Source organism: Apodemus sylvaticus, chromosome 22, assembly GCF_947179515.1.
Source record: "Apodemus sylvaticus chromosome 22, mApoSyl1.1, whole genome shotgun sequence".
Taxonomy (NCBI): domain Eukaryota; kingdom Metazoa; phylum Chordata; class Mammalia; order Rodentia; family Muridae; genus Apodemus; species Apodemus sylvaticus.
Window position 1 is genome coordinate 9,340,239 of NC_067493.1, and position 72,089 is coordinate 9,412,327.

Consider the following 72,089-nt stretch of genomic DNA (forward strand, 5'->3'; position numbering starts at 1 on the left):
GAATTTGAGAATTCCTCTTTCTAACTCTATTAAGAATTGGGTTGGAATTTTGATGGGGATTGCATTGAATCTGTTTATTGCTTTTGGCAAGATGGCCATTTTTACTATATTAATCTTGCCAATGCATGAGCATGGGAGATCTTTCCATATTCTGAGATCTTCTTCGATTTCTTTCTTTAGATACATACAGATCTTTCACTTGTTTGGTTAGAGTCACACCAAGATACTTTATATTGTTTCTTTCTCAGCCTGTTTATTCTTTAAGTATAGAAAGGCTACTGATTTCTTTGTGTTAATTTTAGCACTATCTTGTTTATAGTGAGATTGCTAATGTGCTGGTATTTTCACATACATTTACAATAGAGTTTACCTAATATTGAGTATTTCCTTCTGATCCCAAGATGCCCGATATTGTTACAAAATCAACACTGTTAACAGTTCCAAGATCCTAATACATAAGCACATATCAAACAAAATTAAAGCATTTTTCACTTCTGATTTAAAATTTCTACAAAGATCTAGGAATTGAGATACTGTGAAGTATTCAGTATTCAGAAAGCAAGATAAATAAATCAGCAGACCAAAATGGAGGGCTCACCCATGAATATTTGACATTCATAGTGTCTTTGTGATTGTTTCTCCAGTTTTTGATGTATTCATTTAAAGTATTTATTTTACTTTACTAATGCATTTTTGTGTCTATGTGCACATGTGTACAGAAGCCAGAAGAGCTATTGGTCTCCCTAGAACTGGAATTGTCCAGTCTGTGCACTGAGAACAATGGGAATAAAACTCAGGTTGTGTGTGAAAGCAATATGCACACTTAAGTGCTAAGGCAGCATCTGCAGTCCCTTGACGGCATTTGGTATAATCAATTTCTAAGATCTATTTTTTGATGGAACCCTAAGGTTTTGCTACATTATGCTTTTCTCTTTATTGTTATTTTCGACAATAAGGATTGTTTTTATTAATTAATTTTTTAGACTATTTTGCACATGTATTAATATATACTAACTCTCCTCATTCATTGTAGTTTTTTTCATTGACCAATGGGTAGTTGGAGGAATATGCTGCTTGAATTCTGTGTGTTAGTTAATATTACAAAGATTCTCCTGTTATTGTTTCCTAGTGCTATGGCATGGTGATCAGAATAAACATTAAAATAATTTTGACATACTTTTCATTAGTTAAGACATAATTTTTGTCCTAAATTTTATTAGTTCTATTTAGTTTTTGTCAGTTTTAAGCAAACTAGAGAAACTTGAGAAGAAGGAACCCAAATAGAGAGATTGCCTCCATCATATTGACCCATGGGCAGATTTGTGGGAAATTTTCTTGGTTTTAATTTATGGAGGAGAACCAAGAGCACATACTTGGTACCATTCTAGGCAGATGAGCCTGTGTTTTATAAGAAATATACCTGAATATGAGTCTAGAAGGAAGCCATCAAGCAACATGCTTCTGGGGTTTGTTTCAGTTCCTGTCTATAGGTTTTACCTCTGAGTTCCTGCTATAGCTTCCCTTTATGATTGACTCTTAGCTTGAAGTGTAAAATAAAATAAAAGATACAAATTATACTTTTATTTCCTCAGAAAATGAGCTAAGATGAGTGATGTACCCGAGCTGTCTGAAACATTGCTTAGGGTGAGGCCAGAGCATTTCATTTTCTGTTCTCACTATCCCTATGGCTAGGCCTGAAAGCCTCTTGCCTCCATAGAATCTAATCTTCCAAGGTGACTGATTCAATCCAGATTCTCTCACCTTCTGATTGAATTGCTGTGCTTGGCTTCATACTAACTTTATCATTATGTTCTAATCTTCTGTCTCATTTTCATTCTCTGGCTCATTCTGTGTCTAGCGTATTCTCTCTGCAACCTGTCCCTGTGAAACTCTCCCAGTAGTACCGCCAAACACACATACACCACACCACTACCACCTTTCTCTCTCTCTCACTGCTCTTAAGTAGCCTCTTTCCTGTCTGTTCTCAGAGTTGGATGGATACTATTTTTGACTTATTCTGTCAAAATTTTCTATAGGTTATCACTTTGGCTGCCTGTTAATTAGACATCATTGTCTGAGAATAAAGGTGTGTACTAATGATGTGTCTGTATTCCAACTGGATCACACAGAAATAGGTCTTTGGATGTGATCTCTAGCCAGAGTAGTCATGTTGATGGACTAAAATTCCTCTACATGCCCACATGCTAGCATTAGCAGGCCAGATCCCAGAGAGATTAGAGACAAATGGTTAGAAAGCAAGTTGAGTGGAAAGGCAGCTGAAGAATCAGATTCTAGAATTTGAAATCAAATCTTGTGGGTGGCAGAAGCCAGTTCATAGCACCAGGTACCTGCATAAAACAAACAAATAAAATAACCAAAAAACCCTGGAGAAATTGCTTGTTGATAGGCTTATGACATGCTTTAAATCTCTAGAAAAATATTAATACCCAAAAAGTAAACATCAGTAAACAAGGAAACGCAGGGATGGAATCTCTGAAATAAAAACAAAACAGAAATCAATATAAGGATTGAATGAAACAATAATTAGTTCTTTGAGAAAACCAACAAGACTGACAAACTTTTAGCCAAATTAACAAAAAATGTAGAGTGAAGATCTTAATTAATACAATTAGATACAAAAATGGAAACATTACAAAAAACATCAAGGAAATTCAAAGAATCATAAAAACATGTGTTAAAATTTTGCATTCCACCAAACTTGAAAACCTAAAATAAATGGATAGGTGTTTTTAGGTGATCTACCAATGTTAAATAAAGATAATCTGCATTCCACCAAACTTGATAATCTAAAATAAATGGATGGATTTTTTGATATATGTGATCTATCAAAGTTAAATCAAGATAAAGTAAACAATTTTAAAAGACCTATAATTCCTACTGTAATAGAAACAGTAATTAACAATCTCCTGTGGGTGTTCATGTGTGTGTGTTTGTGTCAGGGCAAATTAATTCAGAACAGAATTTTATCAGACCTTCCAAAAACTAATGCCAATATTCCTTAAATTATTGCACAAAAAAATGGAAATGGAAGAAACATTTCCTAATTCTTTTTTTAACTCACTATTACACTACTGCTAAATCTACACAGACTCCTCAAAATGAGGACATTACAGACCAATATCTATTCCTTATGAATGGATGCAAAAGTTCTCAGTAAAATAGTTATAAACTCAATTAAAAAACACATTAGAATTATTCACTGTGATCAAGATGTCTTTATCCCAGAGATGCAGACATGGTTCAACATATATAAATCAATTAACAAAATCCAGTATATAAACAGATAAAATATAAAACCCATAGAATCATCACATTAGATGAAGAAAAGCTCTTTGACAAAAATCCAGTATCCTTTCATAATAAAAGTCCTGGATAGATTAGGGATACTAAGGACTTACTTCAACATAATAAAGGCAATATGTCCCAAGCTCATAGCTGACACCAATGTAAATCTCAAAACAGTTCTACTGAAGTCAGAATCAAGACAAGTACATCTACTATTTCCATACCTATTCAGTATAGTACTTGAAGTTATAGCTAGAACAACTAGACAGCTGTGGGAGATGAAGGGACAAGCTTATCAATAACAAGTGGCCACAATCAGGCTCTGTTTTTCTGGTGGGAGGAAAGAGGGCTGTAGGTAATACTGCTATGGAACCAAGGACTGGAGTGTGGTAAGATCTGCTTTCACCTAAACCAAGTTCCACCCTTGCTCTTGTTCTGTTACAAGAACCTTCTTCACTGCTGCCTTGACTTCCTGGTTCTTCAAGGTATAAATACGAGGGTTTTTCATTGGGGTTATGAGACCACAGAAGAGCTTGCCCTTCAGTTCGGCTGTGCTGCTCTTGGGTGCCATGCATGCATATCCGCTGATGGCAGAGCCATAGAACATGATGACCACCAGAAGATGAGACCCACATGTGTTAAATGCCTTCTTTTAACTGTCAAATGATTGTATCCTTGTGACTGCTCTGACAATGTTGATGTAAGAGAAAAGAATTAGCCCAAGGGGGATAATTTTTATGATAACCACTGCAGCATATATCTCTACGCCATTGGCCCAGATGTCAAAGCATGATAACTGAAGCACGGCAGGTACCTCACAGAAGAAATCCTCTACCTGGTATTGGCCACAACGAGATAAGAAAGAACACTGTCTGCATCAAGGAGTTGCTGAAACCTAGGCTACTGCTACCAGCTATTGGCACAGCTGAGAATGCCTGACAACTGTGTAGGCAGGTGCTGGCAGATGGCCACAAAGCAAAGGCCATATTGGAGATGGAGATGGAGAGAAGCACACATTCTCTATCTATGGTAAGTTTTTGGCTGGGTTCATAGTGTAATAATCATAGTTACTGTGGTTCTACAAGTACAGTGGCCATATCATGTCTAGAAGACAGCATTTCATGGCATCCTTCCCTGTCTTCTGATTCTTATGGTTCTCCTGTTTCCTATCCCCTAATGTTCCTCTAAGCCTGGGGTGGGGTCAATATATATGTCCTATTTATGACTCAGTCTCTTCTCAGCACTTTCAAAAGTTATACATTTCTCTCCACCTCCTGCTGCCCACTGCAAAAAATACAAGCAATAACAAAACAAAAAAACCTCCTTAGAACAAAGTTTAGAGCAGCCCAGGTTTATAGGTATGAACAAAATATGTTTAGAAAGCAATTTAACATCGTGGCCATTTATTAAAAACAAGAGCAGATTATCTATGACCTCCAAAACGATGGGCATAGTTTGACTATAATACCTGGCATGAAATTCCTTCCTATGCTATAGGACTCAACCTCAATCAGAAGGTTGTCAGTTACCCCATGTATTAGTTCATTTTTTGTTTGTTTTTTTTTGTTTTGTTTTTCTTATCTTGATGAATTAATACTAAAACCAACTTATGGATTTTGGCGAAACATTTATTTAGCTTACAAGTTTTAGCCAATCAATGACAGAAGCCAAAGGTGGGACTCAAGGCAGGAACTAGAAAGGATATAATAGAGAAATGTTGTTTATTGGCTTGCTTTCCACAGTTTGCTAAGCTGGACTTTTTATACAATCCAAGACTACTTGTCCAGGGATGGTATGGCCCACCTTAGTTAGGCAGTCTCATATCAATCATTAATCAACAAATGTCCCAAGTGCTTTCCTACAGAAAAATCTAATAAAAACAATTCTTCAGTTGAGATACCATCTTCCCAGATGATTCTAGTCTGTGTCAAGTGGACAAAAATTAACCAGACCTTAGCAGTCATGACTTTACTGCACAGTTGGCACAGCATGTCTGGTATTGCAGCACACAGATGTGGTTTTTCCATCAGCACATTCCCCAAGGAGAAGGGCCTGTAGCCATCTGGGAGTCTGCAAATCTAGTTCCCTGCCCTCAGGATCCTTAATCTCTTTTGACCCTGAGAAGTTAAGGGACAAGAAGGATTATTCATAGTTCCCCCTAGCACAAGCTACGAAAGTAACTCAGAGCGGTCTTTTTTTTTTTTTAATTATTTGTTTTATTTTTGGGTTTTCAAGACACGGTTTCTCTGTGTGGCCCTGTAGACCAGGTTGGCCTCAAACTCAGAAATCTGCCTGCCTCTACCTCCCAAGTGCTGGGATTAAAGGAGTGGGCAACCACTGACTGGCTAGAGTGGTCTTAACAAGAAACCTTCTATGGAAGCCCAATTTGGATAGGTAGATCCTTAGAATAACATAGGGTTATATAACATTACTTAAGGTTTTACATTAAATAAATTCACATAGATTATTAAGGGAAATAAATCCTCCCAAGGGAGGTACCAGCAAAATTCAGAAGGAAAACTGTTCAGTAAATGAATGAATGAATGAATGAATGAGCATCTAACAAACAGTAGTGCTGGAGAACGCTGAGGACTGATGAGACAGTGAATAGGTGGTGGAGTAGTATTTCCGGTCCTCTCCTCCCCTCTTCTGACCAAAGGGAAGAAGTGCAGGTCCCTGTAGTCAAGGTAAATTTTCAGCAAATTCAGCAAGGGTCCTTCTATCTCTGCCACCAAATTCTTAGTTTTTGAAATACTGACTCACTTCAATCACTTTCTTGTCAGTAAGAGAGAGAAACACAGAGATGAGTAAGTGTTTGATGTAATCATGTGATCATGGCCTTTTCCTTCATGACTATTGTAAATATTTATGGGCTATAGATATAACTGGTGTGAATAATAAAGGCTACAAGTTGGATCTCAAATCTCAGTTCTTACTTATGGTTCTGAGTTGTTGTATTTTCCTATTAAAATAGAGATTGAATTGATTAACTACAAGATGATAGAACTTTCCTTGAGAGCTCTTGCAGAGCTCTGTGTGACAAAAATATATGTAGGGTCCAGTGCTTTTTTTGGTTGGGAGACTTCCTATGACCCTTTTTATTTCTTCAGGTGTTATGGGACTGTTTAGTTGATCTATTTGATCCTGATTTAGTTTTGGTGTCAGATATCTGTCTAGGAAACTGTCCATTTCCTCCAGATTCTCCAGTTGTGTTGAGTATAGGCTTTTGTAGTAGGATCTAATGATTTTTTTTTAATTTCCTCAGTTTCTGTTGTTATATCTCCCTTTTCATTTCTACGTTTGTTAATCTGGATACTCTCTCTGTGCCCTTTGGTTAGTCTGGCTAAGGGTTTATCTATCTTGTTGATTTTCTCAAAGAACCAGCTCCTGGTTTTGTTGATTCTTTGTATGGTTCTCTTTGTTTCTACTTGATTGATTTCAGCCCAGAGTTTGATGATTCTGGCCTTCTACTCTTCCTGGGTGAAATAGCTTCTTTTTGTTCCAGGGCTTTCAGGTGTGTCATTAAGCTGGTAATGTATGCTCTCTCCATTTTCTTTTTGGAGGCTCTCAGGCCTAGAATTTTCCTCTTAGCACTGCTTTCATTGTGTCCCATAGATTTGGGTATGTTGTGACTTCATTTTCATTGTGTTCTAAAAAGTCTTTAATATCTTCCTTTATTTCTTCCTTGACCAAGGTATCGTTGAAGAGAATATTGTTCAGTTTCCATGTGTATGTGGGTTTTCTGTTGTTTTTGTTGCTATTGAAGACCACTTTTACTCCATAGTGATCTGATAGGAAGCATGGGATTAGTTCGATCTTCTTATATTTGTTGAGGTCTGTCTTGTGACCAATTATATGGTCGATTTGGGAGAAGGTACCATGAGGTGCTGAGAAAAAGGTATATTCTTTTGCTTTAGGATAGAATGTTCTGTATATATATCTGTTAAATCTAATTGGTCCAAAGCTTCAATTAGTTTCATTGTGTCTCTGTTTAGTTTCTGTTTTCCTGATCGGTCCATTGAGGAAAGTGCAGTGTTGAAGTCATCCACAATTATTGTGTTAGGTGCAATGTGTGCTTTGAGCTTTAATATAGTTTCTTGTACGAAAGAGGGTGCCCTTGCATTTGGAGCATAGATGTTCAGGATTGAGAGTTCTTCTTGTTGTATTTTTCCTTTGACCAGCAAGAAGTGTCCCTCAGAGTCTCTTTTGATGACTTTGGGTTGAAAGTCAATTTTATCTGATATTAAAATGGCTACTCCAGCTTGTTTCCTGAAACCATTTGCTTGTAAAATTGTCTTCCAGCCTTTTACTCTAAGGTACAGTTTGTCTTTGACCCTGAGGTGTGTTTCCTGTATGCAGCAAAATGTAGAGTCCTGTTTACGTATCCATTCGGTTAGTCTATGTCTTTTTATTGGGGCACTGAGTCCATTGATGTTAAGAGATATTAGGAATAGTGATGGTTACCTCCTGTCATTTTTGACGTTATTTCTTAAATTTGATTGCTTAATCTTCTTTTGGGTTTGATGAAAGGTTACTATCTTGCTTTTTCCAGGGTGAAGTTTCCCTCCTTGTATTGGTGTTTTCCTCCTATTATCCTTTGTAGGGCTGGGTTTGTGGATAGATATTGGGTAAACTTGGTTTTGTCATGGAATATCTTAGTTTCGATGTTGAGCACTTCTCAAGGTGCCTCTCGGCCATCCAAATTTCTTCAGGTGAAAATTCTTTGTTTAGTTCTGCTCCCCATTTTTAATAGGGTTTTTGGTTCCCTGGGGTCTACCTCTTGAGTTCTTTGTATGTATTGGATATTAGCCCTCTATCAGATGTAGGGTTGGTGAATATTCTTTCCCAATTTGTTGGTTGCCATTTTGTCCTTTTAACAGTGTCCTTTGCCTTACAGAAACTTTGTAATTTTATGAGGTCCCATTTGTCAATTCTTGATCTTAGAGCATAAGCTATTGGTGTTCTGTTCAGGAACTTTTCTCCTGTGCCCATGTCCTCAAGGGTTTTCCCCAGTTTCTTTTCTATTAGTTTCAGGGTGTCTGGTTTTACATGGAGGTCCTTGATCCACTTGGAGTGAAGTTTAGTACATGGAGATAAGAATGGATCAATTCACATTCTTCTGCATGCTGACCTCCAATTGAACCAGCACCATTTGTTGAAAAGGCTATCTTTTCTCCACTGGATGTTTTCGGGTCCTTTGTCGAAGATCAAGTGACCATAGGTGTATGGATTCATTTCTGGGTCTTCAATTCTGTTCCATTGGTTCACTTGTCTGTCACTGTGCTAATACCATGCAGTTTTTAACACTATTGCTCTGTAGTATTGCTTGAAGTCAGGGATACTGATTCCCCCAGAATTTCTTTTGTTGTTGAGAATAGTTTTAGCTATCCTGGGGTTTTTGTTATTCCAGAAGAATTTGAGAATTCCTTTTTCTAACTATGTGAAGAACTGAATTGGGATTTTGATGGGGATTATGTTGAATCTGTAGATTGCTTTTGGAAAGATGGCCATTTTAAATATATTAATCCTGCCAATTCACGAGCATGGCAGATTTTTCCATTTTCTGAGGTTTTTTTCGATTTCCTTCTTCAGAGACCTGAAGTTCTTGTCATATAGATCTTTCACTTGTTTGGTTAAAGTCGCACCAAGATACTTTATACTGTTTGTGGCTATTGTGAAGGGTGTCATTTCCCTAACTTCTTTCTCAGCCTGCTTATCCTTTGAGTATAGGAAGGCAACTGATTTGCTTGAATTGATTTTATAATCAGTCACTTTGCTGAAGTTGTTTATCAACTGTAGGTGTTCTCTGGTAGAGGTTTTCGGGTCACTTAAGTAGACTATCATGTCATCTGCAAATAGTGATAATTTGACTTCTTCCTTTCCAATTTGTATCCCCTTGACCTCCATATGTTGTCTAATTGTTCTAGCTAGAACTTCAAGTACTATATTGAAAACATATGTAGAGAGAGGACAGCATTGTCTGGTCCCTGATTTTAGTGGGATTGCTTCAAGTTTCTCTCTGTTTAGTTTGATGTTGGCTAACGGTTTGCTGTATATTGCTTTAAAGATGTTTAGGTATCAGACTTCAATTCCTGTTCTTTCTAAGACTTTTAGCATGAAAGGATGCTGAATTTTGTCAAATGGTTTTAATGCATCTAATAAGATGATCATATGGTTTTTTTCTTTGAGTTTGCTTATGTAGTGGATTGCATTGATGGATTTCCTTATGTTTAACCATCCCTGCATCCCCGGGATGAAGCCTACTTGATCATGGTGGATGATTGTTTTGATGTGTTCTTGGATTCGGTTGGCAAGAATTTTTTTTTAATTTATTGATATATTTATTTACATTTCAAATGATTTCCCCTTTTCTGGACCCCCACTCCCTGAAAGTCCCATAAGTCCCCTTCCCTCCCCCTGTTTTCCCACCCAACCCTTCCCACTTCCCTGTTCTGATTTTGTTCTATATTGCTTCACTGAGTCTTTCCAGAACAAGGGGACACTCCTCCATTCTTCTTGTACCTCATTTGATGTGTGGATTATATTTTGGGTATTCCAGTTTTCTAGGTTAATATCCACTTATTAGTGAGTGCATACCATGATTCATCTTTTGAGTCTGGGTTACCTCACTTAGTATGATGTTCTCCAGCTCCATCCATTTGCCTAAGAATTTCATGAATTCATTGTTTCTAATGGCTGAATAGTACTCCATTGTGTATATATACCACATTTTTTGCATCCACTCTTCTGTTGATGGATACCTGGGTTCTTTCCAACTTCTGGCAATTATAAATAGGGCTGCTATGAACATAGTACAACATGTATCCTTATTACATGCTGGGGAATCTTTTGGGTATATGCCCAGGAGTGGTATAGCAGGATCTTCTGGAAGTGAGGTGCCCAGTTTTGGAGGAACCGCCAGACTGCTTTCCAGAGTGGTTGTACCAATTTGCAATCCTACCAGCAGTGGAGGATTGTTCCTCTTTCTCCACACCCTCGCCAACACCTGCTGTCTCCTGAATTTTTAATCTTAGCCATTCTGACTGGTGTAAGGTGAAATCTCAGTGTTGTTTTGATTTGCATTTCACTAATGACTAATGAAGTTGAGCATTTTTTAAGATGTTTCTCCGCCATCCGAATTTCTTCAGGTGAGAATTCTTTGTTTAACTCTGTACCCCATTTTTAATAGGGTTGTTTGGTTTTCTGGAGTCTAACTTCTTGAGTTCTTTATATATATTGGATACTAGCCCTCTATCTGATGTAGGATTGGTGAAGATCTTTTCCCAATTTGTTGGTTGCCGATTTGTCCTTTTGATGGTGTCCTTTGCCTTACAGAAACTTTGTAATTCTATGAGGTCCCATTTGTCAATTTTTGATCTTAGAGCATATGCTATTGGTGTTCTGTTCAGAAACTTTCTCCCTGTACCGATGTCCTCAAGGGTCTTCCCCAGTTTCTTTTCTATTAGCTTCAGAGTATCTGGCTTTATGTGGAGGTCCTTGATCCATTTGGATTTGAGTTTAGTACAAGGAGACAAGGATGGATCAATTCGCATTCTTCTGCATGCTGACCTCCAGTTGAACCAGCACCATTTGTTGAAAAGGCTATCTTTATTCCATTGGATGTTTTCAGCCACTTTGTCGAGGATCAAGTGGCCATAGGTGTGTGGATTCATTTCTGGATCTTCAATCCTGTTCCATTGATCTGCCTACCTGTCACTGTACCAATACCAAGCAGTTTTTTACACTATTGCTCCGTAATATTACTTGAGCTCAGGGATACTGATTCCCCCAGACTTTCTTTTGTTGCTGAGAATAGTTTTAGCTATCCTGGGTTTTTTGTTATTCCAGATGAATTTGATAATTGCTCTTTCTAACTCTGTGAAGACTTGAGTTGAGGTTTTGATGGGTATTGCATTGAATCTGTATATTGCTTTTGGCAAAATGGCCATTTTAACTATATTGATCCTGCTGATCCATGAGCATGGGAGGTTTTCCCATTTTTTGAGGTCTTCTTCCATTTCCTTCTTCAGGGTCTTGAAGTTCTTGTCATACAGATATTTCACATGTTTGGTAAGAGTCACCCCAAGATACTTTATACTGTTTGTGGCTATTGTGAAGGGGGTAATTTCCCTAATTTCTTTCTCAGCCTGCTTATCCTTTGAGTATAGGAAGGCCACTGATTTGCTTGAGTTAATTTTATAACCTGACACTTTGCTGAAGTTGTTTATCAGCTGTAGGAGTTCTCTAGTGTAGTTTTTTTGGGTCACTTAGGTAGACTATCATGTCATCTATTGACTTCTTCCTTTCCAATTTGTATCCCTTTGACGTCCTTATGTTGTCGAATTGCCCGAGCTAGTACCTCAAGTACAATATTGAAAAGATAAGGAGAAAGGGGGCAGCCCTGTCTAGTCCCTGATTTTAGTGGGATTGCTTCAAGTTTCTCTCTGTTTAGTTTGATGCTGGCTACCGGTTTGCTGTATATTGCTTTAACGAAGTTAAGTATGGGCCTTGAATTCCTGTTCTTTCCAAGACTTTAAGCATGAAAGGATGCTGAATTTTGTCAAAAGCCTTTTCAGCATCCAATGAAATGACCATGTGGTTTTTTTCTTTGAGTTTGTTTATGTAGTGGAGTGCATTGATGGATTTCCGTATATTGAATCAACCCTGCATCCCTGGGATAAAGCCTACTTGATTATGGTGGATGATCGTTTTGATGTGTTCTTGAATTCAGTTGGCAAGAATTTTATTGAGTATTTTTGCATCGATGTTCCTAAGGGAGGTTGGTCTGAAGTTTTCTTTCTTTGTTGGATCTTTGTGTGGTTTTGGTATCAGCGTAATTGGGTAGGGTTCCTTCTGTTTTTATTTTGTGGAATAGTTTGAAGAGTATTGGTGTTAGGTCTTCTTTGAAGGTCTGATCGAATTCTGCACTGAAACCATCTGGTCCTGTGCTTTTTTTGGTTGGAAGACTTTCTATGACCCCTTCTATTTCTTTAGGGGTTATGGGACTGTTTAGATGATCTATTTGGTCCTGATTTAATTTTGGTATTTGGTATCTGTCTAGGAAATTGTTCATTTCCTCCAGACTCTCCAATTGTGTTGAGTATAGGCTTTTGTAGTAGGATCTGATGCTTTTTGGGATTTCCTCAGTTTGTGTTGTAATATCTGCCTTTTCATTTCTAATTTTGTTAATTTGGATACTTTTTCTGTGCCCTTTGGTCAGTCTGGCTAAGGGTTTATCTATTTGTTGATTTTCTCAAAGAACCAACTCCTGGACTCGTTGATTCTTTGTATAGTTGTCTTTGTTTCCACTTGATTGATTTCAGCCCTGAGTTTGATGATTTCCTGTCTTCTACTCCTCCTGGGTGAAATAGCTTCTTTTTGTTCCAGGGCTTTCAGGTGTGTCATTAAGCTGCTAATATATGCTCTCTCCATTTTCTTTTTGGAGGCACTCAGGGCTATGAGTTTTCCTCTTAGCACTGCTTTCATTGTGTCCCAAAGATTTGGGTATGTTGTGCCTTCATCTTCATTAAATTCTAAAAAGTCTCTGATTTCTTTCTTTGGCCATGGTGTAATAGAATAGAGTATTGTTCAGCCTCCATGTGTATGTGGGCTTTCTGTTGTTTTTGTTGCTATTGAAAACCACTCTTACACCATAGTGATCTGATAGGAGGCATGGGATTAGTTCGATCTTCTTGTATTCGTTGAGGTCTGTCTTGTGACCAATTATATGGTCGATTTTGGAGAAGGTACCATGAGGCTTTTGCTTTAGGGTGAAATGTTCTATAAATATCAGTCAAATCCAATTGTTCCAAAGCTTCAATTAGTTTTACTGTGTCCCTGTTTAGTTTCTGTTTTCCTGATTGATCCATTGAGGAGAGTGGAGTGTTGAAGTCCCCCACAATTATTGTGTTAGGTGCAATGTGTGCTTTGAGCTTTAGTAAAGTTTCTTTTACGAATGAGGGTGCCCTTGTATTTGGAGCATAAATGTTCAGAATTGACAGTTCTTCTTGGTGGATTTTTCCTTTGACCAGCAAGAAGTGTCCCTCAAAGTCTCTTTTGATGACTTTAGGTTGAAAGTCAATTTTATCTGATATTAGAATGGCTACTCTGGCTCGTTTCCCGAGACCATTGGCTTGTAAAATTTTCTTCCAGCCTTTTACTCTAAGGTAGTTTTTGTCTTTGACATTTAGGTGTGTTTCCTGTATGTAGCAAAATGTAGGGTCTTGTTTCCTTATCCAATCAGTTAGTCTGTCTTTTTATTGGGGAATTGAGTCCATTGATGTTAAGAGATATTAAGAAATAGAGATTACTACTTCCTGTTATTTTTGATGTTATTTTTATATTTAGTGATTATCTTCTTTTGGGTTTGATGAAGGAAGGTTACTATCTTACTTTTTCCAGGGTGTAGTTTCCCTCCTTTTATTGGAGTTTTCCTCCTATTATTCTTTGTAGAGCTGGGTTTGTGGAAAGATATTGTGTAAATTTGGTTTTGTCATGGAATGTCTTGGTTTCTCCATATATTGTGATTGAGAGTTTTGCTGGGTATAGTAGTCTTGGCTGACATTTGTGTTCTCTTAGAGTCTGCATGAGATCTGCCCAGGATCTTCTAGCTTTCATGGTCTCTGGTGAGAAGTCTGGTGTGATTCTGATAGGTCTTCCTTTATATGTTACTTGGCCTTTTTCTCTTACTGCCTTTAATATTCTTTCTTTGTTTAGTGCATTTGGGGTTTTAATTATTATGTGGCGAGAGGTATTTCTGCTCAGATCCAGTCTGTTTGGAGTTCTGTAGGCTTCTTGTATATTCATAGTTATCTCTCTCTTCAAGTTGGGAAAGTTTTCTTCCATAATTTTGTTAAAGATATTTGCTGGTCCTTTCACTTGTAAATCTTCACTCTCATCTATACCTATAATCCTTAGGTTTGGTCTTCTCATTGTATCCTGGATTTCCTGGATGTTCTGGGATACAAGCTTTTTGCATTTTGCATTTACTTTGACTGTTGAGTCAATTGTTTCTATGGTATCTTCGGCGTCTGAAATTCTTTCTTCCATCTCTTGTATTCTGTTGTTTATATTTGCATCTATGGCCCCTGATTTCTTCTCAAGGTTTTCTATCTCCAAAGTTGTCTCCCTTTGTTATTTCTTAGTTGTTTCTACTTCTGTTTTGAGATCCAGGATGGTTTTGATCAATTCCATCATTTGTTTGTTTGTGTTTTCTTGTAATTCTTTAAGAGATTTTTGTGTTTCCTATTTCATCACTTCTGCCTCTTGACTCAAGTTCTCCTGCATTTCTTTAAGTTTTTTTTTTTTTCGTTACTTCTTTATTGGCTTCTACCTCTTGAGCCTTATTCTCCTGCATTTCTTTAAGTGATTTTTCTGTTTCCATTATACGGGTTTCTAGCTTATTCATGTTCCCCTGTATTTCTTTAAGAGATTCATTTATGTCCTTTTTGTGTTCTTCTAGCAGCATTATGATCAGTGATTTTAAATTCAAATCTTGTTTCTCTGGTGTGTTGGCATAACCAGGACTTGCTGATGTTGGAGAGTTTGGTTCAGATGTTGCCATATTGCCTAGATTTCTGTTAGTAGCGTTCCTGTGTTTGCCCTTTCCCATCTTGCTCTCTGGAGTTAGTTGGTCTTGTCCCTGGCTGGTGTTTGGGCCTCCTGAAGGGCTCTGGGGCTATTACTGCAACACTATATGGCTGGGTTTCCCCTGTAGCTGATTGCTGATGTGCTGTCTTCCTCTTGGGTGCCCTTGCAGCTCTAGGGTGCTTTGCCCCAGATTGTGTCTGTGAACCAGATGGAGTCCGTTTGCACCTTCAGGGAGTGCTGATGGTGTATGCTGCCTGGACCTTTTCTGCGTGCTGATCACTCTGCTGGGCAGCCGATATCCCAACTGGGTTGGTGCACACAAGGCTAGCCTGGTTGCTCAGGCCCTGGGTCCAGGTAAAAGCCTGGGAGGCCAAGGTCCGAGCAAAGTTCCCCTCGGGCTATGACTGTTAATTGGGTCTGTCAGGTGGGCAGGATGGCAGGCATGTGCGCTTGCGCTCCCTGAAAGTGCCGGGAGAGTCTGCTGGGCTAACAACCTCCTGGGCAGGTTGACACACAGTTCCTGGGGTCAGTCCAGGGCCTGTTGGGGCCTAGACCCCCACTTTGTTAGCCTCAGGCTATGCCTGTTACCGGCTTTGCCTGCTAGAGCTCTCTGGTGTCCTGTAGGCAAAATGGCGGCATGCATGCCTGCATGGGCAAAAAAAAAAAAACCTCCTGGCTGGGTTGGCACCCTGATGGCCCCCCGAACAACCCAGGGCCTGGGTACAATCCAACGCCCTTCGCGCTTAGAGTCTCTCATGACTGGCGGGAGGCAGAGTTCTGATGTGGCTTCTGTGCGGTGAAAGGCATGGTAAATCCGCAAGTGCTTGCAGCCTGGCTGGCCAGCAAAGGTCAGTGGTCGTGGGCACAGGGCCTAACTGGACCCTGTGTCGCCTTGGTTCCACTGCTGATGGCCCTTCGGCTGGACCAGCCACTGCTGCACTGCTGCCACCGCACCGCCGCCGCTTCCCAAGAATTTTATTAAGTATTTTGCATCAATATTCATAAGAGAAATTGGCCTGAAATTCTCTTTCTTTGTTGGATCTTTGTGTGGTTTTGGTATCAGCGTAATTGTGGCTTCATAAAATGAGTTGGGTAGAGTTCCTTCTGTTTCTATTTTGTGGAATAGTTTGAAGAGTATTGGTGTTAGGTCTTCTATGAAGGTCTGATAGAATTCTGCACTGAAACCATCTGGTCCAGTGATTTTTTTGGTTGGGAGACTTTCTATGACCCTTTTTATTTCTTCAGGTGTTATGGGACTGTTTAGTTGATCTATTTGATCCTGAATTAGTTTTGGTGTCAGATATTTGTCTAGGAAACTGTCCATTTCCTCTAGATTCTCCAGTTGTGTTGAGTATAGGCTTTTGTAGTAGGATCTAATGATTTTTTTTTTAATTTCCTCAGTTTCTGTTGTTATATCTTCCTTTTCATTTCTAAGTTTGTTAATCTGGATACTGTCTCTGTGCCCTTTGGTTAGTCTGTCTCAGGGTTTATCTATCTTGTTGATTTTCTCAAAGAACCAGCTCCTGGTTTTGTTGATTCTTTGTATGGTTCTCTTTGTTTCTACTTGATTGATTTCAGCTCTGAGTTTGATGATTTCCTGCGTTCAACTTCTCCTGGGTGAAATAGCTTCTTTTTGTTCCAGGGCTTTCAGGTGTGTTGTTAAGCTGTTAGTGTATGCTCTCTCCATTTTCTTTTTGGTGGAACTCAGGGCTATGAGTTTTCCTCTTAGCACTGCTTTCATTGTACTCCATAGATTTCATTGTGTCTTCATTTTCATTAAATTCTAAAAAGTTTTTAATTTCTTTCTTTATTTCTTCCTTGACCAAGGTATCATTGAGTAGAGTATTGTTCAGTTTCCATGTGTATGTGGGATTTCTGTTTTTGTTGCTATTGAAGACCACTTTTACTCCATAGTGATCTGATAGGAGGCATGGGATTAGTTTGATCTTCTTATATTTGTTGAGGTCTGTCTTGTGACCAATTATATGATCGATTTTGGAGAAGGTACCATGAGGTGCTAAGAAAAAGGTATATTCTTTTTCTTTAGGGTGAAATGTTCTATATATATCTGTTAACTCTAATTGGTCCAAAGCTTCAATTAATTTCACTGTGTCCCTGTTCAGTTTCTGTTTTCCTGATTGGTCCATTGAGGAAAGTGCAGTGTTGAAGTCACCCACAATTATTGTGTTAGGTGCAATGTGTGCTTTGAGCTTTAGTAAAGTTTCTTTTATGAATGAGGGTACCCTTGCATTTGGAGCATAGATGTTCAGGATTGAGAGTTCTTCATGTTGTATTTTTCCTTTGACCAGCAAGAAGTGTCCCTCAGAGTCTCTTTTGAAGACGTTGTATTGAGAGTCAATTTTATCTGATATTAGAATGGCTACTCCAGCTTGTTTCCAGAGACCATTTGCCTGTAAAATTGTCTTCCAGCCTTTTACTCTAAGGTAGTGTTTGTCTTTGACACTGAGGTATGTTTCCTGTATGCAGCAAAATGTAGGGTCCTGTTTACGTATCCGGTCGGTTAGTCTATGTTTTTTATTGGGGCATTGAGCCCATTGATGTTAAGAGATATTAAGGAATAGTAATTATTACTTCCTGTCAATTTTGATGTTATTTTTAAAATTTGATTGGTTATCTTCATTTGGGTTTGAAGAAAGAACTTTACTATCTTGCTTTTTCCAGGGTGAAGTTTCCCTCCTTGTATTGGTGTTTTCCTCCTATTAGCCTTTGTAGGACTGGGTTTGTGGAAAGATATTGGGTAAACTTGGTTTTGTCATGGAATATCTTAGTTTCTCCATCTATTGTGATTGAAGAGTTTTGCTGCTTATAATAGTTTTGGCTGGCATTTGTGTTCTCTTAGAGTCTGCATGAACTCTGCCCAGGATCTTCTAGCTTTCATTGTCTCAGGTGAGAAGTCTGGTGTGATTCTGATAGGTCTTCCTTTATATGTTACTTGGCCTTTTTCTCTTACTGTCTTTAATATTCTTTCTTTGTTTAGTATATTTGGGGTTTTGAATATTATGTGACTGGAGGTATTTCTGTTCTGGTCCAGTCTGTTTGGAGTTCTGTAGGCTTCTTGTATATTCATGGGCATCTCTCTCTTTAGGTTAGGAAAATTTTCTTCCATAATTTTATTGAAGATATTTGCTGGCCCTTTAAGATGTAAATCCTCACTCTCACCAATGCCTATAATCCTTTGATTTGGTCTTCTCATTCTGTCCTGGATTTCCTGGATGTTTTGGCCTACAAGCTTTTTGCTTTTTGCATTTTCTTTAACTGTTGAGTCCATGGTTTCTATGGTATCTTCAGCATCTGAGATTCTTTCTTCTATCTCTTGTATTCTGTTGTTGATATTTGCATCTGTGTGCCTTGATTTCTTCCCAAGGTTTTCTATCTCCAAAGTTGTCTCCCTTTGAGTTTTCTTAGTTGTTTCTACTTCTGATTTTAAATCCTGGATGGTTTTGCTTAGCTCCTTCACTTGTTTGTTTGTGTTTTCTTGTAATTCTTTAAGAGATTTTTGTGTTTCCTCTTTCATGACCTCAGCCTGTTGACCAAATTTCTCCTGTATTTCTTTAAGTGATTTTTGTGTTTCCTCCTTATTGGCTTTTGTATTCTCCTGAATTTCTTTCAATGATTTTTGTGTTTCCCTTGTAAGGGCTTCTAACTTTTGATCCATTTTCTCCTGAATTTCTTTAAGTATGTCCTTCATGTGTTCCTGTACCAGCATCATGACCAGTGATTTTTAAATCCAAGTATTGTTTTTCTGGTGTGATGGGGTATCCAGGACATGCTGTTAAAGGAGAATTGGGTTCAGATGCTGCCATATTGCCTTGATTTCTTTTAGTGATGTTCCTGTGTATGCCTTTTGCCATTTAGTTCTCACTGGTGTTAGTTGGTCTTGTTGTCAATGCTGGACTCACCAGTGCATGCTGCCTCTTCCCAGCTGGCCTCTGGTGCACAGCTGACCTCCTGCACTGCCTGGAGACAGGGTGCTGTGGCCCAAGCTGTTCAGATTCCAAAGCAGATACCTGAAGGCTCCTTCCCAGGGCCTGCTGGACTCACCAGAGCACAATGACTCCTCCCATCCGGCCTCCCGGCTGCCCCTCTGGCCTCTTGCAGGGCCTGGAGACATGGTGTTGTAGCCCAGGCTGTTCTGGATCCCGAAGCAGAGATCTGAATGCTCCTGCCAGAGGCCTCAGGACTGGAACCTAAGCTCTTTGGGGCGGGACCCTCCAGAGCATGCTGTGTCCTCCCAGCCTGCCTCTGGGTGCACACCAGGCCTCTTGCACTTCCTAGAGACTGAGTGCTGTGGCCCAGGCTGTTCAGATCCCAAAGCAGACACCTGAAGGCTCCTGCCCGGGGCCTGCTGGACTCACCAGAGCACCCTGACTCCTCCCAACCGGCCTCCTGGGTACCCCTCTGGCCTCTTGCAGGGCCTGGAGATGTGGTGTTGTAGCCCACGCTGTTCTGGATCCCAAAGCAGAGATCTTAAGGCTCCTGCCAGAGGTCTCAGGACTTGAACCTAAGCACTGTGGGGCTGGACCCACCGGAGCATATAACCTTGCAATAGTTTGGAAAATCAAGGTTATCGTTATAGCAAGGAAGCAAGGACGCCTTACTGAAAATAAACAGGTTTCTAAAATTCATGTAAACATAATAAGAGGTCATGTGAGAAGACTAGTGAATGAGAAAAGTTAACATGTTACATTTCTGCATATGTGACATTTCTGTAAACAGTTAAAGCACTTCTTCAAAGCTCTCAGATGTCAAAAACAGAGACAGCACAAGGTAAACAAGCTCAATGTGATTGTTACTCTGTACCTGTGTCTGTTTTGAGATGTGTACATTTTTACAACTCAACATCAATATTGCTATTTAAGTTACTAACCCTTAAAATTTTACTATTAAAATATTTAGCTCCAAGCTGATAAAACTACCTGTATAAATCAAGGGAGTCCTGTTTTAGGAAGGAGTCAAATATGCCTCCTGTCTCAAATGTAGGAATGATCAGCATTACTCAGATATCTTAGCTCTTAGTGCTGGATTCACATAACAGATTAAAAGATTAATATTAAATGAACCAGTTATGTTTGTCAGATTAAAATGTTAATTTAAGTGAACCAATGTAAAATAAATTATGAACAATAATTATAAATATGTTTATCATTTGACCAACCTCAAAGAAAGACACTATCAAAGCAAAGAATCTGAAAAGATGAAAACTGTGAGAAACATAAGGGAAATTTGTTCTGATTTCTTTTGTGTATATGAGGTGTTGAAGAAATCAAACAGTAAGAGGATATTCTAGAAAGATTCAAGTTATTACTGAGATACATAGAGTAGGAGACAAAAGACTTTCAAACACAAAAGTTGTACCAGATGATACAAAAGTTATTTAGTTTATTTAACAGTGATTTTTCCCCCTATAGATGGAGGATCTTCCCATGAAGATCACAGTGGTTTAAATTATCATGTCATGATTGGCTCTAGGACCACTTTAATTACAATCAAATTACAATGTCCTATCAAATAATTGAATGTATGTTTGGGATTATTTGGATCAAGTTCATTCTTACAAAAGAGGTGTGAGGGAGGTGGAGTGAGTTTGTTCTGTCACAAGAGAGATGTCACTTAATGTAAAATGCCTCAAGACTGAAAAGGATGACCTCAAATTTTATTCTGTAATTACATTTGTAAGCATACAATTTTTAGGTATATAAAAAATGTATCTGATGATATTTCACAGCACTAAAACTTCAAAAGACCAACAGAGCATATTTTCATTCATTGCACAAAACTCACTAGTGGAAAAAAACATGCAGGAAGCTGACACACCATTAAATTCTCATCTGTCATCAAACACCAACATTCATCTTGCAAGGGAAGAATGATGGATTATTTTTAATCCCTCAAATATCAAAACAAAGGACAATGAACTAAAACACTACTTCTATCTGAAACATAAATGACTTTAAATTTACAGTCTTTTATTGGATACTGGCCATTTTCTTCCACATCTTAAACTACCTCAAATCACCATCTGTCTTTGCAATTGTCTTTGCTTATGATAATTGCTAATAACTGTTTGATGGCTACACCTGAGGTTAGTAGTACAGGCTGGAGTGAAATAAAAACAGAGTTCAAAGGGAAACAATTTGAGCTCTAAAACACTCCTTAAAATGAAGTAGGGTATGCAAATTTAGAGTGGGATGTGAATATTAGCCTTGTACAAGTGTTTTTGTTCTTGATTTCAATAATACCCACATGGTAATTTAAGAGCAGTAAAACTATCATTTTTACACTTGATATGACGAATAACCTCTTGCAGTAACAGTTTTGTTCACTAAGAGAGAATAGCTGTTTCTAGTGGACACCCAAACATATTTTAATTTCTGGTATATTTCTTATAAATGCCCATTTCATTTGCCACAATGGTATTTAATTCTATGTTCAAAAACTTCTCATCCATAGTCTATCACTGTGTGTTTATTGATGACTTAAAGAAAATCAATGGGTTTCAACTTTGGGTGTGGAATAGTGCTTTTTCATGGAGCAAACACAACCACATTCCTTGAGAGAACCAGTGATGGACCACATGTACATGTACCTGTAACTACTGCTTTATGAGTGGATAGTGTCAGATCTATGGAGATGAGAAAAATGAGCTTTCACGTATGTTTATCAACAAGTACAGTATAGATAGATGATAGATAAATACAGAGATAATAGATCTAGATAGAATATAATATAGTATATACAGCAATTATTAAAATAAATTTTGATAAATAATGCCTAAGGTTCTTTCTACTGAATTTAATATATTATTCTATTCTCTAGCTCCTAAGACAACTTCTGTAAACAAAATAATTATGGAAAATATAACCACAATGAACAGATTTCTCCTCCTGGGTTTCTCTGACAACCATGACCTGCAGATCTTGCATGCTTTGTTCTTCTTGGTGACATACCTATTCGGCTCAGCAGGTAACTTCATAATTATCACCATCACATCACTGCATCCACAGCTCCACTCTCCAATGTATTACTTTCTGAAGCACCTTTCCATTCTGGACCTCTCATCCCTCTCTGTCACAGTTCTCCACTATGTTGACAGTTTACTGGCAGGAAGTGGCTATATTTCATATGGACAGTGCATGCTGCAGATTTTTTTCTTTGAAGCTTTTGCCTGGAGTGAGGTGGCCATTCTCACAGTGATGTAATATGATTGTTATGTGGCTGTTTGCCTTCCACTCCACTATGAGGTCATCATGAGTCCCAAAAAGTGTACATGGGCTGTGACAGGAGTATGGCTAAGCACTGGCATTCTAGGAACCCTGTATATAGCAACCATATCCTTTATCAGATTCTGTAGGGTCAAAATAATTCACCAATTATTCTGTGATGTCCCCCAGTTGCTCAAGCTCTCCTGCTCTAATGATCAACTTGTAACAATGGGAGTGGTCAATTTTTTGTCTGTAATGGCCTTTGTCTGCTTTATTGGGATTGACACCTCCTAAGTCCACATACTTTCCACAGTTCTCAGGATGCCCTCTGCTGAAAGCAGGTCTAAGGTCTTCTTTACTTGCCTGCCCCATTTTTTTGTTGTTTCATTGTTTCTTTCTAGAGGAACCTTTGCATATCTAAACCCAACCTCAGACTCTCCAACTGCTTTGGAGTCCTTATTATCTATCTTTTACACAGTACTACCTCCAACAATCAACCCTGTTATTTATAGTCTGAGAAATGAGACCATAAAGAGTGTTGTAGGGAAGTTACTGTTGAGTACAAAATTCACTGTTAGAATCATTTTGCCTTGTTGCTACTGACTGTTTGTTTATATAGAGGATAGGATTTCTTTAAACTGTAATGTTAATGAAGGACGATGTTTGGGGTTTTTTTCTATAGATAAACTACATTATATAACACTCATCCTTAAGGAAGTACAATGTCTTATTTCTTTGCATTTTAATACAAATCTGTTCTTTCTTCAAATTAATAAAAATATTAAAAGCCTTGTAATATATTCACCACTTACCTGCTAATGCATCCACACAGAAACACACACAAACACACACTGACATTCTCAGTATATTTCATAATGCTTTTAAAGAGACAATATTACAATAATAAAAAGAATGAAAGTAATGCTCTTAACCCCATTTTCACTCACCAACTAATAATTTTTAAGTCAACCATTTATTTTTGAATTTTTATTTTAAACTCATTTTAACTATCAATATAGATATTGGTATAAATGTATATGATATCACTAGGTAAACATGTATGATATTACAGTTGTACTTTTCCTAAAGTAGTTTTCAATGCATATTAAAACTTATCTATATATACTGCCTCTTGCATTTATAAATATCTTCAATATTATTATAAAGAATAATAACAATTCAAGTTTATTCTTTATAACTTTAAAGAATAGATTTATTGAGTCAAAGTATTCCAGGAACCTCCCAGGCTGTAGTGTATTGAAAGGAGATACAGAGACAGACTCAAGTGTAGCTTTAAAGACTGATGGTCTCCAGATGTTCTAGCTCACTAACTATGCTCAATGTTTGTTGATAGCTTCTAAAAAGTCTTAAAAATTTTCTAGCTCTTTCTGAGAGTTAAAAGCTACTGGCTTAGGTGATTAATGCCTGTAGCCTAACAGTGGGGATTAAGTAATGAATTAATTGCTAGAGCCTTTTTCCTTGTATCCAAATACCTCTTGTTTGTCAGGCTAAAGGGAAGTTTGGAACAGTTAAACTTCTATTGAACCAGGTGAAAAGAATCACTCTTGCAGAAGGAAAAGAACTTTTACACAAGCAAATATGAATTAAATGCACATAAATTCATATACAGATTCATGCATACAAATTTCTTAAATCTACATTCTAGGCCCAGCTTACAATCATTCTCATAATTACATTCTTAACAGACACAAACTTACATATGCATTTGGAGCAAAAGACAAAGCATCAATGCAGAAATAACTCACTCATTCTGGATGAAAAATGAGCATATTATTGCATAGAGAGGACAAAGCTTCTACCATTTTACTTACAAATGAATTAAACACAAGTCTGTAAGAAGGATTCGTACTCTTTCATAAGACTAAACCTGCATTGCTATTAAGAAAGGACCTGTTCTGTCCCATGGTAAGGAGAAGTCTGCCTGTGCCTTCTGCTCTCTCTGCAGCTGCTCTTTTCCTCTTTCCCTATGCATTCTTTATCTTGCCTTCTTGGTTGTAAAAGTTGCCTTATAATTTCTAATTGTATGTTTTTTGTGTTATTCATTTATTGCTTTGAGGATACCTCTCTTCTTAATTTTTTTCTACTTGAAGCTTTGCTTTTGAGTGGTTATCCTTCAGAGAACATGAACATGCACAAACACTGCCTTGGGCAAACACTTGGGCAGGATCCTTTTATGACAGTCTGAGCTCAGGAGAATTAGTGTGCACAGTACTTTTTCTTACATAAATATCACAAGACTTAGGCTGTACCCTTTTGTGAGAGGTGAAATTATGCATCCTGACCATAAGATTAAATTGAATATCAGTAACATATAAAGTACTTTCACGTCAATCATCTGGCAATCTTATTATTGTACCCATTATAGCATTTCTGCTATACTTGTTTCCAGTACACTTTATTTTCTTTAACAGTGTCTACAAATACAAGCATGTGGTACTTATAACTTAATTCCATGTGATTTACTGTTTCATCATTAGCTGTTAATCTGTTGCTGTGCCTAAGTAGGATATATTCAAAGGCAAAATATGCACAGGGAACAGACCTGAAATCTCATGCCGGCTAGGATTTACATTAAAGGGGATATCCATCCCCCCCCCTTTTTTTAATTTTTTTATTCGATATAATTTATTTACATTTCAAATAATTTCCCTTTTCTAGACCCCCCACTCCCCGAAAGTCCCGTAAGCCCCCTTCTCTTCCCCTGTCCTCCCACCCACCCCTTCCCAATTCTCCGTTCTGGTTTTGCCGAATACTGTTTCACTGAGTCTTTCCAGAACCAGGGGCCACTCCTCCTTTCTTCTTGTACCTCATTTGATGTGTGGATTATGTTTTGGGTATTCCAGTTTTCTAGGTTAATATCCACTTATTAGTGAATGCATACCATGATTCACCTTTTGAGTCTGGGTTACCTCATTTAGTATGATATTCTCTAGCTCCATCCATTTGCCTAAGAATTTCATGAATTCATTGTTTCTAATGGCTAAATAGTACTCCATTGTGTAGATATACCACATTTTTTGCATCCACTCTTCTGTTGAGGGATACCTGGGTTCTTTCCAGCATCTGGCAATTATAAATAGGGCTGCTATGAACATAGTAGAGCATGTATCCTTATTACATGGTGGGGAGTCTTCTGGGTATATGCCCAGGAGTGGTATAGCAGGATCTTCTGGAAGTGAGGTGCCCAGTTTTCGGAGGAACCGCCAGACTGCTTTCCAGAGTGGTTGTACCAATTTGCAACCCCACCAGCAGTGGAGGAGTGTTCCTCTTTCTCCACACCCTCTCCAACACCTGCTGTCTCCTGAATTTTTAATCTTAGCCATTCTGACTGGTGTAAGATGAAATCTTAGGGTTGTTTTGATTTGCATTTCCCTAATGACTAATGAAGTTGAGCATTTTTTAAGATGCTTCTCCACCATCCGAAGTTCTTCAGGTGAGAATTCTTTGTTTAACTCTGTACCCCATTTTTAATAGGTTTGTTTGGTTTTCTGGAGTCTAACTTCTTGAGTTCTTTATATATATTGGATATTAGCCCCCTATCTGATGTAGGATTGGTGAAGATCTTTTCCCAATTTGTTGGTTGCCGATTTGTCCTTTTGATGGTGTCCTTTGCCTTACAGAAACTTTGTAATTTTATGAGGTCCCATTTGTCAATTCTTGCTCTTAGAGCATATGCTATTGGTGTTCTGTTCAGAAACTTTCTCCCTGTACCGATGTCCTCAAGGGTCTTCCCCAGTTTCTTTTCTATTAGCTTCAGAGTGTCTGGCTTTATGTGGAGGTCCTTGATCCATTTGGATTTGAGCTTAGTACAAGGAGACAAGGATGAATCAATTCGCATTCTTCTGCATGCTGATCTCCAGTTGAACCAGCACCATTTGTTGAAAAGGCTATCTTTTTTCCATTGGATGTTTTCAGCCTCTTTGTCGAGGATCAAGTGGCCATAGGTGTGTGGGTTCATTTCTGGATCTTCAATCCTGTTCCATTGATCCTCTTGCCTGTCACTGTACCAATACCATGCAGTTTTTAACACTATTGCTCTGTAGTATTGCTTGAGGTCAGGGATAGTGATTCCCCCAGATTTTCTTTTGTTGCTGAGAATAGTTTTAGCTATCCTGGGTTTTTTGTTGTTCCAGATGAATTTGATAATTGCTCTTTCTAACTCTGTGAAGAATTGAGTTGGGATTTTGATGGGTATTGTTTTGAATCTGTATAGTGCTTTAGGCAAAATGGCCATTTTAACTATATTGATTCTACCGATCCATGAGCATGGGAGGTTTTCCCATTTTTTGAGGTCTTCTTCCATTTCCTTCTTCAGAGTCTTGAAGTTCTTGTCATACAAATCTTTCACATGTTTGGTAAGAGTAACCCCAAGATACTTTATATTGTTTGTGGCTATTGTGAAGGGGGTCATTTCCCTAATTTCTTTCTCAGCCTGCTTATCCTTTGAGTATAGGAAGGCCACTGATTTGCTTGAGTTGATTTTATAACCTGCCACTTTGCTGAAGTTGTTTATCAGCTGTAGGAGCTCTCTAGTGGAGTTCTTTGGGTCACTTAGGTAGACTATCATGTCGTCTGCATATAATGATAGTTTGACTTCTTCCTTTCCAATTTGTATCCCTTTGACCTCCTTATGTTGTCGAATTGCCCAAGCTAGTACCTCAAGTACAATATTGAAAAGATAAGGAGAAAGGGGGCAGCCTTGTCTGGTCCCTGATTTCAGTGGGATTGCTTCAAGTTTCTCTCCATTTAGTTTTATGCTGGCTACCAGTTTGCTGTATATTGCTTTTACTATGTTTAGGTATGGGCCTTGAATTCCTGTTCTCTCCAAGACTTTAAGCATGAAAGGATGCTGAATTTTGTCAAATGCTTTTTCAGCATCCAATGAAATGACCATGTGGTTTTGTTCTTTGAGTTTGTTTATGTAGTGGATTGTATTGATGGATTTCCGTATATTGAACCAACCCTGCATTCCCGGGATAAAGCCTACTTGATCATGGTGGATGATCGTTTTGATGTGTTCTTGGATTCGGTTGGCAAGTATTTTATTGAGTATTTTTGCATCGATGTTCATAAGGGAAATTGGTCTGAAGTTCTCTTTCTTCGTTGGATCTTTTTGTGGCTTTGGTATCAGCGTAATTGTGGCTTCATAGAAGGAATTGGGTAGTGTTCCTTCTGTTTCTATTTTGTGGAATAGTTTGAAGAGTATTGGTGTTAACACTTCTTTGAAGGTATGGTAGAATTCTGCACTGAAGCCATCTGGTCCTGTGCTTTTTTTGGTTGGAAGACTTTCTATGACTCCTTCTATTTCTTTAGGCATTATGGGACTGTTTAGATGATCTAGTTGGTCCTGATTTAATTTTGGTATTTGGTATCTGTCAAGGAAATTGTCCATTTCCTCCAGATTCTCCAGTTGTGTTGAGTACAGGCTCTTGTAGTAGGATCTGATGATTTTTTGGATTTCCTCAGTTTCCGTTGTTATATCTCCCTTTTCATTTCTAAGTTTGTTAATTTGGATACTTTCTCTGTGCCCTTTGGTCAGTCTGGCTAAGGGTTTATCTATCTTGTTGATTTTCTCAAAGAACCAGCTCCTAGTTTTGTTGATTTTTTGTATGGTTCTCTTTGTTTCTACTTGATTGATTTCAGCCCTGAGTTTGATGATTTCCTGCCTTCTACTCCTCCTGGGCGAAATAGCTTCTTTTTGTTCTAGGGCTTTCAGGTGTGTCATTAAGCTGGTAATGTATGCTCTCTCCATTTTCTTTTTGGAGGCACTCAGGGCTGTGAGTTTTCCTCTTAGCACTGCTTTCATTGTGTCCCATAGATTTGGGTATGTTGTGTTTTCATTTTCCTTGTGTTCTAAAAAGTCTTTAATTTCTTTCTTTATTTCTTCCTTGACCAAGGTATCATTGAGTAGAGTATTGTTCAGTTTCCACGTGTATGTGGGTTTTCTCTTGTTTCTGTTGCTATTGAAGACCACTTTTACTCCATAGTGATCAGATAGGAGGCATGGAATTAGTTCTATCTTCTTATATTTGTTGAGGTCTGTCTTGTGTCCAATTATATGGTCGATTTTGGAGAAGGTACCATGAGGTGCTGAGAAAAAGGTATATTCTTTTGTTTTAGAATAGAATGTTCTATATATATATCTGTTAAATCTAATTGGTCCAAAGCTTCAATTAGTTTCATTGTGTCCCTGTTCAGTTTCTGTTTTCCTGATCAGTCCATTGAGGAAAGTGCAGTGTTGAAGTCACCCACAATTATTGTGTTAGGTGCAATGTGTGCTTTTAGTTTTAATAAAGTTTCTTTTATGAAAGAGGGTGCCCTTGCATTTGGGGCATAGATGTTCAGGATTGACAGTTCTTCTTTTTGTATTTTTCCTTTGACCAGCAAGAAGTGTCCCTCAGGGTCTCTTTTGATGACTTTGGGTTGAAAGTCAATTTTATCTGATATTAAAATGGCTACTCCAGCTTGTTTCCTGAGACAATTTGCTTGTAAAATTGTCTTCCAGCCTTTTACTCTAAGGTAGTGTTTGTCTTTGACCCTGAGGTGTGTTTCCTGTAAGCAGCAAAATGTAGGGTCCTGTTTACGTATCCATTCAGTTAGTCTGTGTCTTTTTATTGGGGCATTGAGTCCATTGATGTTAAGAGATATTAAGGAATAGTGATTGTTACTTCCTATCATTTTTGACGTTATTTTTTAAATTTGAATGCTTAACTTCTTTTGGGTTTGATGAAAGGTTACTATCTTGCTTTTTCCAGGGTGAAGTTTCCCTCCTTGTATTGGTGTTGTCCTCCTATTATCCTTTTTAGGGCTGGGTTTGTGGATAGATATTGGGTAAACTTGGTTTTGTCATGAAATATCTTACTTTCTCCATCTATGGTGATTGAGAATTTTGCTGGATATAGTAGTTTTGGTTGGCATTTGTGTTCTCTTAGAGTCTGCATGAGATCTGCCCAGGACCTTCTAGCCTTCATAGTCTCAGGTGAAAAGTCTGCTGTGATTCTGATAGGTCTTCCTTTATATGTTACTTGGCCTTTTTCTCTTACTGCCTTTAGTATTCTTTCTTTGTTTAGAACATTTGGTGTTTTGATTATTATGTGACGGGAAGTATTTCTGTTCTGGTCCAGTCTGTTTGGAGTTCTGTAGGCTTCTTGTATATTCATGGGCATCTCTCTCTTTAGGTTAGGGAAGTTTTCTTCCATAATTTTATTGAAGATATTTGCTGGCCCTTTAAGTTGTAAATCTTCACTCTCATCTATGCCTATAATCCTTAGGTTTGGTCTTCTCATTGTGTCCTGGATTTCCTGGATATTTTGGGTTACAAGCTTTTTGCATTTTGCATTTTCTTTAACTGTTGAGTCCATGGTTTCTATGGAATCTTCAGCATCTGAGATTCTTTCTTCTATCTCTTGTATTCTGTTGTTGATATTTGCATCTCTGTCCCCTGATTTCTTCCCAAGGCTTTCTATCTCCAAAGTTGTCTCCCTTTGAGTTTTCTTACTTGTTTCTACTTCTGACTTTAGATCCTGGATGGTTTTGCTTAGCTCCTTCACTTGCTTGTTTGTGCTTTCCTGTAATTCTTTAAGAGATTTTTGTGTTTCCTCTTTCATGACCTCAGCCTGTTGACCAAAGTTCTCCTGTATTTCTTTAAGAGATTTTTGTGTTTCCTCTTTCATGACCTCAGCCTGTTGACCAAAGTTTTCCTGTATTTCTTTAAGTGTTTTTTGCATTTCCTCCTTGTTGGCTTTTGTATTCTCCTGGATTTCTTTCAATGATTTTTGTGTTTCCCTTGCAAGGGCTTCTAACTTTTGATCCATTTTCTCCTGAATTTCTTTAAGTATGTCCTTCATGTGTTCCTGTACCAGCATCATGACCAGTGATTTTAAATCCAAATCTTGTTTTACTGGTGTGATGGGGTATCCATGACATGTTGGTAGAGGAGAATTGGGTTCAGATGTTGCCATATTGCCTTGATTTCTGTTAGTGATGTTCCTGCGTTTGCCTTTTGCCATCTAGTTCTCACTGGTGTTAGTTTGTCTTGTCAGTGCTGGACTCACCAGTGCAAGCTGCCCCTTCCCAGTTGGCCTCTGGTGCACAGCTTACCTCCTGCACTGCTTGTAGACAGGGTGCTGCTGCCCAGGCTGTTCAGATCCCAAAGTAGGCACCCGAAGGCTCCCGCTGGGGCCCGCTGGATTCACTGGAGCACACTGACTTCTCCCAGCTGGCCGCCCGGAAGCCCAGCTAGCCTCTTGCAGGACTTGGAGATGTGGTGCTGCCGCCCAGGCTGATCTCAGTCTGTCCGATCCCTGGAGTCCAAAACCAAGATGGATGCACCTCTCCTGACTGGTGGGAGGCCGAGTTCTGAAGTGGCTTCCATGCAGGAAAGGCGCCGCACAACTGCAGCTGCTTGCCGCCCGGCTGGTCAGCGAAGGTCAGTGGTCGTGGGCGCAGGGCCTATCCGGACCCTGTGTCGCCTTGGTTCCACTGCTGATGGCCCTTCAGCTGGACCAGCCACTGCTGCACTGCCGCCGCCGCCGCTGCCCTCCATCCCCTTTATAGGAGTAAAAATTTATAGCTACTACAAAAATCACTGTGGGTGTTCCTTGGGAAGTTGGAACTAGATATTTCTCAGGATCCCACTATACAACTCATGGGCATACACAAAGGAAATCCTACTAAGAGATTGTTGCACACACATGTTCACTGAAACTCTATTCATAACACCTAGAAATTTGAAATGGCCTTGATAATTGTCAATGGATGAATGGATGAAGACAATGCTGTACATTTACACAATAGAATATTTCTCAGTCAATAAAATGAAAATATTTAGGAAAAATCATTCTGAGTAATGTAATCCAGACCCCCCAAATATAAATTTGGTATGCTATATATTCACTTGTATTTAGATGCTACCTGTTAAATCATTGATATTCCAGCTACAGTCTACATAGGCATAGACGTTAGGCATATACAGTTAGGGTAGGGAGTTTATCTACCTAAGAATGGAAAATACAATAGATAGTTATAGATGTATATGGCAGGCACTGGGACAAGAGTATCAAACACAAGAGGAAGAAATAAATTTGGTATGGTATATATTCACTTGTATTTGGATGCTGCCAGTTAAGTCATTGATAATCTAGCTACAGTCTTCATAGCCATAGAAGTTAGGTATAGATTAAGCAAATAAGAGTTGTATCTACCTAAGAATGGAAAACACAATACATAGTTATGGGTATATATGGTAAGAACTATGACAGGCATATCAATCACAGAAAAAGAGAAAAGGAAGTTGAGTCAGGAAATGCAAGAAAGTACAGATAAATCTCTGCATCATCTGAGGAGTGGGATGGAAACTTAATACAGTACAAGCTTCCTGAAATATATACATGTATGAAGGCAACCAATAAAACTGACAACAGTGGAGACAGAATTTATCTCCCATCCCCTAATGGGTCTTCCAGTAACAGGAACGGGTTAATTTAATGGTTTTGATGTTTGTGGTACTAAAAAGTACACCAAAGAGTTTCCAGAAAAGTTAGGTAAATGGTAACCCAGACACAAGCCTTTCTATCTACAATAGTGCAATATATGTAAGATACATTAATAAAATGGTGGCACATAAGTTGTGAGAGTAACCAAACATTGGACAAGATGGAACCCATCCCTGACACCGTTGGATGCCCAAGAACCCGAAACTTGATGCACTAGTGATATAGATAAAAACTCAGTACTGCAAAGGGGATATAGCAATAAGATTATTTCTTGGAGCATTCTGCAGTATTTGAGGACTAGTGCCTTGCTCAGCATCTTCAGAGAAGCTTCCACGTGCAATGGGAACAAAGACAGAGATTCACAACTGGACAGTATACAGAGAATGAAAACAGTAGAAGCACTCACTCCTAAATGGGGAATCTCTTATCAATTCTCTCCATCAGAGCTCAAAGAATCCTTCAAAAGAGGAGACAAAAATAAGGTAAGAGTTAAAGGGGATGAAAGAGTATAAGAGCCAGAGAGGATGAGGGCACTAAGGAAATGAGACCTTCTAAACACAGGAGTACTAAAGCACTTGTGAACACCCAGAGACTGTGGTAGGATGCACAGGGCCTGCACAGGTGCACCAGATGGGGGTCCCAGCACTGAGAAGAGAGGTAGACACAGTTCCTATCCCTAACCCAGAAATAAAAATGCAAATGTAAATTCGTTTTCCCCAGCAGAGTCTCACTCTAAAAACAAAATCAATAACAAAAACAACCAAAAAATGTCAAACAAACAAGCCCATTGACACTTAATGATAATCAGCTATGCTTGCAGGTAGGAGCCTAGCATAACTGTCATCTGAGAAACTTCAAGCAGCAGCTGATGGAAACTGATGGAAACTATAGCAAAACATTTGGTAGGTCTAAGGGAGTCTTGTGGAAGACTCGGGAAAAGGATTGAGTGCCCAGAAGAATCATGGTCACCTCATGAAGATCTATAGAGCCTGGGCCTATTGAGGATCAAAGAGTCTCTACCACCAACCAAAGAACATCCATAGACTGGACGTAGCCCCCCTACACTTGTGTAGCTTGATCTTCATAGCAGTCCCATAACAACTGGAGCTGGTGCTATCTCTTTCTCAGATTCTGTTGGATGTCTTTGGATTTCATTCCCCTAGCTGGGTTGCCTTGTCTGGCCTCAATGGAAAAGGATGCACTTAATCCTGAGTTAAGCTGGTATGCTAAAGTGCTTATCATAGGAGGCTTCCACTTTTCTAAAGAAAGTGGGAGGATGGAATAAGGAAGGGAGTTGGAGCATGGGACTGGAAAGAAATGAGGTAGGGGGACCATGATCAGAATGTAAAGTGAACATATTTATTGTAAAAGAGAAAAAAAAGCCCACAATGTCATCTTTGGAGGTTGTATGTCTCATGTTTTGTCAGGGCATTTTTCATAACCTTACAGGACCTTTTTATATGTATTATGGCTTCTGGTTTTGATTTTTTTGTGGAATCCATGGGTGCTGTGAGTGAACCTATGTATGCTTGCATTTACTTGCATTTCACATGATTTTTCCTTGGCTGTATTTCTCTGCTTTACTGTGTGTGTGTGTGTGTGTGTGTGTGTGTGTGTGAGAGAGAGAGAGAGAGAGAGAGAGAGAGAGAGAGAGAGAGAGAGAGAGAGAAGGAAAGAGAGGGAAAGAGAGGGAAAGAGAGAGAGAGAGAGCGTGCGTGTGTATCTGTCCTGATCTAATTTTTTGGTTTTATTTTATTTTATATTTTATTATTATTATTTAGATGTCTGGCACTATGGTCCAATGAGAGAAAATTGTGGAAGTGGATTGTAGGCAAAGTAAGATGGAACTTGGAAGCATTCGGAAAGAGGATATCATAATGATATTATAATATATTTTGTCTTATTGCATTTTCCTTTTTTATATAGACTACTGTCTTTATGTGATAGTTTTGTTCCTTGCTTCTTTGTGGAAAAGGTTTATCAGCTGTAAGAGATCCCTGGTGAAACTTTTGGGATCACTTGTATATGCCATTATATCATCTGAAAATAAAGAAACTTTGACTTCTTCCATTCTTTTTTCTTCTTCTTTTTATTAGATATATTCTTTATTTACATTTTAAATGATTCCCCCTTTCCTGGTGCCCCCTTTCCAAAAGTCCCACAAGCCCTGTCCCCTACTCCTGTTCCCCAATCAACCCCCTCCTGCTTTCCCTGTTCTGGTATTCCCCTACACTGCTGCATCAAGCCTTTCCAGGACCAGGGACATCTTCCCTTACTATTTTCTCCCCTTAGTCTCCTATAATTTTCTTACTGTTCTTGATAACACTGCCAATACTATATTGAAAATATCTGGAAAGATTGATCAGTTTTGTCTTTTTAGTGAAATTTCTTCGAGTTTTTCTCCATTTAAGTTGATCTTGACTGTGGGTGTCCTGTAAATTGCCTTTATTATGATTTAACTATATTCCATTTCTCAGGAACTGTGGTGGTAGGGTTCCTGGGTTCTGGTGAGAAAATGTGGTGCTGTCTGTTTGATCATGTTTTCATTCTGTTATCTAAGAAACTAGATTTGTGGTGATTGTGATTCTAGGTGTTTATATCTTGTCTTGTTTTGGTAGAGTGTGTTTTCCACTCCTTGGATCCTATTGCCTTCACTGTATCTTAGGAGCATGTGATAGCTGTGGGTTGCCTGATACAGAGTTTTTTTGTGTCCCTGCCAGGTGGGGACACTGTGGATTGCCAGAGAGAATGTTTTTCCAGGTGTTATGAGGTGATAAAAATGAATGTGGATAGGCTAGGAGAGTGGGGGTGAAAAATCCACAGGAGTGGGGGAAAACTGGGTCTGCCCCAAGTATCTGTGGAGTCCACAGGGGAAGGAAAGAGGATAGACAGGTTTCTTAAGCTGACTCCTGCACAATGGAAATGAGATTGGAAAATTGGAAATGGAGGTCTGGAATAACAGTGAAGATCACATACTTGGTTCATTTATCAGTATAGAAATACCAATATAAATACCCGTAGAGATATAGCTTGGTAGTACAGCTGGACTTATTCTTTAGCAATGGAAAACAACAGTAATAGAAAAAGCAATATTAGGATCCATTTTGTCCCTCAATTCTATTGTTTTCAGGAAAGCATATAGGTATCATCTATCTACAACTAACTGATGCTTCAAAATCTCTACACAAAGCAACCCATCCAATGTGCAGAAATGTTTTGGCAAAATTACATAATTGCATTTCTATGATAATTTTTAAGAAATCATGAAATTTTATTTGTAGCAAAACAAAGTAATGCTTTGTGTTCTGTATAAAGGAATAATTAATTTTTAAGAAGTGAGCCAATTTTTCTATAGCAGCACCTGTGCACTGCCTCAGCACTCATCTGATGATTCCTTAACACATACTCAAAGCCTCACATACAAAAATATTTATGTAGATTTCTATCATGGATCTAACTGATAAATTATAAATCCTTTGATATTAACTGTTAGAATAAACAGTGATGGACAAATGTATAAATTCCAACGTTATTTTCCTATTGTAATTTATATATTATTTCTGGCCTGTCAGAAATGCACAGTTTTGCTACACAGTAGCCCTCTACTATGGTATTCATACTAACCTCTGCCCCTCCTTCAATGGCTAAATCAGAAACACTCAATGTGGTGCCAAGGGTTCTGATCTCTAATCATGTCTCTGGGAGATTCACAGGTCTAATAAGGACTAAAAGCCATTGAAATGGAACAACAAAACCTCAAGTTCACAAAATCCTTTAACAGCTGTGTGGAAATTGTAGTGACTCCATGTCACCTGGGAGTAACTGAAGTAAAGTAAATGAAGTAACTTTGTCTAAATCCAAGTTTCCATTTCAAAAGACAGCACACCTCCAAGTCCATCCCTTCTCTGAAAGAAGACAGCTCGCCACAATTGTTCTCTAGGGACGTAATATGATTTAAAAGTCTGCAATCATGCACAAAAAATATGAGAAATTGTTGATCAGCTTGGAGAGCCACATACACAAGTCATCCTGGAGAGAGTTTCTGGAACTTGGATGAAGAAAGATGAGTATTTAATGGAAATTCTAATACAACCTTACAACCTTACAACCTTAGTTTGGAAAAGCAAGGTTATCACTATAACAAGGAAGCAAGGGCAATTTACTGAAAATAAACCAATTTTAAAAATTCAGATAAACATAATAATTGACCATGTGAGAAGACTGCTGAATGAGAAAAGTTAACATGTTATGTTCTTCACATGTTACACATCTGTAGACAATTAAAGCACTTCTTCAACAGCTCTCAGATATCAACATTTCAGACAGTCCAAATAGCCATGTTCAATGTGATTATTACCCTGTCCCTGTGTGTTTTTTGGTTTGTATAAATTATTATAACTCGATGTCAATATTGTTACTTAAGCTATTAACAGGTAATTTTTTTCTGTTTAAATACGTAACTGCAAATGATGAAACTATTGGTGTGGATCAATGAACACCTATTTTAGGAAGGACTCAAACATGTCTCCTGACTGATTTCTATGAATGGTCAATATTACTGAGCTTTCTCAACTCGCAGTGTATCGATTTGATTTGTCAGACTAAAATATTAATATTAAATGAATGAGTTTGATTTATCAGATAGAATTGTTAATTTAAATGAACCAATATAAAATTTATTATTAACAATAATTGTAGGTATGTTTATCATTTTACCAACCTCAAAGAAATATACTATCAAAGAAAAGAATTTGAAAGGATGAAAACTGAGAAATATTTGGGAGATCTTTGATTTGCACTGATCTCCATTCTATATATGAAGTATTTAAGAAATCAAACAGTATGAGGATATTCTAGAATGATTCAAGTTATGATTGAGGTACACAGGGTAGGAGACAAGAGGCTTTCAAATATAAAAGCTGAACCAGATAATACAAATTTATCTAATTTATTTAACAGTGTTTTATTTTCTCATAGGTGGTGGATCTTTCTGTGGAGCACACACTGGTTTGAATTCAGCCTCATGCTGCCACAGGTCTAGGGTCTTAGTTTCTAATATCATGTTTGGCTATAAGATCACTTTAATTACAATCAAACTCCAACATCCTGTCAGGTATTTGGATATAGGTTCATTCTTTGAGAAAGAGGTGTGAGCATGCTGGACTGAGTTTTTCTTGTTACAAGAGATGCTATTAAATGAAAAAATGCCTCAAGATTGAAAATGGTGCTCTCAAATTTTCTCCTGCTTTTGTAAGCACACAAATTTTAAGAAAACGTGAAAGTATGTGATGAAATTTGATTTTATTTTGTTGCCTAGAGTTCACTAATGGAACAACAACAACAAGAAAACCATGCAGAAAGGTGATAATTCATTTTATGCTCATCATCTCCCAAACACCAACGTGCAACTTGCAAGAAGAGAATGATGGGTTATTTTCAATCCCTCAAATAAGAAAAGGACCATGAACTAAAGCAAGAGTTCTATTGGAATCACCAATGACATTAAATTTGCAGTCTCTTATTGGATATTGGCCATTCTCCTCTCATCTTAAACCATTTCAAGAAATCACTATCTGTCTTTGCAATTGTCTTTTCTTTTGGTAAGAGCTAATAACTCTTTGGTAGCTACATCTGAAGGCAAGTACTAGTGATAGTAGTTAAATTCAAATGGAAGCTGCTTGTCCCCAAAATACCCCATAAATGAAATAAGTTATCTAATTTGAGTGCACCATGTGAGCATTCCCTTTACACAAACACTTTTCTTTTGATTTCAATAACTCCTGCATAGTATTCAAAAGCATTTTATACTTCATTCAACAATAACTAATATTTTCTTGCTATAATGACATTATTGTTTTCTAAGAGAGACTAGCTGTTTCCAGTGGACAAGCAAACCATATTTTAATTCCTGGTATATTTTCTAAAAATGCCTATTTCAACTGGTAACATGGTACCCTGTTTGAGCTATACATAACCAGTCCTATCTATGTTTAAAAACCCATTCCACAGTCCTTCCATCACTGACTGGCTATTGATGACTTAAAGAAAAGGAATGGGTTTCAATTGTGGCAGTGAAACAGTGCTTTTAAAGGGGGCAAACAAAAACACATTCCTTGAGAGGACCAGTGATGGATCACATCTACACCTGTAGGTATATGAATGGATAGTGTGAGTTCTATGGAGATGAGGAAAAAAATGTGTTCTCACTTAAATTTCTCAACAAGTGTAGATAGATGATAGAGATAGATAAATAGAAAAATGTATAGATAGTAGATGATAGATAGTATGTAGAGACTAATTATTGAAATAAATATTAATGAACACATAACTATTGCCTAAATGTCTTTCTGCTAAATTTAACATACTGCTTCATTTTCCAGCTGCCATCACAAATTTTGTTTTCAAAACAATTATGAAAAATATAACTACAGTGAGTGGATTTCTCCTCATGGGTTTGTCTGACAACCATGAGCTGCAGATCTTGCATGCTTTGCTCTTCTTGGTGACATACCTATTTGGCTCAGCAGGGAACTTCATCATTATCACCATCACAACACTGGACCCACAGCTCCAGTCTCCAATGTATTACTTTCTGAAGCACCTTTCCATTCTGGACCTCTCATCCCTCTCTGTCACAATTCCCCAGTATGTCGACAGTTCCCTGGCACGAAGTGGCTATATTTCATATGGGCAGTGCATGATTCAGGTTTTTTTCTTCACAGCTTTGGCCTGGAGTGAGATGGCCATTCTCACAGTGATGTCTTATGACCGCTTTGTGGCCATCTGCCTTCCACTGCACTATGAGGTCATCATGAGTCCCAGAAAGTGCACTTGGGCTGTGGGAGCTGTGTGGTTAAGTGGAAGCATCTCTGGAACTTTATGTGCAACAGGTGTACTCTCTATCAGATTCTGTGGTGACAGAATAATTCACCAATTCTTCTGTGATGTCCCCCAGTTGCTCAAACTCTCCTGCTCTAATGATTACCTTGCAATAATGGGAGTGGTTAATTTCGTGGCTGTAATGGCCTTTGTCTGCTTTATTGGGATTGTCATCTCTTATGTCCACATATTCTCCACAGTTCTCAGGATGCCCTCTGCTGAAAGCAGATCCAAGGTCTTCTCTACTTGCCTTCCCCATCTCTTTGTTGTCTCATTGTTTCTTTCTACAGGAACCTTTGCATATCTAAATCAAACCTCAGACTCTCCAACTGCTTTAGAGTTTTTATTCTCTATCTTTTACACAGTACTACCTCCAACTCTCAACCCTGTTATTTACAGTCTGAGAAATACGACCCTAAAGAGTGTTGCAAGGAAGTTCTTGTTTAATACAAAATTCACTGGTTGGAATCATTAGACCCATTGTTTATGACTGTTTAATTATACCCATGAATGATTTTAGTCACTGGGTTTTCTTCAAACTCTAATGAAGAGGAATGTTTTGTTTTATTTTCCTATACATAAACTATGTTATAAAATCATGTACTTATGGAAGTATATTGTCTTATTTCTTTGCAGTTTTGCATTAAATGTGTTGTTTCTTCAAATTGATAAAACATTTTAATAGCCTTGTAATATAGATTTACTAGTTTTTACTTTCTAACACATAAACATGCAGTCATAGTGACAATTTCAGTATATTTCTAACACTTTTGCAGAGGCAAAATTACAAAAAGTAAAACACAAACATAATACTAATAGTCCTAGGTCCACCACCAAGTTATAAATTTAAGTCAATAATTTATTTTCCAATTTTTATTTTAAAATTATTTTTGTCTAGTAGTATACATTTGGTTTAAATGTATATGATATCAGTAGATGAATTTGCATAGTCTTACAGTTGATATTTTCCTGAACTACAGTTTTCATTTATATTAAAATTTGTCAGTATATATTCCCTCATTTTTCCTATATAAAATATCTTCAACACTTAATTATTGTTAAGTCATTTGATACATGCACTTGTAATTACCAAGCTTTGTCTGTATAATTCTAAAGAATAGGTTTATTGGATTAAGTATACAACATATTCAACTTTCTTAACTGATGTGACCAATAGGGTTTGTACAATTAAGTCATTTATGTGTCAATTAAAGATGTAGGTCCTGGAATTCCAGAACAGGGAAGTGGGAAGGGGTGGATGGAAGAACAGGTGGACAGAAGAGGGCTAATGGGATTTGCGGGGAGTGGGGACCCAGAAAAGGGGAAATCATTTGAAATGTAAATAAAAAATATATCAATAAAAAAAAAGATGTAGGTCCTAAGCACTTCTAAAGCTCTCATGATTTTACTTGTTCATGAACAACTATGGATACAGCCAGAAACTCAGAGGTGGATGAAATCCTGCCAGATGTCTGTCACATGGTTGTAAATAGCAGTGGAATCTGATAAGATTTGCATTTTAGTAATAATTCTAATCTACCTTTGCAAAATTTCTTCAAATGTGTGTTAGCTCAACAGATCAAGCACAATAATAATACTTGTTAGTTTTCATATTACTAAAATCTTATATATTTCTTTTCTTTTTGTAAGAAGCTTCATAAGAATGATAATCCTTCATTTTAACGTAGTAAAACAACTCTTCAGTCCCTATTTCTGTTATTCAGGACATTTTTTCTATCCAGATGTTGTATATAGTATGTGTAGTCTTAGATTACCTGTAAGAACAAAAGTTGGTCAGTCTAGATTTTCAAGATACAACCACAAATGACTTTTCGTCAGGCCTTTTACCTGCTCAGACATTGGCCTGTTATTTCCATCTTCAGAGGCATGTGAATTCCATTTGATTCCTTTTGAGTTGCATATTTTCAGAAATACTTGTGCTAGCCTGTTATTTTATTAATTGTCTGAATTACAACATAAGCAAATCAATTCCATTTCCTACCTTTATATTTTAGATTTATTTACATGAGCATTCATTTATAAATTTTGGATGACAACATATTGGCTTATTATTACCAAATGATATGGGTAAGTATCTAATATATGGTTTATAAGTATTTTGTTGTCTTTTGTCCTAGATATGTTGAATGTCCTCATTTTAGTAATAAAGTTACTTTCTTTGAAGTTATTGATCTTTCAAATACATAAAACAATTTTGGGAATGTTGTGTTCTTTGACATTAAATAGTTTGCCTTTTTTTCTTTTTCTTTTTTTTTATTCAATATATTCTTTATTTACATTTCAAATGATTTTCCCTTTCCTAGATCTCTCCTACCTGAAAGTCCCATAAGTCCTCCTCCCTCCCCCTGTTCCCACTTCCACCCCTTCCCACCTTCCTGTCCTGTTATTCTCCTACACTGCTACACTGAACCTTTCCAGAACCAGGGGCCACTCCTTCCTTCTTCTTGGACATCATTAGATATGTGGATTGTGTCTGGGTATTCCAAGCTTCTAGGCTAATATCTGCATAGTAGCAAAAGCTTTGTTGCAGACCCCAAATAAAAAAACACGTGTAATTCTTTTAAAAAAGAATACATTTCTCAATGCTTGTTATGTATTTGCATTTGTGTGGTTCATTTACATATAATTTACTTTCTGTTAATAGTAACTCTGTGATGAACAAGCAATCACCTGTGAATTCCATAAACATTAGACATTACTACCATTTTCTTCCAAGTGGCAAAACACTTCCTCTTCTGATTTTCCTATATCTAGAATGTAAAAAGAAGACCTAAGTTATTACATTGGGTGCTCCAGCTGGAGACACAAGCTTAGAAAAAAACAGAAAGCAGAAGCTAAGCAGGAGCCATTTCTACCAAAGTTGGTGGGTTAGGTGCTCAGCTTTAGAAAGCAGTGTTCTGGAGTTCAGAATCCAATCTATAAATCAGTAAATCAATAGTCTGGCAATCATTATCTGAGTCAAGTTGTCAGTACTGTGGTCTGTGTTGGGCCATTCGTAGCCCTGGCCATTCATAGCCCTGGCCTTATCTATTCCAAACTTGGTTACCTGCTTTCCAAAGAGATCTGGTAACATACCCAGTATGCTTTTGAAATCCTAATTAATAAAGTGAGAAAAAGAAAAATAGGGTGTATAGAAGTTAAATAATCAGGTCATCAGCTTTTTAAATCCCATATCAGTTTTGCTCCCCAAAGAAAGCTCAGATCAAATAATAGCTTTATTGTCCTTATGAATAACTTTTCTATTTATATGAAGAAATTCCTTGAACAATTTGAAAAAAAACAAAAAAATAAGACATATCTCCAAATTTGATACAAACACAAAAGATAGATGACTAATCTTGTCTAATATATAATATTTATAACCTAATAATTTCAGGGTTTGGTGATAGAGTTAACAGCCAAAGGGAGCTAGAAAAAGCCTGAGTTTCAATGGGATGTCTTATGTTTATTTTTCCACATGTTACATTACAGTTTCTCAGACTCATACTTAGAAAATGAAGTGAAATGTTTTTTCAATTTATTTTAAATAATATTACTTCCCTTGGTTCCCTCTGTATCCTTTCTCACTTCTTCATTGAAACATATTTGTTACATCACTTCCACAAACTTAAAATATTACTTTTTTGAACATCCACTTGATCTGTAAAATTGAGATGAAAGTATTACATTTTCTCCAGGCTGGATTGTTCCCATACACAGAAGCTAGTTAGAGTATAAACAAGTGAGGCAGAAGGCAACTCTGTCTCTTACGTGGTTTCACTTTTTCCTCACTTTCTAATTATTTATTTAAAATTTGATCTTAAAATATAGTTTCACTTTTTCTACATTTCCTTTCCTCCATCCAAATCAGCCCATGTACCCTATACTGGAGCAAAAATCAAGAATCAGAAATTGCAGGAATCAATAATTCATAAGTTTTTTGTTCTTGTTCATTATTTTTGGATACCTTATTATCTGTTTATTTTTTTCTTAAAGATTTGTTAGGTTCAAGTGAAGATTTTTATGCAGAGAACATGAACATTCACAAACACTTCCTTGGACCAACACATATAGTGATGTAGATAACTCAATATGGCTAAGGAGATATAGGTATAAATTTATTCCTTGGAGCATTTTGCAATATCTGTAGAAAAGTGCCTTGCTCAACATCTTCAGAGAAGCTTCCACATTCAATATATGGGAACAAAGACAGAGAGAGATTCACAACTGAACAGTGTACAGAGAATGAAAACCTTAGAAGCACACACTCCTAAATGGAGTATCTCTATTAATTTTTTCCTGGCAGAGCTCCAAAAATCCTACAAACGAGGAGTCAAAAAGAAGGTAAGAGTTAGAGGAGATGAAAAAGTATAAGAGCCAGAGGGGATGGAGGTCACTAAGGAAGTGAGGCCTTCTAAACATAGGAGTACTAAAGCACTTGTGAACACCCAGAGACTGTGGTAGGATGCACAGGGCCTGCACAGGTGCACCAAATGGGGTTCCATTACTGAGAAGCTCTCATCTCTAGTCTGAAAGGCCAAATGAAGATAAAGCTTAAGCAAGTATACTCATGGTGTTTTCTTGTTCCAGGTTTCAGCACCAATGAAGGGGAACCAAATGAAGGGGCTTAAAAAGAGAGGATTGGGGGTTAAGGGAGTGTGGCACGGTGGTGTGTGGGAAGGGGGTGCCCAGGCAGGCCCTTGTCCAGGGACTTCTTTTCCCTGAGCTACCACACACAGACAGGCATGGTACAGAATGGAGTTTATTCAGGGTAGAGGATGGGAGTTAGTGGTACAGAAAGGGAGAGAGAGAGAGAGAGAGAGAGAGAGAGAGAGAGAGAGAGAGAGAGAGAGAGAGAGAGGAGAGAGTAGAGAAGTGGAGTGGAGGCCAGCCATGACCACATGGAGGGGGGAGGAGAGCCTAAGGGGCAGAGAGGTGAGAGCATGTGGGGGAGCAGAGAGAGAGCAAAGAGAGAGATGAGGGGCAAGTAGCCCCTTTTATAGTGGGCCAGATCTATGGGGCAGGCATTCCTGGCTATTGCCAGGGAGGTGTTGGGTGGAGCTTACACAGAATACCAACATAGTCCAGAAATAAAAATGTGAATGGAAAGTTAGTTTCCCCCAGCAGAGTCTCACTCTGTAAACAAAATCAACAACAACAAAAATAAACAAAAATATCAAGCAAAGAAATCCATTGACACTATTAATGATAATCAGCTATGGTTGCTGGTAGGAACCTAACATATCTGTTATATGAGAAACTTCATCCAGCAGCTGATGGAAACTGATGTAGAGACCCACAGCCAAACATTTGGCAGGGCTCAGGGAGTCTGGTGGAAGCCTAGGGAGAAGGATTGAGGGAACCAGTGGGATCACCTCAAGAAGACCTACAAAGCCTGGGGCCATGGAAGCTCAAAGAGTCTGTACCACCAACCAAAGAGCATCCAAGGACTAGTCCTAGCCCCCCTACACATGTGTAGCTTGGGTCTTTATAGTGGTCCCTTAAGACTGTAGCAGGGCCTATTTCTGACTCAGACTCTGTTGGATTCCATTCCCCTGGCTGGGCTGCTTTGTCTGGCATAGCGGGAAAGGATGCACTTAGTCCTGAGGCAACCTAGTATGCTAAAGTGGGTACCATGGGGGTGGGCGGTGGCACTTCCACTTTCTTGAAGAGAAGGGGTGGATGGATTAGGAAAAGGGGAGTTGGAGCATGGACCTGGAGAGAAGGGATGGGGACTGCGATCAGGATGTAAAATGAATATATTAATATAAAGGGGGAAAAACCTCAATGACATCTTTGAGTTTGTATGTCTCATGTTTTGTCAGGGCATTTTTCTTAACCTTACAGGTCCTTTGCATATGTATTATGGCTTCTGGTTTTGATTTTTTGCGGAATCCTATGGTGCTGTTCTTGAGCCTGTGTATGTCTGCATTTACTTGTGTTTCGTGTGAGTTTTCTTTGTATTTCTTCTGATTTACTCTCTCTCTCTCTCTCTCTCTCTCTCTCTCTCTCTCTCTCTCTCTCTCTCTGTGTGTGTGTGTGTGTGTGTGTGTGTGTGTGTACGCACGTGCATGCGTGCGCACGCGCGTGCGTGCGTTTGTGTCCTTTCCAATTTTTTTGGTTTTACTTTATACTAAATTTTATTATTGTTATTTAGATGTCTGGTGTTTTGTTCTAATGAGAGACAGATTGTGGAACTGGATTGGAAGCAAAATAAGAAGTTACTTACAGGCTTTGGGAAAGGGAAAATCATAATATATTTGTCTTAGTCCATTTTTCTTTTATATATAGGCTACATATCTTTATGTGTTAGTTTTGTTCCCTTCTTCTTTGCTAAAAATGTTTATCAGCTGTATGAGTTCCCTGGTGATACTTTTAGGGTCACTTGTATATGCAATCATAATTATCTATACATATAGAAATGCTGGGCAGTGGTGGCACAAGCCTATAATCCCAGCATTAGGGAGGCAGAAGCTGGTGGATTTCTGAGTTTGAGGCCAGCCTGGTCTACAGAGTGAGTTCCAGGACAGCCAGGGCTATACAGAGAAATGCTGTCTCAAAAATAAATAAAGAAATAAATAAATAAATAAATAAATAAATAAGAGAGAAAGAAAGATAAAAGAAACTGGCTTCTTCCATTCCTATTTTCTCCCCTCTGTCTCCTATAGTTGTCTTACTGTTCTTGCTAAGACTGCCAATAGTATATTGAAAACCTCTGGAGAGAGTGGTCAATTCTGACTTTTTAATGAAATTTATTTGAGTTTCTCTACATTTAAGAGATCTGTACTGTGGGTGTCCTGCAAATTGCAAGGGAAGAATCATGGGTTATTTTTAATCCCTCAAATACCAAAACAAAGGACAATAAACTAAAACATGACTTCTATCTGAAACATAAGTGACTTTAAATTTACACTCTCTTATTTGATATTGGTCATTTTTCCTCCACATCTTAAACTATAAGAAATCACCATCTGGATCCCTGAGCAGTGCAGAGGGCCAGCGGTGTATCTAGAGGCTTGCCACGGGGAGGCACCTTGCTCAAGTGAGTTTGTCTGACCCGGCAAAGCAGAGGATCCATTTGGAGGCCTCTGACAGGAGCCTTCTTGTCACCACCTCTGGCTCGGAAGCAGCTTGGGTCATGAGCCCTGTCCCCAAGCAGTGCAGAGGGCCAGCAGTGCATCTGAAGGCCGACCACGAGGAGGCTGCTTGCTCAGGTGAGTCCATCTGACCTGTCAGAGTGGAGGATTCATCTGGAGGCCTCTGGCAGGAGCCTTCTGGTCGCCCCCTCTAGATCAGAAGCAGCCTGGGCCACGCACCCCATCCCCAAGCAGTACAGAGGGACAGCAGTGCATCTGGAGGCTGGCTTCAGGGAGGAATCTTGCAAGGGTGAGTCCTGCATTGACAACAAGACCAACTAACCAAGTGTGATCTAGATGGCAAAAGGCAAACATAGGAACATTACTAACAGAAATCAAAGCAATATGGCAGCATCTGAACCAAATTCTCTGTTAATAGCAAGACCTGGATACCCTAACACACCAGAAAAGCAAGATTTGGATGTAAAATCACATCGTGGTCGTGATGCTGTTACAAGAACACATGAAGGACATAAATAAATCTCTTAAGGAAATTCAGGAGAAAAATGATCAAAAGTTAGAAGCCCTTACAAGGGAAACACAAAAATCACTTAAAGAAATTCAGGAGAATATGGGTCAAATGATAGTAGCCAATAAGGAGGAAATGCAAAAATCACCTAAAAAAGTACAGGAGAAATTTGATCAACAGGCAGAAGTCATGAAAGAAGAAACACAAAAATCTCTCAAAGAATTACAGGAAAACACAAACAAGCAAGTGAAGGAACTGAGCAAAAACATCCAGGATCTAAAATCAGAAGTAGACACAACTAAGAAATCACAAAGGGAGACAATTTTGGAGATAGAAAACCTTGGGAAGAAATCAGGGACCATAGATGCAAATATCAACAACAGAATACAAGAGATAGAAGAAAGAATCTCAGATGCCAAAGATACCATAGAAACCATGAACTCAATGGTCAAAGGAAATGCAAAATGCAAAAAGCTTGTAAACCAAAACATCCAGGAAATCCAGGACACATTGAGAAGGCCAAACCTAAGGATTATAGGCATAGATGAGAGCGAAGATTTACAACTTAAAGGGCCAGCAAATATCTTTAATAAAATTATTAAAGAAGAAAAAAAGAAAACTTCCCTAATCTAAAGACAGAGATGCCCATGAATATGGGTTTAATCAAACCCAAAAGAAGATAACCAATCAAATATAAAAGATAACATCAAAAATGACAGGAAGTAATAATCACTATTCCTTAATATTTCTTAACATCAATGGACTCAATTCCCCAATAAAAAGACATAGACTAACAGACTGGATACATAAACAGGATCCTACATTTTGCTGCTTACAGGAAACACACCTCAGTGTCAAAGACAAACACTACCTTAGAGTAAAAGGCTGGAAGACAATTTTACGAACAAATGGTCTCAGGAAACAAGCCGGAATAGCCATTCTAATATCAGATAAAACTGACTTTCAAACTGACCTTCTTGCTGGTCAAAGGAAAAACACACCAAGAAGAACTCTCAATTCTGAACATCTATGCTCCAAATGCAAGGGCACCCTCATTCATAAAAGAAACTTTACTAAAGCTGAAAGCACACAGTGCACCTAACACAATAATTGTGGGTGACTTCAACCCTGCACTTTCCTCAATGGACCGATCAGGAAAACAGAAACTGAACAGGGACACAGTGAAACTAATTGAAGCTTTGGACCAATTAGAGTTAACAGATATATATAGAACATTTCACCCTAAAGCAAAAGAATATACCTTTTTCTTAGCACCTCTTGGTACCTTTTCCAAAATCGACCATATTGGTCACAAGACAGACCTCAACAAATATAAGAAGATTGAAATAATTCCATTCCCCCTATCAGATCACTATGGAGTAAAAGTGGTCTTCAATAGAAACAAAAACAACAGAAAGCCCACATATACATGGAAACTGAACAATACTCTACTCAATGATACCTTGGTCAAGGAAGAAATAAAGAAATTAAAGACTTTTTAGAATTTAATGAAAATGAAGACACAACATACCCAAATCTATGGGACACAATGAAAGCAGTGCTAAGAGGAAAACTCATAGCCCCGAGTGCCTCCAAAAAGAAAATGGAGAGAGCATACACTAGCAGCTTAATGACACACCTGAAAGTCCTGGAGCAAAAAGAAGCGAATTCTCCCAGGAGGAGTAGAAGGCGGGAAATCGTCAAACTCAGTGCTGAAATCAATCAAGTTGAAACTAGGAGAACCATACAAAGAATCAACGAAACCAGGAGCTGGTTCTTTTAGAAAATCAACAAGATAGATAAACCCTTAGCCAGACTAAGCAAAGGGCACAGAGACAGTATCCAGATTAACAAAATTAGAAATGAAAAGGGAGGTATAACAACAGAAACTGAGGAAATTCAAAAAATCGTGAGATCTTACTACCAAAGCCTCAACACAAATGGAGAATCTGGAGGAAATGGACAATTTCCTAGACAGATACCAAACACCAAAATTAAATCAGGATCAAATAGATCATCTAAACAGTCTTATAACCCCTAAAGAAATAAAAGGGGTCATAGAAGGTCTCCAACCAAAAAAAAAGCACGGGACCAGAAGGCTTCAGTGCAGAATTCTATCAGACCTTCATAGAAGACCTAACACCAATACTCTTCAAACTGATTCACAAAATAGAAACAGAAGGAACTCTATCCAACTCGTTCTACTAAGCCACAGTTACACTGATACCAAAACCACACAAAGGTCCAACAAAGAAAGAGAACTTCAGGCCAATTTCCCTTATGAATATCGATGCAAAAATACTCAATAAAATTCTTGCCAACTGAATCCATGAACACATCAAAACGATCATCCACCATGATCAAGTGGGCTTCATCCCAGGAATGCAGGGATGATTCAATATAGGGAAATCCATCAATTCAATCCGCTACATAAACAAACTCAATGAAAAAATCCATATGATCATTTCATTAGATGCTGAAAAGGCATTTGACAAAATTTAGCATCCTTTCATGCTAAAAGTCTTGGAAAGAAAAGGAATTTAAGGCCCATACCTAAACATAATTAAAGCAATATACAGCAAACTGGTAGCCAACATCAAACTAAATGGAGAGAAAGTTGAAGCAATCCCACTAAAATCAGGAACTAGGCAAGGTTGCCCTCTCTCTCCATATCTTTTCAATATAGTACTTGAGGTCCTAGCTAGAGCAATTAGACAACATAAGGAGATCAAAGGGATACAAATTGGAAAGGAAGAAGTCAAATTATCACTATTTGCAGATGACATGATAGTATACTTAAATGACCCAAAAAACTCCACCAGAGAACTCCTTCATCTGATAAACAACTTCAGCAAAGTGGCAGGTTATAAAAATCAACTCAAGCAAATCAGTTGCCTTCCTATACTCAAAGGATAAGCAGGCAGAGAATGAAGTTAGGGAAATGACACCCTTCAAAATAGCCACAAACAATATAAAGTATCTTGGTGTAACTCTAACAAGTGAAAGATCTATACAACAAGAACTTCAGGTCTCTGAAGAAGGAAATCAAAGAAGATCTCAGAAAATGGAAAAATCTGCCATGCTTGTGGATTGGCAGGATTAATATAGTTAAAATGGCCATCTTGCCAAAGGCAATATACAGATTCAATGCAATCCCCATCATAATCCCAACTTAGTTCTTCATAGAGTTGGAAAAAGCAATTCTCAAATTCATCTGGAATAACAAAAAACCCAGGATAGCTAAAACTGTTCTCAACAGTAAAAGAACTTCTGGGGGTATTAGTATCCCTGACTTCAAGCAATACTACAGAGCAATAGTGTTAAAAACTGCATGGTATTGGCACAGGGACAGGCAAGTGGACCAATGGAATAGAATTGAAGACCCAGAAATGAATCCACACACTTATGGTCACTTGATCTTCGACAAAGCAGCTGAAAGCATCCAGTGAAAAAAGATAGCCTTTTCAGCAAATGGTGCTGGCTCAATTGGAGGTCAGCATGCAGGAGAATGCGAATTGATCCATTCTTATCTCCTTGTACTAAGCTCAACTCCATGTGGATCAAGGACCTCCATGTAAAACCAGACACACTGAAACTAATAGAAAAGAAACTGGGGAAAACCCTTGAGGACGTAGGCACAGGGCAAAAGTTCCTGAAAAGAACACCAATAGCTTACTCTCTAAGATCAAGAATTGACAAATGGTTATCTTCTTTTGGGTTTGATGGAAGAAGGTTACTATCTTGGCTTTTTCCAGCGTGAAGTTTCCCTCCTTGTATTGGTGTTTTCCTCTTATTATCCTTTGTAGGACTGGGTTTGTGGATAGATATTGGGTAAACTTGGTTTTGTCATGAAATATCTTAGTTTCTCCATCTACTGTGACTTAGAGTTTTGCTGGGTATAGTAGTTTTGGCTGGCATTTGTGTTCTCTTAGAGTCTGCATGAGATCTGCCCAGGATCTTCTAGCTTTCATAGTCTCAGGTGAGAAGTCTTGTGTGATTCTGATAGGTCTTCCTTTATATGTTACTTGGCATTTTTCTCTTACTGCCTTTAATATTCTTTCTTTGTTTGGTAAATTTGGGGTTTTGATTATTATGTGACGGGGGAGGGGGTTTTTCTGTTCTGGTCCAGTATGTTTGGAGTTCTTTAGGCTTCTTGTATATTCATGGGCATCTCTCTCTTTAGGTTAGGAAAGTTTTCTTCCATAATTTTATTGAAGATATTTGTTGGCCCTTCAAGTTGTAAATCTTCACTCCCTTCAATGTCTATAATCCTTAGGTTTGGTCTTCTCATTCTGTCCTGGATTTCCTGGATGTTTTTGGTTACAAGCTTTTTGCATTTTGCATTTTCTTTAACTGTTGAGTCCATGGTGTCTATGGTATCTTCAGCATCTGAGAGTCTTTCTTCTATCTCTTGTATTCTGTTGTTGATATTTGCATCTATATCCCCTGATTTCTATCTCCAAAGTTGTCTCCCTTTGAGTTTTCTTAGTTGTTTCTACTTCTGATTTTAGATCCTGGAAGGTTTTGCTTAGCTCCTTCACTTGCTTCTTTGTGTTTTCCTGTAATTCTTTAAGAGATTTTTGTGTTTCCTCTTTCATGACCTCAGCCTGTTGACCAAATTTCTCCTGTATTTCTTTAAGTGATTTTTGCATTTCCTCCTTATTGGCTTTTGTATTCTCCTGAATTTCTTTCAATGATTTTTGTGATTCCCTTGTAAGGGCTTCTAACTTTTGATCCATTTTCTCCTGAATTTCTTTAATTATGTCCTTCATGTGTTCCTGTACCAGCATTGTGACCAATGATTTTAAATCCAAATCTTGTTTTTCTGGTGTGATGGGGTATCCAGGACATGCTGTTAAAGGAGAATTGGGTTCAGATGCTGCCATATTGCCTTGATTTCTGTTAGTGATGTTCCTGCATTTGCCTTTGCAATCTAGTTCTCACTGGTGTTAGTTGGTCTTGTCAATGCTGGACTCACCAGTGCAAGCGGCCTCTTCCCAACTGGCCTCTGGTGCTCAGCTGACCTCCTGTACTGCCAGAGCACACTGACTCCTCCCAGCCGGCCTCCTGGGTGCCCCTCTGGCCTCTTGCAGGGCCTGGAGATGTGGTTTAGCCCTGTATTTTCCGGATCCCGAAGCAGAGATCTGAAGGCTCCCACCAGAGTCCTCAGGACTGGAACCTAAGCTCTGTGGGGCCAGACCCACGGGAGCATACTATGTCCTCCCATCCTGCCTCTGGGTGCACACCAGGCCTCTTACACTTCCTGGAGGCTGAGTGCTGTGGCCCAGACTGTTCAGATCCTGAAGCAGACACCTGAAGGCTCCTGCCAGGGGCCTGCTGGACTCACCAGGGCACACTGACTCCTCCCAACCCACCTCCCGGCTACCCCTCTGGCCTCTTGCAGGGCCTAGAGATCTGGTGTTGTAGCCCAGGTTGTTCTGGATCCCGAAGTGGAGATCTGAAGGATCCTGCCAGAGGCCTCAGGACTGGAACCTAAGCTCTGTGGGGCTGGACCCACCAGAGCATGCCGTGTCCTCCCAGGCTGCCTCTGGGTGCACACCAGGCCTCTTGCACTTCCTGGAGACTGAGCGCTGTGGCCCAGGCTGTTCAGATCCCGAAGCAAACACCTGAAGGCTCCTGCCAGGGGCCTGCTGGACTCACCAGACCACACTGACTCCTCCCAGCTGGCCTCCTTGGTGCCCCTCTGGCTCCTTGCAGGGCCTGGAGATGTGGTGTTGTAGCCCAGGCTGTGGGGAGGGGGGATCTGGGAAGGGGAAAAATCATTTGGAATGTAAACAAAAAATATAGAAAATAAAAATATTAAAAAAAAAGAATTGACAAATGGGATCTCATCAAATTACAAAGTTTCTGTAAGACAAAGGACACCATCAAAAGGACAAAACGGCATCCAACAAATTGGGAAAAGATCTTCACCAACCCTACATCCGATAGAGGCCTAATATCCAATATATACAAAGAACTCAAGAAGTTAGACCCCAGGGAACCAAATAACCCTATTAAAAAATGGGGTACAGACCTAAACAAAGAATTTTCACCTGAAGAAATTTGGATGGCCGAGAAGCACCTTAAGAAATGCTCAACATCATTCGCCATTAGGGAAATGCAGATTAAAACAACCCTGAGATTTCCCCTCACACCAGTCAGAATGGCTAAGGTTAAAAACTCAGGAGGCAGCAGGTGTTGGTGAGGATGTGGAGAAAGAGGAATACTCCTTCACTGCTGGTGGGATTGTAAGATAGTACAACCACTCTGGAAATCAGTCTGGCGGCTCCTAAGAAAACCCTGTAATACTTCTACTGGGCAGAGGATTCCCCAGCATGCAATAAGGACACATGCTCCATTATGTTCATAGCAGCCTTCCTTATAATAGCCAGAAGCTGGAAAGAACCAAGATATCCCTCAATGGAGGAATGGATACAGAAAATATGGTATATATACACAATGGAGTACTATTTAGTAATTAAAAACAATGAATTCATGAATTTTTTAGGCAAGTGGATGAAACTGGAAAATATCCTAAGTGAAGTAACACAATCACAAAAGAATACACATGGAATGCAATCATTGATAAGTGAATATTAATTAGCCCTGAGGTTCTGAATACTGAAGATACAATTAGCATATCAAATGATTCCCATGAAGAAGGAAGAAGAGGGCCCTAATCCTGGAAAGGCTTGATCCAGCATTGTAGGGGAGTACCAGGACAGAGAAAAGGGAGGGGGAAAGAGAAAAGGAGAATGGATGGAGAGGACTTATGGAACATATGGGAGGGGGGGGCTGGGAAAGGGGAAGGCTTTTAGAATGTAAACAAAGAATATAGAGAATAAATTTAAAAAAATAACAAAAGGATATCCACTTACAGTGAGTAAAATTATTCATTTTTTTAAACATTCATTTATTATATGTGAGTACACTGGATTTGTCTTCAGACACTCCAGAAGAGGGCATCAGATCTCATTATGGATGGCTATGCGCTACCAAGTGGTTGCTGGGATTTGAACTCAGGTCCTTCGGAAGAGCAGTCAGTGCTCTTAACTTCTGAGCCATTTCAACAGCCCACAATTATTCATTAAAAAGAAAAGAAAGAAAGAAATCACCATTTGTCTTTGCAATTGTCTTTGCTTGTGGGAAGTGATAATAACTATTTGATGGCTACCCCCTGAGGTTAGTAGTATAAGCTGCAATGAATTAAAAATAGAATTCAAATAGAAACTATTTGACCTCTAAAATACTCTTTAAAATATGACACAGTATGTAAATTGAGAGTGGGATGTATTTCCCTTGCACAAGTGTTTTTGTTATTGATCTCAATAATACCTGAATTGTAATTTAAGAGCAATAGAACTATCATTTTTACACTTGATTCTAAAATGACTAATAACCTCTTGCAGTAACAACAGTATTTTTCACTAAGAGAGAATAGCTGTTTCCAGTGGAAATACAAATACATTTTAATTCCTGGTATAATTCTTATAAATGCCTATTTCTTTTGCCACAATGGTATTTAATCCTAGGTTCAAACACTTCTCATCTATAGTCCATCACTGCATGCTTATTGATGACTTACAGAAAATCAGTGGGTTTCAACTGTGGCAATGGAACAGTCCTTTTCCTTTCTTTCTTTTTTATTTTTTTTATTTGATAAATTCTATATTTGCATTTCAAATTATTTCCCCTTTCCTACATCCCCCCTCCTGGAAAGTCCCATAAGCCCTCTTCCCTTTCCCTGTTCTCCAGTCCACTCCTTCCCACTTCCCCATCCTGGTATTGCCTTACACTGCTGCACTGTGACTTTCCAGGACAAGGGGCCACTCCTTCCTTCTTCTTAGGCATCATTTTATATGTGAATTGTGCATTGGTTATTTCAAGCTTCTAGTCTAATATCTGCTTATTAGTGAGTGCATACCATGAGTGTTCTTTTGTGACTGTGTTACCTCACTTAGGATGGTATTCTCCAGTTCCATCTATTTGTCTAAGAATTTCATGAATTCATTGTTTTTAATTATTGAATAGTACTCCATTGTGTATATATACCACATTTTCTGTATCCATTCCTCTTTTGAGGGACATCTGCATTCTTTCCTGCTTCTGGTTATTATAAATAGGGCTGCTATGAACATAGTGGAGTATGTATCCTTATTAGATGCTGGGGAAATCCTCTGGGTATATGCCCAGGAGTGGTATAGCAGGGTCCTCTGGGAGAATCATTCCCAGTTTTCTGAGGAACCGCCAGACTGATTTCCAGAGTGGTTGGACCAGCTTGCAACCCCACCAGCAGTGGAGGAGTGTTCCTCTTTCTATACATCCTCTCCAGCACCTGTTTTCTCCCAAGTTTTTGATCTTAGCCATTCTGACTGGTGTGAGGTGAAATCTCAGGGTCGTTTTGATTTGAATTTCCCTGATGACTAAGGATGTTGAACATTTCTTTAGGTGCTTCTCCATCGTTGGATATTCCTCAGGTGAAATTTCTTTGTTTAGCTCTGTACCCCATTTGTTAATGGAGTTTTTGGCTTTCTGAAGTCTACCTTCTTGAGATCTGTGTATATCTTGGATATGTGCCCTCTGTCAGATGTAGGGTTTGTAAAGATCTTTTTCCAATTTGTTTGTTGCCATTTTGTCCTTTTGACAATGTCCTTTGCCTTTCAGAAACTCAGTAATTTTATCAGGTCCCATTTGTCATTTCTTGATCTTAAAGCATAAGCTATTAGTGTGCAGAACAGTGCTTTTTCATGGAGCAAACACAACCACATTCCTTGAGAGAACCAGTGATGGACTGCATGTACATGCACCTGTAGTTACTGCTTTATGAGTGGATAGTGTGAGATCTATGGAGATGAGAAAAATGTGCTCTCACTTACATATATCAACAAGTAGAGTATAGTTCAAGCTATTCCACAAAAGAGAAACAGAAGGAACGCTACCCAATTCATTCTATGAAGGCACAGCTACACTGAGTATTCTCCCTTGAAGATGGAATATTTTCTGTCTAATCAGGAACTTCTCACAATTTTCTTTCATAGAGGACTTCATAAGAGTTTTTGTTTTTCTACTTCTATCATGTTTAATGTTCTAATTAGATTTTACTACACCAATCTTTTTTTGTTTTTGGTTTTTCGAGACAGGGTTTCTCTGTGTAGCCCTGGTTGTCCTGGAACTTACTCTGTAGACCAGGCTGGCCTCGAACTCAGAAATCTGCCTGCCTCTGCCTCCCAAGTGCTGGGATTAAAGGTGTGCACCACCCCTGACCATCTAAATAGATTTTAAAAGCTGGTCGAGTTCATATTACTTTTAGCTTCAGAGGATATCATGTATATTTAAGAGGCACTTATCTATGATAAATTATATTATGACTTCAAAAATGTCAATACTGAGTTGTATATTTTAAAATAAATGTTATTAGTTTAATAATTATAAAAATGAAAACAAGTAAAGATAGATAGTTGATATATCTAGAGGGATAATAGATGATAGAGTATATAGTGTAATTATTGAAGTAAATATTGATAAAATAATGCCTACTGCACTGCATAATTAAGGGAAAATATAACAACAATGAATGGATTTCTCCTCAAGGGGTTCTCTGACAAGCATGAGCTGCAGGTCTTGCATGCTTTGTTCTTCTTGGTGACATTCTATTGGGCTCATCAAGTAACTTCATCATTATCACCATCACAAAACTGGACCCACAGCTCCAGTCTGAAATGTTATTACTTTCTGAAGCATCTTTCCATTCTGGACCTCTCATACCTCTCTGTCACAGTTCCCCAGTATGTTGACAGTTCAATGGCAGGAAGTGGCTACATTTCATATGGACAATGCATGCTGCAGATTTTTTTCTTCACAGGTTTTATTTGGGGTGAGGTGGCCATTCTCACAGTGATGTCATATGATCGTTATGTGACTGTTTGTCTTCCACTCCACTATGGGGTCATTAAGTGTTCCAGAAAGTGTACATGGGCTGTGACAGGAGTATGGCTAAGCACTGACATTCCAGGAACTCTGTAGATAGCAACCATATTCTCTATCAGATTCTGTAGGGCCAAAATAATTCACCAATTATTCTGTGATGTCCCCCAGTTGCTCAAGATTTCCTGCTCTAATGATCAACTTGTATCAATGGGAGTGGTCAATTTCCTGTCTGTAATGGCCTTTGTCTGCTTTATTGGGATAGTCATCTCCTATGTCCACATATTCTCCACAGTTCTCAGGAACCCCACAGTTCTCAGCCCTCTGCCAAATGAAGGTCTAAGGTCTTCTGTACTTGCATGCCCATCTTTTTGTTATCTTATTATTTCTTTCTACAGGCTCCTGTGCATATCTTAACCCAACCTCAGACTCTCCTATTGCTTTAGAGTCCTTATTCTCTTTCTTTTACACAGTGCTACCTCAAACTCTTAACCCTGTTATCTACAGTCTGAGAAATGAGACACTAAAGAGTGCTATAAGTAAGTTCCTGTTGAGTACAAAATTCACTGTTAGAATCATCTTGCCCTGTTGCTATTGACTTGTTCGATTATACACAAGAATTGGATTCCTTTAAACTTTAATGTTAATAAAGACAGTATTTGTTTTTTTTTTCTGTAGATAAACTACATTATATAGCAACCATCCTTAAGGAAGTACAATGTCTTATTTCTTTGCATTTTAAGATAAAACTGTTATTCCTTCAAATTAATAAATATATTAAAAGCCTTGTAATAGATATTCACTACTTAATAATACACACACAAAAAACACACAGAAACATACACTAACAACCTCAGTATATTTCATAACACTTTTGCAGAGACAATATTACAATAATATAAAGAATGAAAGCAATACTATTAGCTCCACTTTCACTCACCGACTCATAATTTTTAAATCAGCCATTTATTTTTAAGTTTTTATTTTAAATTCATTTTTAACTATCAAGGTTCATCTTGATATAAATGTATATGATTTCACTAGGTAAACATGCATGATCTTACAATTATACTTTTCCTAAAGTACAGTTTTCTATTCATATTAAAATTTATCTGTATATAATCACTGTATTTTGCCTATATACATATCTTCAGTATTATTATAAGTAATAATGAAAATTCAAGTTTTGTCTTTATAACTTTAAAGAATAAGTTTATTGAATCAAAGTATGCCAGGAACCTCACAGCCTGTAGTGTGTTGAAAGGTGGTACAGAGGCAGACTGAAGTCTGATGGTCTCCAAATATTCTAGCACACTAACTATACTAAATGTTAAAAAAAAAACTCTAAAAACTTTCTAGCTCTTTCTGAGGGTTAAAAGCTACTGGTTTAGGTAATTAGCACCTGTTGCCTAACAATGGGGGATTAAGTAATGAATTAATTGTTAGAACCTTTTCCTTTGTATCCAAATGCCTCCTGCTTGTCAGGCTAGGGGGAAGTTTGGAGCAGTAAACTACTACTGAACCAGGAGAAAAGAATCATTCTTGCAGAATAAAAGAAATTTCTTACACAAGCAACTATGGATTAAATGCACACAAATTCATATACAGATTCATGCATACAAATATCTTAAATCTGCATTCTGGATCCAGCTTACATGCATTCTCATAATTACATACTTATACACACACTTACGTATGCATTTGGAGCAAAAGACCAAGCATCGATGCAGAAAGAACTCACCCATTCTGGAGAAAAATAATCTCCAATTATTAATTGACTGAAGAAAGCAAAAGCTTCTACTCTTTTAATGCTAAGTGAATTAAACCCAAATGAGTAAGAAGAAAGCTTTCTTTTCTTTAATAAGACTAAACCTGCATTGCTATTAAGAAAGGACCGTAACCCAATCACAAAAGAATATACATGGAATGCAATCACTGATAAGTGGATATTAACTAGCCCAGAAGCTATGAATACCCAAGACACAAGTAGCATATCAAATGACTCCCATGAAGAAATAAGGAGAGGGCCCTGATCCTGGAAAGGCCTCATCCAGCATTGTAGGGGAGTACCAGGACAGAGGAAAAAAGGAGAGAGGTGATTGAAGAATGGGTGTAGAGAAGGCTTATGGGACATATGGGGTTGGGGGAACTGGGAAAGGGAAAATTGTTTGAAATGTAAACAAAGAATTTAGGGGAAAAAAAGGACCTGTTCTGTCCCATGGTAAGGAGAAGCCTGCCTGTGCCTTCTGCTCTCCCTGCACCTGCTTTTTTCTTTTTTCCCTTTGCATTCTGTATGTTGCCTTCTTGGTTTTTAAAGCTGCCTCATAGTTTCTAAGTTTATGGCTTTTGTGTTGCTCATTTCTTGCTTTGAGGATAACTTGTTTTCTTCCTAATTTTTTCCTACTTGAAGCTTTACTTTTGTGTGAAGTCAGAGAACATGAACATGCACAAGCACTGCCTTGTACCAACACATGGGCATGGCCTTAACATGACAGTCGGACCTCAAGAGAATTAGTGTGTACAGTACTTTTTCTGAATATTGAGTAATGATTTGGTCCTTTTTGTGTGATTACATAAATGTCACAAGCCTTAAGTTGTACACTTTTGCAAGAGATAAAATTTTATACAATCTCACTTCATCCTGGCCAGAATATTAATCATTAAACTGAATTTCAGTAATATGTAAAGGACCTTTACTTCAGCCATCTGGAGTCTTATAACACCCATTGTAACATTCCTGCTATACTTGTTTCAAGGACTCTTTATTTTATTTTTTTAAATTAAAATCATTTTATTTCTATGACAACTTAAGAAAATGATTATTACATAAAAGCTAACTGGTACATGTAATTATTACATTAAAGTCCACTATTAGAAATTATAGAGGGTCAATACACAATTGAAGAAATATATAGAAAACAGTGTTAAAATATGAGAATTTTATGGAAAATAATAAGGATAAATTGGTAAACCTAGAAACTATATCTATACTAATTGACCAAGTACATAGAAATTTTTTCTGATAAAATTGAAGATTTTTAAGGAAAATAATTCTGATAAAAAGAAGAAATATATAGAGAAAAGTTTGAAAATTGAAGATTTCATGTAAACTAATGCAGATAAAATGGTAGATAGAAAACATTTCTAAACTAATTGACGAGGTAAGTAGAAATATTTTCGGATAAAATAGAGATTTACACGGAAAATATTTCTGATAAGATTGAATAAATACATAGAAAAAAGTGTTGAAATTGAAATATTCAATGGAAATTACTACAGATAAAAAGATAGACATGGAAAACATTTCTAAACTAAATGACAAACCATGTTGAAAAATTTTCTGATCAAATTGAAGAAACTCATGAAAAATATCTCTGAGTAAATTAAAGAAATAAAGGAAAAAGAGTGTTATAATTGAAGAATTTGTTGGAAAATAATAATATCAAAAATGTAAACAGATAATTTATCCGCACATAAAAAATTTCCTCATACATTTGAAGATTTTGTTTAATATATATCTGAAAAATTGAAGAAATATATAGAAAAATGTGTTAAAAATGAAGATTTTCATGAAAAACATTAGAGATATAATGGTAGACAAAAAAATTTCTAAACTAATTAAAGAGTTAAGTAGAAACATTTTTGATAATAATGAAGTTTTCATGGAAAATATTACAGATAAAATTGAAGAAATATCTATCAAAACGTGTGCAAATTGAACATTTTCATGGAACCAATTAATGGTAAAATGGTGGACATAGAAAAATATCTAAACTTATTAAAGAGGTAAGTAGAAACATTTTCTGATAAAATTGAATATATACATGAAAAATATTTCTGAAAATATCGAAGAAATATATAGAAAAATGCAAAAATTGAAGATTTTCATAGAAAATTATAGATAAAATGGTAGGAAATGAGAACATTTCTAAACTAATTGAAGAGGGAAGTAGAAGCATTTTGTGAAAAAACTGAAAAATTAATGTAAAATATTTCTGACAATGTTGAAGAAATATAAAGAAGTGTTAAAATTGAAGATTTTCATACATTATAGCTAAAAACATAGTAATAGAGAACATTTCTCAGCTAATTGAAGATAGATGTATAAATATTTGGTGAAAAAAACTAAAGAATTGCATGGGAAATATTTCTTTTTTTATTAGATATATTCTTTATTGACATTTCAAATTATTTCCCCTTTCCTGGGCACTCCCACTTGCCCCTGGAATTCCCATAAGCCATCTCCCCTCCTCCTTTTCCCCAATCAATCCTTCCTTATTCCCTGTCCTGGTTCCCCTACACTGCTCTATGGAGTCTTTCTAGGACCAGGGGCTTCTTAGATGTTCAACAAGGCCATCCTCTGCTGCCTATGCATCTGGAGCCATGGGTAACACCATGTGTACTATCTGGTTGATGTCTTTGTCCCTGGAAGCACTGAGAGTACTGAGTGGTTCATATCATTGTTCCTCCTATGGCGCTGCAAAACCCTTCAGCTCCTTGGGTCCTTTCTCTTGCTCCCCCATTGGGGACCCTGTGATCAGTTCAAAGGCTGGCTGAGAGTGTCCCCCTCTATATTTGTCATACACTAGCAGAGCCTCCCAGGTGACAGCTATATCTGGTTCCAGTCAGCAAGTATTTGTGGGCATCGATAATAGTGTCTGGGTTTTATAATTGTATATGGGATGGATCCCTGGGTGGGGGTAGTCTCTGGATGGTATTTACCTCAGTCTTTGCTCCAAATTTTGTCTCTGTATCTCCTTCTCTGGGTATTTTGTTCCCCATGTGAGTAGTATTCCATCGTGTAAATATACCTAATTTTCTGTATCCATCTCTCCATTGAGGGACATCTGGGTTCTATCCAGCTTTTGGCTATTATAAATATGGCTGCTATGAACATAGTGGAGCATATGTCCTTATTACATGCTTGGGAATCCACTGAGTATATGCCCAGGAGTGGTATAACAGGGTCCTCCAGTAGTATCATGCCCAGTTTTCTGAGGAACTGGCAGACGGATTTCCAGAGTGATTGTACCAGCTTGAAATCCCACCAGCAGTGGAGGAGTGTTCTTTCTCCACATCCTTGCCAGTACCTGCTCTCTCCTGAGTTTTTGATCTTAGCCATTCTGACTGGTGTGGGGTGAAATCTCAGGGTTGTTTTGATTTGCATTTCCCTGACAACTAGGGATGTTGAACATTTCTTTAGGTGCTTTTCAACCATTTGATATTCCTCAGGTTAAAAATCTTTGTTTAGAGAAATTTTAAAAATTCTCTGTACCCCATTCTTAATAGGGTTATTTAGCTCTCTAGAATGAAACTTCTTGAGTTCTTTCTTTTTTTTAAATATAATCTTCATTACATTTCAAATGGTAAAACCTTTTCCTGCTACCCACCTCCCTGAAAATCCCCATCTCTTTCCCCCAACCCCCCTGCCTCCAAGTATATGCCCCTTCACCGGACCCTTTCCCACTTCTCCCTCCTCACCACCCTCCACCCCGCCCCCCCACCCCCGCTCGATTTCCCTTTGTTGGCATCTATTGAGCCTTCACCTGAACACGGACCACTCCTCCAACTGATGCCTGACAAGGCATTCCTCTGCCACATTTTTGGCTGGTGAAAATTCTTTGTTTAGCTCTGTACCCCATTTTTTAATAGGGTTATTTGGCTCTCTGGAGTCTAACTTCTTGAGTTCTTTGTATATATTGAATATTAGACCTCTGTCAGATGTAGGGTTGGTAATGATCTTTTCCCAATTTTTTGGTTGCCATTTTGTCCTCTTGACAGTGTACTTTGCCTTGCAGAAACTTTGTAATTTTATGAGGTCCCATTTGTCAATTCTTGATCTTAGAGCATAAGCTATTGGTGTTCTGTTCAGGAAATTTTCCCCTGTGTCCATGTACTCAACACTCTTCCCCAGTTTCTTTTCTATTAGTTTCAGTGTGACTGGTTTTATATGGAGGTCCTTGATCTACTTGGACTTGAGTTTAGTACAAGGAGATAAGAATGGATCAATTTGCATTCTTCTGCATGCTGACCTGCAGTTTAATCAGTACCATTTGTTGAAAAGGTTGTATTTTTTCTATTGGATGGTTTTAGCTCCTTTGTCAAAGATCAAGTGACCATAGGTGTGTGGGTTTATTTCTGGGTCTTCAATTCTATTCCATTGATCTACCTGCTTGTCACTGTACCAATACCATGCAACTTTTAATACTATTCCTCTGTAGTATTGTTTGAGTCCCCAGATAAGTGATTCCCTGGAAGTTTTTTACTGTTGAGGATAGTTTTAGCTACCCTGGGCTTTTTGTTATTCCAGATGAATTTGAGAATTGTCTTTTCTAACTCTATGAAGAATTGAGTTGGGATGGGATTTTGATGAGGATTGCATTGAAACTTTGGATTGCTATGTGCATTTTTCCTATATTAATCCTGCCAATGCATGATCATGGGAGATCTTTCCATCTTCTGAGGTCTTCTTCAATTTCTTTCTTCAGAGTATTGAAGTTCTTATCATATAGATCTTTCACTTGTTTGGTTAGAGTCACACCAGGATACTTTACATTGTTTGTGACTATTGTGAAGGGTGCCATTTCCCTCATTTCTTTTTTCAGTCTATTTATCCTTTGAGTATAGGGAGGCTATGGATTTGAGTTAATTTTATATCCGGCCACTTTGCTGAAGTTGTTTATCAGCTGGAGGAGTTCTCTGGTGGAGTTCTTTGGGTCACTTAAGTATACTATCAGATCATCTGCAAATAGTGATCATTTGACTTCTTCCTTTCCAATTTGTATCATTTGACCTCCCTTTGTTGTCTAATTGCTCTAGCTAAAACTTCAAGTACTATATTGAATAAATATGGAAAGAGAGAGTAGGCAGCCTTGTCTAGTCCCCAATTTTTGTGGGATTGCTTCAAGTTTCTCTGCATTTAGTTTGATATTGGCTCCTGGTTTTCTGTATATTACTTTTACTATGTTTAGGTATGGGCCTTGAACTACTGTTCTTTCCAAGACTTTTAACATGAAAAGATACTGAATTTTGTCAAATGCTTTTTCAGCATCTAATGAAATGACGTGGTGGTTTTTTTGAGTTTGTTTATGTAGTGGATTACATTGAGGGATTTCCATATATTGAATCATCTCTGCAACCCTGGGATGAAGCTTACTTGATCATGGTGAATGATCATTTTGATTTGTTCTTGGATTCAGTTGGCAAGAATTTTATTGAGTATTTTTGCATCGATATTCATAAGGGAAATTGGTCTGAAGTTCTATGTGGTTTTGGTATCAGCATAATTGTGAGTTCATAGAACAAGTTGGGTAGTGATCCTTCTGTTTCTATTTGTGGAATAGTTTGAAGAGTATTGGTGATAGGTCTTCTTTGAAGGTCTGATAGAATTCTGCACTAAAACTGTTTGGTCCTGTGCTTTTCATTTTAGGAGACTTTCAGTGATTGCTTCTATTTCTTTAGGGGTTATGGGACTCTTTAGATAGTCTGTCTGATCCTGATTTAACTTTGGTATTTGATATCTGTCTAGGAAATTCTCCCTTTCCTGCAGATTTTCCAGTTTTGTTGAGTATAGGCTGTTGTAGCAGGATCCAATGATTTTTTAATTTTCTCAGTTTCTGTTGTCATATCTCACTTTTCAATTCTGATTTTGTTAATTTGGGTATTGTTTCTGTGCCCTCTGGTTAGTCTGGTTAAGGGTTTATCTATCTTGTTGATTTTCTCAAAGATCCAACTCTTGGTTTTGTGGAATTTTTTTTATTCCATATATTCGTATTTACATTTTAAATGATTTTCCTTCTCCTGGATCCCCGAAAGTCACATTAGCCCTTTTCCCTCCCCCTGTTCCCCAATCAACCCCTTCCTGCTTCCCTGTCTTGGTATTCCCCTATACTGCTGCATTGAGCCTTTTCAGGACCAGGGACCTCTCCTTCCCTCTTCTTGGGCATCATTTGATATGTGAATTGTTTCTTAGGTATTCTGAACTTCTGGGCTAATATCTACTTATTAGTAAGTGCATTCAATGTGTTTTCTTTTGTAATTGGGTCACTTCACTCAGTATGACATTCTCCAGTTCCACCCACTTGCCTAAGAATTTCATGAATTTATTTTTTTTAATAGCTGAGTAGTATTCCATCATGTAAATATACCACATTTTCTGTATCCATTCCTCCATTGAGGGACATCTGGTTCTTTCCAGCTTCTGGCTATTATAAATAGAGCTGCTTTGAACATAGTGGAGCATGTGTCCTTATTACATGCTGGGGAATCCTCAGCATATATACCCAAGAGTGGTATATCAGGGTCCTCTGGTAGTATCATGCCCAGTTTTCTGAGGAACTGATTTCCAGAGTGTTGTTATTTCTCCCTTTTCATTTCTGATTTTGTTAAGTTGGATACTGTCTCTGCATCCTCTGGTTAGTCTGGCTAAAAATTTATCTATCTTGTTGATTTTCTCAAAGAACCAGCTCCTAGTTTTGTTAATTCTCTGTATAGTTCTTTTTGTTTCTACTTGATTGATTTCAACCCCGATTTTGATGATTTCCTGCCTTCTACTCCTCTTGAATGTATTAATTTCTATCTGTTCTAAAGCTTTCAGGTATGCTGTTAAGATGCTAGCATATGCTCTTTCCAGCTTTTTTTTTTTGGAGGCATTCAGAATTATGAGTTTTCCTCTTAGCACTGTTTTCATTGTGTCCCATGAATTTGGGTATGTTGTGACTTCATTTTAACTAAATTCTAAAAAGGTTTTGATTTCTTTCCTTATTTATTCCTTGACCAAGGTATCATTGAGTAGAGTATTGTTCAGCTGCCAATGTGTATGTGGGTTTTCTATTGTTTTTGTTGCTATTTAAGGCCACCCTTACTCCACAGTGATCAGATAGGAGGCATTGAATTAGAGGATCTTCTTATATATGTTGAGGTCTGTTTTGTGACCAATTATATGGGTGATTTTGGAGAAGTTCAGGTGCTGAGAAGAAGGTATATTCTTTTGATTTTGGATGAAATGTTCTTTAGATAGCTATTAAATGCATTTGGTCAAGAACTTCTGCTAGTTTCACTGTGTCTCTGTTTGTGTTTCCCTGATCTGTCCATTGAGGAGTGTGGGGTGTTGAAGTTACCCACAATTATTGTGTGGGGTGTGATGTGTGCTTTAAACTTTAGTAAGGTTTCATTTACGAATGAGGGTGGCCTTGTATTTGGAGCGTAAGTGTTCAGAATTGAAAGTTCTTCCTGTCGGTAGAATCAAGATAGTTAACATGGCCATTTTGCCAAAAGCAATATACAGATTCAATGCAATATCCATCAAAATTCCAACTCAATTCTTCACAGAGTTAGAAAGAGCAATTCTCAAATTCATCTGGAATAACAAAAAACCCAGGATAGCTAAAACTATTCTCAGCAACAAAAGAAAGTCTGGAGCAAATCAGTATCCCTGACCTCAAGCAATACTACAGAGCAATAGTGTTAAAAACTGCATGGTATTGGTACAGTGACAGGCAGGAGGATCAATGGAACAGGATTGAAGATCCAGAAATGAACCCACACACCTATGGCCACTTGATCCTCGACAAAGAGGCTGAAAACATCCAATGGAAAAAAGATAGCCTTTTCAACAAATGGTGCTGGTTCAACTGGAGGTCAGCATGCAGAAGAATGCGAATTGATCCATCCTTGTCTCCTTGTACTAAGCTCAAATCCAAATGGATCAAGGATCTCCACATAAAGTCAGACACTCTGAAGCTAATAGAAAAGAAACTGGGGAAGTCCCTTGAGGACATCGGTACAAGGAGAAAGTTTCTGAACAGAACACCAAAGCGTATGCTCTAAGAGCAAGAATTGACAAATGGGACCTCATAAAATTACAAAGTTTCTGTAAGGCAAAACACACCATCAAAAGGACAAATCAGCAACCAACAAATTGGGAAAAGATCTTCACCAACCCTACATCAGATAGAGAGTTAATATCCAATATATATAAAGAACTCAAGAAGTTAGACTCCAGAAAACCAAACAACCCTAATAAAAATGGGGTACAGAGTTAAACAAAGAATTCTCACCTGGAGAACTTTGGATGGCAGGGAAGCATCTTAAAAAATGCTCAACTTCATTAGTCATTAGGGAAATGCAAATCAAAACAACCCTGAGATTTCACCTTACACCAGTCAGAATGGCTAAGATTAAAAATTCAAGAGACAGCAGGTGTTGGAGAGGATGTGGAGAAAGAGGAACACTCCTCCACTGCTGGTGGGGTTGCAAATTGGTACAACCACTCTGGAAAGCAATCTGGTGGTTCCTCCGAAAATTGGGCACCTCACTTCCAGAAGATCCTGCTATACCACTCCTGGGCATATACCCAGAGGATTCCCCACCATGTAATAAGGATACATGCTCTACTATGTTCATAGCAGCCCTATTTATAATTGCCAGATGATGGAAAGAACCCAGGTATCCCTCAACAGAAGAGTGGATGCAAAAAATGTGGTATATCTACACAATGAAGTACTATTCAGCCATTAGAAACAGTGAATTCATGAAATTCCTAGGCAAATGGATGGAGCTAGACAACATCATACTAAGTGAGGTAACCCAGACTCAAAAGGTGAATCATGGTATGCACTCACTAATAAGTGGCTATTAGCCTAGAAAACTGGAATACCCAAAGCATAATCCCCACATCAAATGAGGTACAAGAAGAAAGGAGGAGTGGCCCCTTGTTCTGGAAAGACACAGTGAAGCAGTATTTGGCAAAACCAGAACGGGGAAGTGGGAAGGGGTGGGGGCTTATGGGACTTTCGGGGAGTGGGGGGCTAGAAAAAGGGGAAATCATTTGAAATGTAAATAAAAAATATATCGAATAAAAAAAAAGTGCAAAAAAAAAAAAAGGAAAGTTCTTCCTGGTATGTTTTTCCTTTGATGAGTAAAGAGTGTCATTCTGTCTCTTTTTTGATGACTTTTGGTTGAAAGTCTATTTTATTGGATATTAGAATGGCTATTCCAGCCTGTTTCCTGGGGCTATTTGCTTGGAAATCTGTTTTCCAGCCTGTTACTCTGAAGTAGTGTGTGTGTCTTTGACACTGAGATGCATTTCCTGTATGCAGCAAATTGTTGGGTCTTGTTTACAAACCTAGTCTGTTAGTCTATTTCTTTTTATTGGGGAATCGAGTCCATTGATCTTAAGAGATATTAAGGAATAGTGATTGTTGCTCACTGCTATTTTTTTATTTAGTTTTTACTTTTGTGTGGTTATCTTCTTTTGGGTTTGTTGAAAGAATATTAGTATCTTGCTTTTTCTAGTGTATAGTTTCCCTCCTTTTGTTGGTGTTTTCCATTCAGTATCCTTTGAAGGGCTGGATTTGTGGAAAGATACTGTGTAAATTTGTTTTTGTCATGAAATAACTTGGTTTCTCCATTTATGGTTATTGAGAGATTTGCTGGATATAACAGTCTGGGTTGGCATTTGTGTTCCTTTAGGGTCTGTATGACATCTGCCCAGGCTCTTATGGCTTTCATAGTCTCTGGTGCGAAGTCCGGTGTAATTCTGGTAGGTCTACCTTTGTATGTTACTTAATCTTTTTCCCTTACTGCTTTTAATATTCTTTCTTTGTTTAGTGCATTTGGTGTTTTAATTATTATATGATGGGAGGAATTTCTTTTCTGGTCAAATCTATTTGTAGTTCTGTAGGCTTCTTGTGTGTTCATGGGCATCTCTTTCTCTAGGTTAGGGAAGTTTTCTTCTATAATTTTGTTGAAGACATTTACTGGCCCTTTAAATTGGAAATCTTCACTCTCTTCTATACCTATAATCCTGAGGTTTGGCCGTCTCCTTTTGTACTGGATTTCCAGGATGTTTTGGTCAGGAGCTTTTCCCATTTTTCATTTTGTTTGACTGTTGTATCAATGCTTTCTATGGAATCTTCTGCATCTGAGATTCTCTCTTCTATCTCTTGTATTCTGTTTTTGATGCTTGGATCCATTACTCCTGACTTCTTTCCTAGGTTTTCTATGTCCAGAGTTGTTTCACTTTTTGATTTCATTATTGTTTCTACCTCCATCTTTAGATCCGGGATGGCTTTCTTCAATTCCTTCACCTGTTTTGTGGTGTTTTCCCTTAGATCTTCAAGGGCCTTTCCCTGTTTACTTGTGTTCTCTGCATTCCTGCCTGTCAGTCTGTGTCTTTATATTGGGTATTTGAGTCCATTAATGATAAGAGATATTAAGGCATAATGATTGTTGCTTCCTGTTATTTTTGATGTTATTTTCCTGTTTGTGTAGTTACCTTCTTTTGGGTTTGTTGGAAGAAGATTACTTTTTTGCTTTTTCTAGGGTGTAGTTTCCCTCGTGTTGGCATTTTCCATCTATTATTCTTTTTAGGGCCGGATTTGTGGAAAGATACTGTGTAAATTTGTTATTATTGTGGAATATCTTGGCTTCTATATTTATGTTGATTGAGAATTTTGCTGGGTATAGTAGTCTGGGCTGGAATTTGTGTTCTCTTAGGATATGTATGAGATCTGCCAAGGATCTTCTAGTTTTTGTCTCTGGTAAGAAATCTGGTGTAATTCTGATAGGTTTGCCTTTATACAGTACTTGACATTTTTCCCCTTACTGCTTTTAATATTCTTTCTTTGTGTAGTGCATTTGGTGTTTTGATTATTATGTTCCAGGACTTTCTGTTCTGGTCCAGTCTGTTTGGAGTTCTACAGGCTTCTTGTATATTTATCGGCATCTCTTTTATTAGGTTAGGGAAGTTTTCTTCTATGATTTTGTTGAAGATATTTCCTGTCCCATTAAATTGGAAATTTTCACTCTCTTCTATACCTGTATTCCTTAGGTTTGGTCTTCTCAATGTGTCCTGGATTTTGTGGATGTTTTGGGTTAGGAGATTTTTGCATTTTGCATTTTCTTTGATTGTTGAATCAATGTTTTCTATGGTACCTTCATTACCTGAGATTCTTTCTTCTATCTCTTATATTCTGTTTCTGATGCTTGTATGTATGACTCCCGATTTCTTTTCAAGGTTTTCTATCTCCAGATTTGTCTCCTTTGTGATGTCTTTATTGTTTCTACTTTGTTCCTTCACTTGTATGTTTGTGATTTCCTGTAAGTCTTTAGGGCATATTTGTGCTTCTTTTTAAGAGCTTCTACTTGTTCCCCCATGTTCTCCTTTATTTCTTTTTTTTATTGATATATTTTTTATTTACATTGCAAATGATTTCCCCTTTTCTGGGTCCCCACTCCCTGCAAGTCACATAATCCCTCTTCCATCCCCCTATTCTTCCATCCACCCCTTCCCACTTCCCTGTTCTGGAATTCCCCTATACTCTTGCACTGAGTCTTTCCAAAACCAAGGGCCACTCCTCCATTCTTTTTGGACATCATTTAATTTGTGGATTATGTCCTGGGTATTCAAAGTTTCTAGGCTAATATCCACTTATCAGTGAGTGCATACCATGATTGATCTTTTGAGACTGGGTTACCTCACTTAGTATGATGTTCTCCAGCTCCATCCATTTGTCTAAGAATTTCATGAATTCATTGTTTCTAATGGCTGAATAGTACTCCATTGTGTAAATATACCACATATTTTGTATCCATTCCTCCGTTGAAGGACATCTAGGTTCTTTCCAGCTTCTGGCTACTACAAATAGGGCTGCTATGAACATAGTGGAGCATGTGTCCTTATTGCATGCTGAAGAATCCTCTGGATATATGCCCAGTAGTGATATAACAGGGTCCTCAGGAAGTGACATACCCAGTTTTCTGAGGAACCTCCAGACTGATTTCCAAAGTGGTTGCACCATCGTGCAATCCCACCAGCAATGGAGGAGTGTTCCTCTTTCTACCTTAGCCATTCTGACTGGTGTGAGGTGAAATCTCAGGGTTGTTTTGATTTGCATTTCCCTAATGATTAATGATGTTGAACATTTCTTAAGGTGTTTCTCCGCTCTCCAAAGTTGTTCATGTGAAAATTCTTTGATTAGCTCTGTACCCCACTTTTTAATGGGGTTATTTGGTTCTCTGGGTTTTACTTTCTTGAGTTCTTTGTATATATTAGATATTAGCCCTCTGTCGGATTTAGGGTTGTTGAAGATCTTTTCCCAGTCTGTTTGTTGACGTTTTGTCCTTTTGACGGTGTACTTTGCCTTACAGAAACTTTGTAGTATTATGAGGTCTCATTTGTCAATTCTTGATCTTAGAGCATAAGCTATTGGTGTTCTATTCAGGAACTTTTCCCCTGTGTCCATGTCCTCCAGGGTCTTCCCCAGTTTCTTTTTGATTCATTTCAGTGTGTCAGGTTTTATGTGGAGGTCCTTGATCCATTTGGAGTTGAGCTTGGTACAAGGAGATAAGAATGGATCTATGCGCAATCTTCTGCATGCTGACCTCCAATTGAACCAGCACCATTTATTGAAAAGACTATCTTTTTTCCACTGGATGCTTTCAGCTCCTTTGTCGAAGACCAAGTGACCGTAGGTGTGTTGGTTCATTTCTGGGTCTTCAATCCTATTCCATTGATCCGCTTACTTGATATTGTACCAATACCATGCAGTTTTTATCACTATTGCTCTGTACTAGAGTTTAAAGTCTGGGATATTGAATCCCCCTGAAGTTCGTTTACTGTTGAGAATAGTTTTAGCTATCCTGGGTTTTTTGTTGTTCCAGATGAATTTGAGAATTGCTCTTTCTAGCTCTATGAAGTACTGGGTTGGGATTTTTATGGGAATAGCATTGAATCTGTAGATTGCCTTTGGCAAGATGGCCATTTTAACTATATTAATCCTGCCAACCCACGACCATGGAAGGTTTTTCCATTTTCTGAGATCTTCGATTTCCTTCTTCAGAGACCTGAAGTTCTTGTCATATAGGTCTTTCACTTGTTTGGTTAGAGTCACCTCAAGATACTTTATGCTGTTTGTAGCTATTGTGAAGGGGGTCATTTCCCTAATTTCTTTTTCAGTCTGCTTATCCTTTGTATATATAAAGGCTACTGATTTGCTTGCATTGATTTTGTAGCAAGCCACTTTGCTGAAGTTGTTTATCAGATGGAGGAGTTCTCTAGTAGAGTTTTTAGGGTCACTTAAGTATACGATCATATCATCTGCAAATAGTGATAGTTTGACTTCTTCCTTTCCAATTTGTATCCCTTTGACTTCCTTATGTTGTCTAATTGCTCTAGCTAGGATTTCAAGAACTATATTGAAAAGATATGGAGAGAGAGGGCAGCCTTGTCTAGTCCCTGATTTTAGTGGGATTGCTTCAAGTTTCTCTCCATTTAGTTTGATGTTGGCTACCGGTTTGCTGTATATTGCTTTTACTATGTTTAGGTATGGGCCTTGAATTACTGTCCTTTCCAAGACTTTTAGCATGAAAGGATGCTGAATTTGTCAAATGCTTTTTCAGCATCTAATGAAATGATCATGCGGTTTTTTTTTCTTTGAGTTTGTTTATGTAGTGGATAGCATTTATGGATTTCCTCATATTGAACCATCCCTGCATCCCTGGGATGAAGCCTACTTGATCATGGTGGATGATCGTTTTGATGTGTTCTTGGATTCGGTGGGCAAGAATTTTATTTAGTATTTTTGCATCGATATTCATAAGGGAAATTGGCCTGAAATTCTCTTTCTTAGTTGGATCTTTGTGTGGTTTGGGTATCAGGGTAATAGTGGCTTTGAAGAAGGAGTTGGGTAGTGTTCCTTCTGTTTCTATTTGGTGGAAAAGTTTGAAGAGTATTGGTGTTACGTCTTCTTTGAAGGTCTGATAGAATTCTGCACTGAAACCATCTGGTCCTGTGCTTTTTTTTTTTTTTTTTGGTTGGAAGCCTATCTATGACCCCTTCTATTTCTTTAGTGGTTATGGGTCTGTTTAGATGGTCTATTTGATCCTGGTTTAATTTTGGTAATTGGTATCTCTCTAAGAAAATGTCCATTTCCTCCAGATTCGCCAGTTGTGTTGAGTACAGGTTTTTGTAGTAGGATCTGATGATTTTTTGAATTTCCTCGGTTTCTGTTGTAATATCTCCGTTTTCATTTCTAATTTTGTT

General features: G+C 38.0%; 1 protein-coding gene across 1 annotated transcript; it reads left to right on the plus strand.

The window, feature by feature from the left end:
- Nucleotides 1-38,045: 38,045 nt before the first annotated feature.
- Nucleotides 38,046-38,987, plus strand: LOC127673272 (olfactory receptor 14J1-like). The gene has a single exon (XM_052168847.1). The coding sequence runs from the start codon at nucleotides 38,046-38,048 to the stop codon at nucleotides 38,985-38,987; it is 942 nt and encodes a 313-aa protein (XP_052024807.1).
- The last annotated feature ends 33,102 nt before the right edge of the window (nucleotides 38,988-72,089 follow it).

Bases quoted from the DNA above. Each gene is read 5' to 3' on its own strand.
- LOC127673272 (XM_052168847.1), top strand. From the start codon at position 38,046: ATGAAAAATATAACTACAGTGAGTGGATTTCTCCTCATGGGTTTGTCT.